General features: G+C 33.6%; 1 protein-coding gene across 2 annotated transcripts; it reads right to left on the bottom strand.

Moving 5' to 3' along the window:
* Positions 1-23,081: 23,081 nt before the first annotated feature.
* LOC143083101 (uncharacterized) lies at positions 23,082-48,126 on the bottom strand. Of its 2 annotated transcripts, none has more exons than XM_076259334.1 (3): positions 47,902-48,126; positions 27,584-27,623; positions 23,082-25,838 (listed from the first exon to the last, which is right to left on the bottom strand). In XM_076259334.1, exons 2-3 carry the CDS (start codon positions 27,615-27,617, stop codon positions 23,239-23,241), a joined length of 2,634 nt encoding a protein of 877 aa, XP_076115449.1. In that variant the 5' UTR covers positions 27,618-27,623; positions 47,902-48,126; the 3' UTR covers positions 23,082-23,238. The 2 variants fall into 2 exon arrangements, with proteins under 2 accessions (XP_076115449.1, XP_076115448.1); XM_076259333.1 differs by lacking the exon at positions 47,902-48,126 and adding an exon at positions 31,311-31,543.
* Between the last annotated feature and the right edge of the window lie 23,963 nt (positions 48,127-72,089).

Raw genomic sequence — 72,089 nt, 5'->3', positions numbered from 1 at the left:
ATTCTAGAATGATTAATCACGTTTGACATCATTGCAGCATTCTAGCTTACTATTAAAAGAAAAAAATGCTATGGTAGGTTTATTCAGCAGTGTTTAGACTTGTTTGTGTGTGTGTGACATAAAGGGTTAGATCATACTTCATTTGTAATTTAATTGAATTTGTTACTAATGTTTGTAAATAATTGATAAGATATGATACCCCAACAGAAAAGGCGTAAAATGACTAAAGGACTTTCATTGAAAACTGATAAATCATTAAAAATAGAAACAAGCCATGGTAAACAACGGACATCTACAAATTAGCAACCCGAACCATACCATAAACTAGGAGTATACGAACAGGATTCATAAAGCAATTCTACAATGAAGTGAATTTGTGCTTCTTTTATTAATTTATTTTCGGAAAATCTTAACCATATTGGATGGATTCTGTATTAAAAATTATATCAACCCGATAACACATTTATTTTTAAACAATTTATAGTTTTTAATTTTTAATTTTATTATGTTTCATATTGAAACGGTAAAATTTGACTCGATGCCGTTTGTGGTTCCTTAGCTGTGTCATTTCATTTGATTCGGTGTGTTTTGTTGCTTTAAATAGAAAAGAAATATTGCTAGCTCGACGTTGCAAAACAATTTATTTTTGAACAGCTTGTTAAATCGTCTTTATCATCTTGTTGGTGTAATAATTTGTCGTTTGGTTGCATCTAAGGTATGATTACAACATGTACAATGAACATATATCTGTCTAGACGAGGAAGATTGCAAGATTCCAATTATTGAGTACGAATAAAGCATTACAACATATGAAATTTGACTGTATACACTTTATGTGTATTTAAAATAATTTCTCGACAGTTGGACAAAAACAAGATATTTGAATTATAAAAGTTGATAAGACATTAGCTCAAAAAAAAAATAAATAAAAATGATTCAAACTGACTTACGCAAAAATTATATTCAAGATAATAACCTTCCATTTAATAGGTTTCATGGAAAAGTATTACAAAGAAGATCATATTTCGATTGTTTTCTTTTAGCTAGGTGTTATTGAAAACATCTGAATAAGATAAAACGGCTGTTCAAATCAACTCTTGATTTGTGTATCTTCGAACAATGGAGGATAAATGCAATAAAAATACACATAATTTCTTATACTGTGGGTGTGATTGTCAATCCCATTTATGAGAATTCCGGTCTTTTTTTTCTCATCCGTGAAATATAACAATTATTGTAATTGAATAAAAAGGATGGTTAAATGCCTACGCCCTACACGTAGAATGATATAACATAAATCTTTCTTTAATATTTTTAAAATGATTTTCTTCGAACTTTCGATTTAAAGTGCATTTAGGATAGATGCACTTGAACTTAACATCAAAACTGCTTGACGTGACAAAGAAACGGTTATTGTCTTAAATTCCATCATAACGATAAGTGATTACAAATACTGTCATGTCTGTCAGTGGTATGATTGTCAATTAAACTCAAATTATATTATCGAATTTTAAGTGACCCTATGAATAAAGGCAACAGTGGTATACAGCTGTTCGAAACTCATGAATCGTTTGAGAGAAAAAAAACTCCGGGTTACAAACTAAGACTGTGGAAACACATCAGATATAAGAGGAAAACTACGAAACACAACATTTAAATGTAACACACACAGACACAAACTATAATATAACTATGGCAATTTTCCTGATTTGGTACAGTACATTTTAAGAACAAAATGGTGTGTTTAACCTGGTTTTGTGGCATGCCAAACCTCCCGCTTGTATGGCAATGATAAATATAATATTATAATGACAATATTACATGACAGGATTACAATACAAATGAATAGGAGAACATATAGGACAGAGAAACACACAAATAATAACTAGCTTAACAAAAGGTACAGGGCTTTTCATTTAATACGCCAGACGCGCGTTTCGTCCACACAAGACTAACCAGTGAAGTTCGAAAGCCAAAACAAGTACAAAGTTGAAGAGTCGTCTTTTTACTCAATCCTGCGTGTCTATTATTTATATTTATACAATGTTATACTTTATAAAAAAAAATCATTTGGAAACGGCGTGCATCAGACTATCAAGATACAGCTTAACAGTCAGTGAAAAAAGATATTGAGGTTCATGAAGCAGAAGAAGCAACATTTCTTTGTGCCCGGAGGAAAACCACAGACCTTCGATAGGAAAACTAGCAATCCTAGTCAATTAAGGTGGTACGGGTGTCTTTCGAAATATTGGATTTAAAAACAACAGAGATCTTAAGGGCGAGATTTTCAATCAAGTTAGCAAAATTTGAATCAAGAATGCAGATAACTAATGTAAATTTGCATTTAAAAAAACAAATTTATAACTTATAAATATTAATATTTTTACAAGTGTAGATTGTTTTGCTTGATTTTTATTATTTTGAATTGGCATTTTAAGGGCAAGTGACCCTCGAACAGTGCATTTGCTGAAGGAATCTACGTGAAATTTTGCTATTTTGTATTTTAGCCGGAAAAAACGCAATGTGACCCTATCTCTTCTTTTGATAGTCTCAAAATATTTTTTAGAAGGTTAATTCTCCAATTATATTTTAAAATACTATCATACAGTTTAGATTTTGATCACATAATGATGTTTTTTTTCTGTATAATCCATACAAAATGTGTGATTATGTCACAACCTGTAGCTTGAGAAAATACGCGGTGGCTTATCATTTTTATTATTTTTTTGAACACATATCAATATATACAACTTCTTGGCAAAGTATGGACAAATTCTATAATTTTAAATTTGAACTCCCATACAACCTTTAATTTATATTTGAGCCAAGTGCGCCTGCATCAGCGGATTTCGAACTCACAACCTCAGTATTGACTGGTTTCTGGTTACAGTAGTAGACTACTCAACTACTGAGGCCCCCATATACTATTTATAGCACAGTGATACCAATAGAGTAAAAACTAACCACCCGAGTTATTAAAACGGTTGCTGTTTAAACTATACTATGTGTAAATATTCTGCAAACAATCTACATCTGCGGCTTACTTTTGGAAACACAAAAGTGTTTTAAATACCATAGGCAACATTACGGTTGCCATTAGTGGTGCAGGATTTGCTCATCCTTCCGGTGAATCACGATTCCGTCCGTAAATCGTTCGAGTGAATAACTCCATTTTGTCGTCAGAATAGCTTTATTGCGTGCAGAAGATATATATTTTGAATGTCATGACAAGAAACTCTTGACCGGAAATATCATTTCCAACCTATTAGTTAGGCATCAGCAGAGTTGTAATAGATTTGTCTTTCTCCATACTGAGTTGATAAACTAGATAATGCATTTTACTTTGTTTTGAAATACTGGAGCCTTAGAGAACCGTGGCATTCTTAAAGAGTTTCTTACTTTTTCCAATCATTCTGTTTCCTATAAGCGGAAATTTTCATAAGACAAGGTTTATTTGGTCCTACACATTTAGTCTAAACGCACTATGAAACCTATCCTTTTTTTAAATGGAAGTGGGAAATTTGTTTCGGGTAACCATTTGACGAAAAAAGAAGAGTGAATATAAAGTGTACAAATATTGCGTACACTATAGTTGATAGCGGAAAAATTATAAACAAATTTGTTTTTCCAAATATATACTTGCTGACAGATTTTGCTAACGCATTTACATCAAAATAAATATTTAAAACCAATGGTAATACATGTTTACACAAATTATTACATTATTAACAAATTGGTGTGTTCGTGTTTTCTAAATGAATTATATGGCGTTTGTTAAATCAGAAGTAGCAAGATCTGTATCAAGATAAAACAAACTAGAGGAATATTATGATCTCCATACGTAACGATATAGGTTAAAATATCTTGCTTAACACTTATTACCGGCCATGCTAATCTGGATCCAGTCACAGTTTCAGAATAGTATTTAAGCATACACTATTACTAAATAATTCAAAATTTGGTGACTTTGTTGAACGTATCTTTCCAATCGAACTAGAGATAAAGGATACAACAGATAAAGTTAATCCTGCCTCATATCTTGACTTACATCTAGAAATTGACTATGAGGGTCGGTTCCAAACAAAACTTAATAACAAAAGAGATGATTTCAGCTTCCCAATTGTTCATTTCTATGTAACATCATTTATAATTTCAGCAGCGCCTGCATACGAAGTATATATCTCCCAATTGATACGATATTCCCGGGCTTGTATCTCCTATCATGATTTCAGTGACAGAGAATTGCTGCTCACAATAAAGCTTTTAAACCAAGGGTTCCAAATGATGACGTAGAAATTATCCCTTCGTAAACTTTACGGACACCATCACGAGTTTGTTTACCGTTATGGAATATCCGTTTCACAGATGATATCAGATATGTTCTTAATCTATAAACTCGTTCCCTTTTCATGAATGTGACTACCAACTTCGACTAATTACGGAATCTTATCATCATGAACAACACGACGAGAATCACATGAGGAACAGGATATGCTTACCCTTCCAGAGCACCTGAGTTCACCTCTAATTGTGATGGGATTTGTGTTGCTTGGTATTTAGTTTGCCTTGTTGTGTATTGTGTACTATTATTTGTCTTTTGTCTTTTTCTTTTTTAGCCATGGCGCTGTCGGTTTATTTGTTATCTATGAGTTTGACTGTCCCTCTGGTGTCTTTCGCCCATATTTTACAGACAACAACATTCCTAGTAACTACAAAAGAAAGAATGGGAAAACTAACCTCTGAGTGGGGACAAAGATACAACGTACCAGGTCACCTAATTTTGATTGTAACAATAAACATATATGCTGTGTGATTCAATTTTCGATTTCTAATCAAACTAATATGTCAATTATGCAGTGTATTTTCCCTTAATAATGTGCAGAAGTTTATATAAAACGTTCCTCACCAGATTTAACATTGCCATAAAAGTGCTAGGTTTTGCTAGCCACAAAACCAGGTTTAGTCCGCCACTGCTTTTTTTTTTAAATGTCCTGTACCAAGTCAGGAAAATGTGTTACGATTTAGTGTTGCGTTTCTGTTGTGCCGTGGTTCTCCTCTTATAATTGAAGTGTTTCCCTCAGTTTAAGTTTGTAACCCAGATTTGTTTCTTTTTCAATCGATTGATGAATTTCGAACAGCAGTATACTACTGTTGCCTTTATTTATTTATGTGCATACTCTTCAAGAGTAGTTCAACATGTAACTATAACTTCAAAGATAGCAGACTAAAGATATTGTACAACAGACGAACGTCACACAGATATAAGAATTGTTCAACGTCTCGTGAGTGCAACAGTTGAAGATGTCAGTCAATAATATCAAAAAGATGAAACATTGGGAAATCGAAAATTACAAATCCCAAATGTTGTGTCAAATTGGCCTAAGGCAATCAAAATCTGGAGTAAAAGATACATTTTGATTTTATTTTTATTTTTGCTATGTTATGTTTTGTCAACTTTTGTTTGCCTGTTTGTCTTTGTCTTTTTTTTTATCAAATAGAGTTGTCAGTTTATTTTTGATTTATGCATTTGAATGTTCCTCTGGTGTCTCTCTCCCCTTTTAATGATTTAATCAGGTTCTGAACAGAACATTGTCGACGATAATCACATCAATGATATAGCAGAGGTTCTGATTATTGTCATGCTAGATATTTCAGAATGTAATGCATGATGTGTTTAAAATTGTTATAATAACATCATTTTAGTACCATCGTCAATCAAACAACATCAATTGATTTCATTTTTAAAGACAGGCATTTATAAAATCATGTTTAGCTGTTTAGTAATGTTAGCAATGAAACAGTCTATATGCACCTAAAAAATTGATTATGAAATTTGATACAAAAAACTAATCGTCTAACAAATATTTAGCCATCCTGTTTGATACCATACAGACTAACAGCAAAGAAATTGTTACTACTATGATGAGGTATAATTTGCGAAAATCCCACCTGAATTGCATCGAATTTCAAAGAGATAATTATATTAACGAAAGAAAGAACAAAGATTAAACGAACGGCCTACATTATACTATAAAATCTTTATATGGAACGCGACAGCTGTCTTATGTGGAACTCTGATATTACTGTATGTTGTTTTACTTGATGATATTTTGTCTTTACATAATGATGTTTTGATATAACTCAATAAGGACTTGTCATTACTTAATAATGTTTCGATATTACACGATATGGTTTCGTATTGACTTGATATAGTTTTGTCATTACTCAATATGGTTTTGTCATTACTCGATGTGGTTGTGTCATTTGTCAATGTGGTTTTAACATTACTTGATGTGAATGTGACTTAACTTTATGTAATTGTTTCATTACATGATGTTGTTTTGTCATTTCGGAATGATGATTTGACTATTCTTTTTATGGTTTCAACATTACGTAATGATGTTTCACAGTTTGACGATTTTTCACTACTTGATGGGTTTGTTTCATTATCTGATGTGGTCGTGTCATTCTTTGATGTGGTTATCCCATTACTTGATGAGGTAAAACCACGTGACCAATTCGGAAAAAAAATATGTTCTGTTTTTAAACAGATTTCATTATGTTGTTTGTTTAAACCCCTAGATTTTGGTGGGGTTCGTGTTGCTTATTTTCTAGTTTTCTATGTTGTGTCATGTTTACTATTGTTTGTCTGTTTGTCTTTTTCATTTTTAGCCATGGCGTTGTCAGTTTATTTTCGATTAATGAGTTTGACTGTCCCTCTGGTATCTTTCGTCCCTCTTTTGAGTCAAAGTTCAAATTTAAGTTCGAGTGGTTGTTCAAAGTTATTTGGTATAAAAAGGGGGAACGCCAGACAATGATAGGAAAAAAGTACTTAACAAATTACAGTATTTCGGACATAGTTGGGATATTCCCAAACAACTTGGTCCTGCCGTTTTTTTTCTCTCTTAGTTTTCAAATGGAAGCAGTATTATAATAAATGTGTAAAATATTCCGCGGAACCCAGTGTCTCGCCTGATATTCTTGATTTCAGTGCAAAAGCGTTATATTGACCGGCTGTACATTTATCAGTACAAACAAAATAAAAACAGTGTTTCTGTAGATGCTTTTTCTTGATATTGAGGACACAAATCAAAAGACTTGTACTTTTTTTTTCAAACAAATTAGACACTTTAAATCAACTCACACTAAAGTATCGGGAAATGAGGGAGGGGGAGGGATTGGGCTCGGAGTAGACGACAAAGCATCAATACTACAAAATAACAATTCTCTGGTGTTTTTTTTAGTGTGAACGATCATTTGAACATATACGAATATCAATCTTTTATTTTTAGCAGTTGCATTTTCTGATCTACCTCGCACTAATTAAAAAAAAACCTGTTTCAAATATCTGTTTCAAATGTGACGACGGATATGTTCCAGTTGTCGTAACCTTAATACTGTCATATTTTCCTCCAATGTGAACTACCAAATAAAACCAAATCACTGGGTTTGTACTTTCCAATATAACCCGACGGTTTTCACTCGTTGAGCAAAATCTCCTTACCTTTCTTGAGCACCCAATATCCCTCCCCCTCGACGAATTTGTATTACCCAATCATATCGATCTATTGACTCAGCCAATTGAAACTTTTTTTTTTTTCATGCCCCTGCAACTGAAAGTTGGGGGGCATATGGTTTTACCCCTGTCCGTCCATCCGACCTATTATAGGTATACAATTATTCCGCATACTAGTAACTTCTCCTACAGTTTGATTCATAGGAAGTTTTCTCTTTACTGTCTGTTTGTTCATATATTGAAGGTGTGCATGTGGTCGTGTTTTTTTATAAATATTTGCTCTTTTGGGAAATAGTTGAACTTTGTCATTTTTTGACAAAGGAGTAGGTTCGATAAGATGGCCCCCGTTTTTGGCTTTAATTCTAAATTAGGATTTATCGGCCAATATCACAATGAATTATTGCATTTAATACATTTGACCAGATAGAAAATATGTCTTTTTGTTGAAAAAATTACGTTTCTGCTTTTCATTCATGACGTTACAAATAGTACTTATTTTGTTTTTTCAAGAAAAATCAATCAAAATGGCTAAATTTCCATTGATTAGTGGGACAGGAAACATAGAGCTTACACGTCGACAAATAAAGATCTTTGAAAATAATGTGTGTTATGACATTTTACATGTCATACTTGAATATTTGGTTTGTCGACACCTGCGCTCTATGTTTTCGGGTCCTAAATTTGGCTGAAATGCGGTCAATTTTGTTAAATTTTGCGCCAAAATCCCCTTTTTTGTCCTAATTGGAATGTAAAGATAAACGCTAAAGAATAAAACTTTGACAGAAATAGTTCTATATAACTTTTTCATATGTCTTTAAGTCAACTTCTTTTATCTTGCAACACTAAATTTTAAAATCGGGGCCAATTAGGCCCCTTACCGAACTTACTCCTTTACTTGCATCAAAGGAACATTTCCAGATAACTTCTCCTATAGTTTGAATCCTAGGAAGTTTCTGCTGGCTGTTTGTACATATATTGAAGGTGTGCATGTGGTCAGGGTTTTATTTTTTTATTATTTTTGCTCTTTTGGGAGATAATTGAATTTGTCATTTTTGGGGTATAAGCGGTAAAATGTTATAGTTATTTTAAAATAACACTTTGCATCTGCGGGGGCATCAATTGTGTCTCCCAGGCACAATTTTATGTCAGAAAAAGTCCTAAATTAACTTTGTTATAATACAGCTACTTAAGAGAGGAGTGCAGGGGCATAACTTTGTCTAGTCTACATATTTTCTCACGTTGTTCTGTTACACTATTGTAACTTTCTATATGTACCTGCCCGAGTCAGGAGCATGACGTTCAATTGTCGTCGTTGTATCATGTGTATCATGTGTGTGATATTTGTTTTTTTTTTGAAGATTTTGTTTATTTATAAATTATACCGTAAGTGTTTTTTTTTTTTTTTTTAGCTGACTATACGCTATGTTAAAGGCTGTACAGGTGGTTGCCTATATAGGATATCTTATATCCAATGCATTTAAACTGTGGTGGATAGTTGTTTAATTGGCAATTTCACCACATCTAACTTCATTTCAATTTATATGTTGCGTTTTGTATACTGTTACATTGTTTATCTTTTGTACGAATACCCCAGAGCGCTCTTTGCGGAAGCCCGAGCAAAAGCCATTGTCCTCGATAGAAAATTTAATTACAACTTAGATAGCTCGAATTCAACTCGAAATCTTAAGTAATCTACATGAGACTTAAATTCAAATCTCACACAAATTCTACCTCAAAAAGTGACTCAAATTCAAAGTTAAAACTAGAAATCTACCTTTCAATGTGACTCTAACTCGCAGTCCAACTCGAAACTCAATGCCAAGTAGAACTTTAATTATAATAATGGCCTGAATTCGAAATCGTAGACTAACTCAAAGTTTAACTCGAACAGTAACCCGAGTTTTAATTTGAACTATAATTCGATGGATGGCCATAATCATCCAAGGCACATACAACATGGAAATAGAACAGGTTTTTCCTAATTGGTCACGTGGTTTTACCTCATCAAGTAATGGAATAACCACATCAAAGAATGACACGACCACATCAAATAATGAAACAAACACATCAAGTAGTGTAAAATCGTCAAATTTTGAAATATCATTACGTAATGTTAAAACTATATAAAGAATAGGCGAATCATCATTACGAAATAACAAAACCAAATCATGTAATGAAACAACTACATAACGTTAAGTCACATTCACATCAAGTAATGTTAAAACCACATTGACTAATGACACAACCACATCGAGTAATGACAAAATGATATTGAGTAATGACAAAACCATATTGAGTAACGACAAAACAGTATCAAGTTAATACGAAATCATAAGGTGTAATATCGAAACATCATCAAGTAATGTCAAAACCATATTACGTAAACATGGTAAAGACACAGTATCATCAAGTAATAGTAAAACAACATTAAGTAATATCAGAGTTCCACATAAGACATCTGTGGCGTTCCATTACTACCTGTGCCAAGTTAAAAATATAACAGCTGTTTTTCTTATGTTTGATGTGTTTGAGCTTTTGATTCGGCCATTTGATAATTTACTTTTCTTTTTTCAAATTTTATTTGGAGATTGGTATTTTTGTTTGTATTAAACTTTTTTCCACTGAATCAGAGTTATAGGTATATAATATACTGAGATGCATACATTACAAATATGACTGTGTAGAGCATGTATCTGATCTCTCAACCCTTTCATATCCACGAACAGTGTTAGACAGCCTCAACGGGTCCCATACTATTGGTGCCGTTTAGAAATATGATTTCTTTTTAAACGAGTACGAATGGTTATAGTCTATAATTCAATAACAAGCATACACATAGTAATGTTCACAATGTCAACATTGAAATAAAAAAAACAACACTGAACGTTTGTTCAATGCATGAGGGATAAATGTGTTAATGTTAGTGTCCCCGCCTCGTGAAAGAAAACAAATTTTGGAGATTATTTTAACATGTCTGAGAGGTAAAAACTGTATGAGGTCAGTCATTGAATATCATGTAGATTTATCTGAACGACGCATGTCATACTGTAAATAGAACTATTGCAGTATATAATGAAACCATTTAGTGTTTGCGCGAATAAGTCAAAACGTTTCTGATTTTTGTCCAAGACTTACAATTCTGCACAAATGTGTATTATATATTGTCCTTAGTATTGATTACGTTATAATTTAACTTTGTGCAGCCGTGTTTGATACATTTATAATTTTCATTTTTTATTTAATATGAAATTTTTTTTTTCTCGATGACACGAAATATTTGTTTAGTTCTTTTCTCTTTTCTGTTTTCCAATCAATATTAAAGACATGTGTGCCTGTTGGTGAAGTAAAACGGTATAAACTATCTTATTTATTTCCTTATGTATGTTTACGTGACTATCAACTTTAAAGTTTCTCGACATAGCATTTCAAGGGAATGTCTTTGACACTGACAGATGAGAAGTACGTCTGAAAATATGTTGTTTATATATCTTATCATTATTTACGAACTTGTTTTACTTTTTAAGCTGAATCGAAAGCCTGATTGACAATTCATAATTTCAGTGTCACTAGGTCCCAATACGATTGATGTTGATATATCATTGTACTTCACACTGTCTTAGCGTCATGATGAATCTATTATAAGGTTTTTCAACCACTTCCAGAATATCTATCAGATCTTATCATGTGGCTATTATACACCTGTGTTCGTTGTAGACGTTATTACGAAAATGCAGATGACTATGTTTTCACATTGTTTTAATTGTTCGGTTCTTATGCAGTGACAGAATAGGAAAAAGTTGATTATTAAAGGAGTTTAATTTCACTTCAAGGTATACGGCTAAAAATTCGCACAGTCATAGAAAAAATATTTAACTTGAATTTAAGATTGGTCGTCAAAAAGTCGTATGTTGGGTTTTTTTTTTTTTATTTAAGATTTTAGTCATTAGTGGCTAGCAGCTTGGCTTTTTATTCAAAAGCTGCCCTCGAATATCTTTCTTTTTTAATTTTATTCAAACATCAGACATAATGTTCTATGAGTTAGGCGAAAAAGATAATCTTAAAAGCCTTTTGATGACAAATTATGAAGGTAAAAGCTTCTGTTAATTGGGAAATTGTGTCTTTTACCTGATTCCAACATGATACAATAAAGCGCTGATGAATGGATTATATCGTATCTACTATAAAGTGGTAAACGGCCTTTTTTTTCATTTCATGTACACATTTTTTTTTATGAGGTAAGATTTTTTAAAAAGATTTTTTTTAAACATTTCAAAATCTCTGCAATCAATCATTAACTTTAACAAAAATATCCGGATAGTTGTGTCCCGTCCATGATTGGGTTGAATACATAGTTTTCCTTTAATATTTTGGACTTGATATTACTTGTTTTTGTTGATATTTCATTTTTTCGTTGAATTATTTGGGTGTCCGTAATTCTTTTTTGAGGTTGTGTTAATATGATTTTATTTATATAAGAGGCAAAATAAGTTTTTCAATTGTTTATTTAAGAAATAGGGATCTGACAACATCCCAAAAGGATAACAAAACTAGGAAGTCCGTTGAAACTTGGCTTTAACAGTTCAAAGAAGCAAACATTTAGTTTAATCCCTTACATAGTGTTATTTTCTTAAATGCGGAAGTGGAATAATTGATTTTTTTCTTTTACCACATACAGTAAATCGAGGTATTTTGACACAGTTGATTGGTGTTATGATGAAATTTACCCCAAATTTCGCAGATGATTGTAACTTAAGTTCATTCATAGATGTACATCTGTGGTTCATCGTTTTCCCTTGAAAATTGTTTATGATAAAAGTGGATACGAATGATGCATAAGTCTACATAACATAGTGGTATTTACAGTTTGCACTACAATTTGAAATGCAGAACCTTTTCAAAGACCTAAAGACAACCATTTTGCTTAGTTTTGCATTCAAATTAAGATATATTGAAGATTTCTTGTCTCTCTTTTACCCACACATTAAGAGGTCAGTACTTAAAGGAGTAGGTCCGGTAAGGGCTCATTTTGACCCCAAATTTCATGATCATCTGATGAAAGATTTTGTGAACTTTTTAAACACTTAAACGTCTTCTTCAGTCGATTCAATTAGTTTGTATGAAAGATTTGAACTAATTTAGTCATTTCAGACGCTCATATTCAAGCTTAAATATGAAAAATCTATCAAATATGCTATAATATGTCACTTTTCAGATAGTTTTTGTCAAAAATGAAAGTGGACGCATCCGTGTTAACCCTCAACCTTTGTATATATTATGTATTATCATCAAATACAATTTACATTAAAATATTAAGACTGAACACAAATACGACCACTTCAAATAAAAAGCTTAATATTTATCAAAGGTACCAGGATTATAATTTAGTACGCCAGACGCGCGTTTCGTCTACATAAGACTCATCAGTGACGCTCATATCAAAATATTTATAAAGCCAAATAATTACAAAGTTGAAGAGCATAGAGGATTCAAAATTCCAAAACGTTGTGCCAAATACGGCTAAGGTAATCTATGCCTGGGATAAGAAAATCCTTAGTTTTTCGAAAAATTCAAAGTTTTTAAAACTTACATTTTAACAATTTTGTAAAACTGATATTTTTTTGGACCAAAAAGGGGTCTTACTGAACCTACTCCTTTCTTAGTTAGCTTGTGATAACAGATACTACAGAAAATAGAATGTTTGCTTCATATGTTGACCTTTTCTTTGAGACTGAGACAGATTGACGACTACAAACAAAAATTTATAACAAATTTTGGAGGGCGATTTTAACTTTCCAATTGTCAATTTACCCACATCCCAATGTACTACATTCCCCTGAGCCATCGTATAATGAGCACATATATCAAATGTATTTTACGCTTGTGCATGTTGAGTGATCAGAGACTTCATGAACAGGGGTGTACTCCTGACTACTTAAAAAAGGCTGCAGATTTTAAAGGGATATTCAAACATATTAATCGACGATAATGTCAAAACGGCATGGTAAAAGTCATAGACCACCAAATATCAACACGAACCATTCTGAAAATAGGGGTTATCTCATGTGCTCCCGGAAGTTTTAGCAGATTCTGTTTCAATTGTGACACCTGAGTCTCGAACGTGGACATAAACTAAATTATGAAGAAGAAATGACGACTGAAATAGAAAGAAAACAATTTTTTATATCACCGTATCACAAAAAAATGATACCTTTAAGCTCTGTCATGACCAAACTTACTAGCAACATCTTTTTGCGGTTTATAATTTTTTTTTAAATACTAAGTATCTGATCAGATCTGAAAATTTGTAATTAATTTGAGTACCACTCCTGTTTGTAAAATGTTGATACTTTTGATTCGCATGACACGGGTTACATGTTGTTGACACAATCGAACTGATTTTTTTTTTTTTTTTAAATATTTGGACTTCCTCTAGCTTTTGTTTTAAAGCGTTAACATCTATAAACTACTGTTGCCGTCCTCTAATGTTTCTTTGAGACATACAGATAAAACAGCAGCCAGCTCAAGTCAAGAAATCGAAGTCACGGCTATCAAAGGTTGTGCTACTGATACTATTGTTTGTCTGTGGGTGTTTTCCTTTTTTTTTTTGGCAATGGCATTGTCAGTTTATTTTCGACTTATGACATGTGATGTTCCTCTGGTATCTTTCGTCTCTCTTTCATATGCTTGCATCTGTTGTAAAATAAAAGAAACAAGGAATTTCATTCTCAAAAACAGAACATTTAATTTAAGTAAAGGCTGTGTATTGCTCATATTTCATAGATCCACTGTATATCTTTACTGGGAGTCAAACTGTATTTTGAATTACAAGAACATTTACAGAAGAAAGTTATTTACCATCAGCAGTGCGATATAAATGCTAACCCTAGTTCAGATTTCAAATCAGTTATACAGACCAGACTGTAGGGCATGACGATCACAACAATCTGAAACATTCCGCAGACTACAGTCATGCATGCGTTCATGGCTAGTGTATACTGTCGATCAGAGATGGGTTTTTCTTTACTTTTGTTTAGAGATATTTTGAGTTTCAAGCAGTAGGTCAAGATGTTCTTTTGACATTTGTCCCAGTAGAGGTGCACTGATGTTTCATTATTTTGATGTTCCCCATTTATAGATTGATATGGCCAAAGTGTATTTTGCAATTACGAAATTTCAAATCGATGTCCAATGATGCTGGATAAAAGCTCGCTATATGTGGTGCAAAAACATTTGACCACAACTCTATTGCAATGCACAACACGTTAAATGTCCAAAGTTTAACATATTCGCAATATAATTATATGAGTCGTGGCTTAAGAATTGTGTCGTGTTCTTTAAACGCTATGGGCCAATACTGATATTCGAGATTTGTTTAACCTTCCACTTACGAACATATGTATTCCAGCCAGGGGTCAGAACATCGTAATAACGTTCCCACATCACAAAAGTCATTTGAGGTCTGAGTTACTGATTAAAGTTACGTATATTTAGTGCTATGTTAAACTATCCTGCATAGAAAAAAAAATACTATCTTCAGTCACTTAGTTTGGGATTGAATAACCGAAACTTTCTCTATTTTCAAACGATTAAAAGGCTGTTCTATCATAAAACATATCTTTTTAAAGTTGTAAGTTTATCTTAAAATAATTTATATTCCTAATAATATAAATTTATTTCATAGAAATCGTCATGACATTGTAAGAACTCAATCATAATTGATATAGGAAGATGTGATGTGAGTGCCAATGAGACAACTCTCCATCCAAATAACAATTTATAAAATTATGTTTTGAAATTATTTTTGTTGTCTTATTTGCATGTACCGAATTCATCGTATATGGTCAAACTTAAGTTTTTCACTTTCATTGAGGTTTACTAGATGAATATATTCAAAATTACATATTTGTTTATAATTTTCTTATAACTTGAAAAAAATACTTCATTAAAAATTAAAAACTACCCCCCCTTCCACTTTTTGTAAATTTACTGTACATAGCTTTTCATGCTTCGAGGTATCTGTTATAGCTATATCCACTGTATCGATGATACACAGTGGTGTTTGTAGTTGTTATTGTTGCAGTTGCTTCTGCGCCGTGTATTATTGGTACAGCGGATATAGGTACTAACCAAGCGAAACAGGAACGCTTACAAAAAAACATGTGCAAATATTTATCAAAGCAGTTGGCGCTAGTCTCATCTGATATGCTTCTTTATTATAATCGTTGTGTACGGTGCATCGCTGAACTCATAAATCCTTCCGGACGGTGCATGGTTAAGTGAATGTACGATATATAGCTTTTCACACTACTTTCACACATTATAAAATAACCTAAAGCCTTGAAAATGCCTTCGGTAATTAAAAAAATATACACAAAAATTATAGGGATTGGTTGGTGAGATTACCAATACCGCGATTATAATATGTTGATAAGTTTTATTCACATAACAAAAAACAAAACAAAAATATTTGGCTTTACTAGGTATCATTATTTTTGTTGTTGCTTTATTTCTAATTTGAGATGACCCTTTGTTTTTCGTCAACTGTGATCGTAAGCGTAAGTGTAATTCTACATGTTCAATGTATAGACGTAGATTTCGCACATGCATAATAGCATCATTGTGTAAACTCGCTCTCATTTAAACAGCATATTTCGATGTCATTGATAATACCAGATATACATATAATCATGTTCCACTGTTTGGTAATGAATAGCAAAGTAAAATACTTTTAGTTTACTTACCAAGATGTGATTATGAATACTTAAAACAAAAACAAGCTACATAAGGGTAAATATTTTCTGAGTAAATTGTAGTATAGAATTATAACTCAGGAATGTTTTTTTTTCTGGAATGTTTTCTTTTCCGGAATGTTTCCTTTTCGAAATTGGCAAGTATGTTTGTTTGATTACATCAAGTACCAATAGATATGGTTAAGTTCAACACAGATGCGGAGCAGAATCCGCTCATCCTGCCTCGAGCACTTGAGATCACCTTCTGTTTTTTTTGTAGGGTTCGTGTTGCTTATTCTTTAGTTTTCTATGTTGTGTCTCATGTACTTTATTTGCCTGATTGTCTTTTTCTTTTTTAGTCGTGGCATTTTCAGTTTATTGTCGATCTATGAGTTTGAATGTCCCTCTGGTATCTTTCGACCCTCTTTTTTAACAGTCAAATGTTAATTCCATTTTTACGAGCTATATTCTATCAATGATCAGTCAAGAAAACATGATTTGTATAAGAATGTGAGTCTAAAAGGATGTGTCAGGAGAAATAGCACCTTCAATATATTGTTTTCAATTTCAATTAACTTATCATCCACTCTGACGAACTTTTACCAGAAATAAAATAACTAAACACATATTTTCATTATACAATTTGTTTAATATACATATATAATATATGATCGCAGCTGAAGAATTGGTACTATGGGTATCTGTTATTCAATATATCATGTTACACTATTGTATCGGTTAAGGGCGAATCTTTGATACCGTTAAACGTTTAATTCCACTGCAATTGTTTGAACCTGTCCCAAGTCAGGATTCTGATGTTCAGTAGTTGTCGTTTGTTGATGTGATTCATGAGGGTTTCTCGTTTCTCGTTTTTTATATAGATTAAATCGTTGGTTTTCCCGTTTTAATGGTTTTACAATAGAATTTGTTTAAGACCCTTTCTAGCTTGGTGTTCGACGTGAGCCAATGCTCCGTGTATTAGACCGTACCTTGACCTACAATTTATAAATTGTGATTTCCATGGAGAGTTGTCTCATTGGCACTCATATTAGATCTTCCTATATCTTTTTAAAATTGTATATCTCACTTATAAACTTTTCCGACATTCTAATTATATCATTAAAACCACACGTATACAAAAAATCAAATATTGCTTCATTAGTCATATTAACAAAAGAAATAATGTATTCACTTATTTTAGAAAACACTTATTCTGTACTTGTACATAGTTTTGTTTATCTTGCTTATATATACAATAAAGGAATATTTTGGTTTTGATTATAAATAAACTCATCATACATACCAGTCTAGCAATGTTATATTTTCGCCAGATACAAGTTTCGTCTACAAAAGACTCATCAGTGACGCTCGAATCAAAATATTTTTTGATACCGACTTTATCAGCAAGATTATCAGTGCGAATGATGGAGTGGGTATCATAAAACAAATGAAATAACTAGCAAAAGTCGTACAAAACGTTGTGATATTGGTTCGGTGATATGAATAAGAACGAAGATGAACATGAACAAGAGACGTTGCTGCACTGATACATGCAATCATCGTCTAATGTTTAGGTATCAAGTCATGTCCGTGATTTATAGAGTATAAGCAAGTAAGAACAAATAAAAATGTACAAATTACCTATCACGAGGAAATCATCATAACAAGGGTGTTAATGCATTATATCAATTTATTCATGTACATAAACAAGAGGCTCTCAGGAGCTTGAATCGCTCAACTATATTTTGGAGGAGAAGAATTTTAAATGTAAGCAAACTTGATGAACAAATTGTGTAAAATTGTCTTTAAAGGGCAATAACTCCTTAAGGGGTCAAATAACAATTTTTTTTGTAGATCTTACTTTGCTGAACATTATTGATGCTTACTGTTTTTATTTATCTATAACGATATTCAAAATAATAACAAAAATCTGCAAAATTTTGTTTAAACTACAAATTCGGTGGCAGTAACCCAACAATGGGTTGTTCGATTCGTCTTATAATTTCAGAGCCGATAGATCTTGACCAATTGAACAATTTTCCAAATGTTAGATTTGCTCTAAAAGCTTTAGTTTTTGAGATGTAAGCCAAAAACTGCATTTGATCCCTATGTTCTATTCTTAGCCACGGTTGTCGATGGATCAAAACTTCGGATAAAATTTATAAACAAGATACCCTAAGGAACATTAAGTTAAAGTTTGTAGGTATTTGGCCCAGTAGTATCGGAGGAGAAGATTTTTTAAACAGTTTATGATGACAGACGACGACGACAATAGACGATCGACGATGACGGACGACACGTGATGGTATAAGTTCACATGGGTCCCTTCAGGCACCAGTGGGCTAAAAAAGAAAAACACGGTGGTTTTTTTTTTTTTCATCAAGAGTCACACTAATTCAGGTGGCCAAATGTGCCAAGTCTTTATTGCTTGTAGTAGCTCCATATTTCTACGCGTGTTGTCTTGTTTATTGTTAGAACACAATATTAATGGAAACGTTTTGATATCTGTAGACATTATCAAAATTATTTATTTACATATTTGGTTATCCAAAAGCAGATACATTCTGTAATTATTTATGGTGACACTATTTGACCATCAAACCACTAGTATATGTACCAACTAATTGCAATTTACATGTAGAAAAACAGAACTATAAGATAATATCTACTCATTCAACATAACATACATAATTGAACATTTCATTCATCATGGTTATTTTTCTGAATATATAGAAAACATTGAAATCAATTAGCACTACTTTAAAATATTAATGAATTAAACACATAAGTACATCTTATACAACACAACTAAAACCTCTGTAAAACGGAACAATTAAATATAATAAAAAAAAACTGCTCTAAAAAAAATGCTCTTCCTTTTTCTCCTACCTATATAATAAACATTCCTTATGTAAGTATTATCATCCGAAATACATATTGGATTTAAGGAAGTTTTTGTATTCGTAATAATTTCAGTTTATTTAGAATACATTTAAGAAGGAATTAAAACATGTAAAAGTAAATCATGACAAAATTATCCCTGTGATATTTGAATAGAAATTACTATAGATATTAATTAATCTGATGTAACTATAGTGCCTAACAAGATTGTGTGAGGTAGACGAAATTGACCTTAAAACGATCGTATTGTCTTTTGATGTCCAAAAATAGGCAGATCGTACATATATATGAACTTTATCTAATGACTACATGAATTTGGAATTTATTATTATTATAATATTCGAATTAAACTGAAAAATGTATTTTTTTGTTAGGATAAGCAACAATTTTACCTGGCGTAGGCGTGCGTAAAATGTTTTTCTGCATTTATCTTCGAAAAATGGCGTTTTTAATGGAATAGAACGTAAAAAGAGTTAAATTTCCCTTTATTCTCCGCAATAGGCTTTCATAATTATTTCATCTAATGTGAATTCGGAAAATTATGTGAAAATATAAAACAGTGGCAATTGTAACCTTTCATACCTTAAATTTCATTGATAAAACGTAATATGGACTGGTCCAGTGTCCAGTATGCAGGTCATTTAATTTACTGTACACATTCACGCACGGTCCGATTTAATCAATATACTCGTACGAAAAGCATGAACAGTTTGAAGGTAATCAAAAAGAACTTAATCCAATCAAATTGCATAAGATTAAATAACAATGTCCAGTCCACATTATAATAAGTAACAGGGGTAAACTGGGTAGGGAGAAAATGACAAATATTTCAAGTTGATATTTATGCAATAACGAATTAAAATTTGTCGACCAAAAGTTTTGCTACAATTTCAAAAATATATCGTTCTGTATTGGTATAGTTTTCGGACCTTTCATTGGCGTATTTAAAGCTATAAAAAGTTTAAGCTTCAAAAGTTCACACAATTATTGACTTTCTACAGAAAATTCGTCCTTGTAAAACATTTACTAGTTCACAAATGGTACGTGATTTTAAAGTAAAATTATTTCTTAAAACACTGCAATAAATTTCATTCATATTGATCAAGTGGTATCGTCATAAAGTGCGTTAAAATGAACAGTGGTATAGCAAACATCGAACTCCCTCACAAAATGTTATCACACACTATAGTAAAAATTAAGACACGTCAAATGTTATCTAACAAAGTTTACACTTTTGAGAATACCCTCAAATTTACAAAAGTTATGATTTCGTTAATCATACTTTTCTAAAGCAACAATATAAAAACTAGTGCAAAACTACTGAATACCGACTCAGGGGTAACGACATTTCTGTTCAGGGTAGTCAAAACTGGTTACAAGAAGTTATTAGGGGGACATTCAAAACAAAGAGCACTGAAAAATGGACCAAAATCACCAAAAACATATTGTTATCTAATCAGTATAAAGAATATGTATTTTTATAGGAAACAAAAAGAAGACTGAAAGTTATTGTTATCAATTTCAAATAATTTAAAACAACATATTATAGACATGAAAATTGACAAAAATGTGAAATACAACCAAGTATTACACCACCTTGAACAAATAAGTTTGATCTAAGTATACATTGTATACTTGTTGACAACATTAAGTAACCGTAATTCAGTGGTTGACGTTTGTTTATGTGTTACATATTTGTTTTTCGTTCATTTTGTATATATATAAAGCCGTTAGTTTTTTTTCTTTTGAATTGTTTTACATTGTCATAACGGGGCCTTTTATAGCTGACTATGATGTATGGGATTTGCTCATTGTTGAAGGCCGTACGATGACCTATAGTTGTTGATGTCTGTGTCATTTTGGTCTCTTGTGGACAGTTGTCTCATTGGCAATCATACCACATCTTCTTTTTTATATCGACAAATTGTATATCCATGAAAATGCATATGTATATAACAATAATATTTAGTTTGTTTTTAATTTACTGTTAACAAAATCAATATAAATAACAACAATTTTAAAACAATATTCAAGGATATAATTACAGTGTTGATGTGTTATCTGTTAGCATAAGTTTATTTAAAGGATTGATATGTTTACCAGGATCGTTTTTTAATTCCCGGACACGGTAAATAACATCTCCGTCAAAACCAAATATGTATATCTACAGAAGAGTTTGGTTAAGGTTTTAAGTCATTTGAGATACCAAAATTCCTGACGGTATCATTTACCAATAATACAAAGGTTACGTTCATTTACAGACAAGGGCATATAGCAAACGAGTTGTGAATTATAAACACGAGTTATGAAATATAAAACAAGTAAGACGGTACCAAAATATAGAATTATTTGAATGAATATGCTTTTTAAGTATTTAATTCCCGAGGTTTTTTCCTCTTATGGGCATGTTTTCTGGTCTATGCGGCCGTTCGTCCGTCCATTCATCCGTTCGTGTGTTCGTTCATTTGTTCGTCTTTAAACAAACCGCTTGAGGGTAGCAATAGAAACACTTCCTTTATTATATTTAACACATGATACCATAGGACTTTTCCATCTCTATATTGTAGTCACCCATGGTAATTTCTGTTCTTATTTATAATTCTTTGTAATAATTTACCAAATCCTTTATATGCTGTGTAACTGTGGTGTCCTCTTAAATATTACTTTATAAACAATTGTTACGGTTGATGCTATCATTAGCCAGGTTAACTATCCCTTAAAAATGGTCCTTAAAAATAATGCGTGTCGTAAACCACCTGATTATCAGTACTTCTTTTGCATATGAGTAATTTTATAATCGTCTCATCTTCTACCATACGAGAAATAGACAGAGATGTATCTCCATTACCATGAGACTTATTAATATCACAAGTTTTGTCAAACGGTTATTGTACTATCTTTTCATTTTCAACTTTACATGCAGCTAACAGAGGTGTCTCTACTTTACCACCAACATAGTTGATATAACTGCCGTTGTCTTTCGGTAACTGTACTATCTTCTCATTGTCTTCATTACAAGCGGCTGTCAGAGTTGTCTTCTCCATATCGTCTTCCTGGTTAACGTCACTTCCTTTCTCTCTAAGTAACTGTACTTTTTTCTCACTGTCTTCACTACAAGCGGCTGTCAGAGGTGTCTTCTCCATATCGTCTTCCTGGTTAACGACACTTCCTTTCTCTATAAGTAACTGTACTATCTTTCCATTGTCTGCACTACAAGCGACTGTAAGAGGTGTCTGCCCCATACGATCAACCTGGTTAACATCACTTCCGCTGTCTATAAGTAACTCTACTATCTTTGCATTTCCTCCCATACAAGCCGCTGTTAAAGGTGTCAGTCCAGTACGATCAATCTGATTAATATCACCTCCTTTTTCTATAAGTATTTCTACTATCTTTTGATTTCTTTTATTAAAAGCTGTCAGTGATGTCTGTTTAATGTCATAAATTTGTTTTTCACATGCTGTTTGTATGATTATCTGTGTTAACCCCAACACAACCCCCAAAGCTGCCAGGCTAATACCATTAACCAGGTTCAAGTAACGTTCTTTGTCAAGAACTGTTCTATCACTTTTTTTACTACAAGACGTTGTCAGAGGTGTTTTTCCCAAACTATCAACCTTGTTAACATTACTCCCGTTGTCTATAAGTAACTGTACTATCTTCACATTTCCACTTTTACAAGCCGCTGTCAAAGGTGTCAGCCCCATATCACCAACCTTGTTTACATCACTACCTTTGTCTATAAGTATTTGTACTATGTTCTCATTTTCTCCCTGACAAGCACATGTCAGAGGTGTCTCTCCTGTGCCGTACATCTGGTTAACATCACTTCCTTTGGTTTTTATGATTCACTTTGTCTACAAGTAACTGTACTATTTTCTCGCTTGCTCTACAACAAGCAGTACTAAGAGGTGTCAGTCCCGTACTACCCACCTGGTTAGCATCACTTCCGTTTTCTAATAATAACTGTACTATCTTCTCATTTCCTCCCTCACAAGCAATTGTCAAAGGTGTCTGCGTCTGTCCATCAGCCTGGTTTACATTACTTCCTTTTTCTATAAGTAACTGTACTATCTTTTCATTTCCTGCCTTTCATGCAGCGGTTAGGGGTGTCAGCCACATACCATCAACCTGGTTAACGTCACTTACTTTGCCTATATTACAAGCGGCTGAGAGAGGAGTCTTCAACTTACGAACTATCTGGTTAACATCACTTCCTTTGTCTAAAAGAAGCTGTACTATCTTCTCATTTCCTTCATTACAAGCAATTGTAAGAGGTGTTTGTCCAATGCGATCAACCTGATTTTCATCACTTCCTTTGTTTATAAGTAGTTGTACTATATTTTTATTTCCTTTTCTACACGCAGCTATTAAAGGTGTCTGTCCCAGACCATCAACACGGTTGATCTCACATTTTTCGTCTATAAGTAGCTCTACTAGTTCCTGGTTTCCATCCTTACAAGCAATTGTCAGAGGTGTCTGCCCAATACCATCAACCTGCTCAATATTACTTCCTTTCTTTATTAGAAATTGCACTAACCTAACGTTCCCTGTACTACAAGCGGTTGTCAGAGGTGTCTGTCCCATACCATTTGCTAGGTTTATCTCACTTCCTTTGTCTATAAGTAATTGTACTAATTGCTCATTTCTTTCATTGCAAGCAGTAAGCAGAGGGACCTGCTCTATATAATCAACCTGATTAACGTCACATCCTTTTTCTGTAAGTAGCTGTACTATCTGTTCATTCTGTTTATCACAAGCAGCTGTCAGAGGTGTAAGACGTGTACCACCAACCTGGTTTACTTTACTTCCTTTCTCTATAAGTAACTGTACTATTGTCTCATTTCTTCTTTTACAAGCAGTTATCAGAGGTGTCTGCCTCATTCCATCAACCTGATCTACATCACATCCTTTCTTTAAAAGTATCTCTACTATGTGTTCATTGCCTCCTTCACAAGCAGCTGTCAGAAGTGTAAGACGTGTACCATCAACCTCGTTTACTTTACTTCCTTTCTCTATAAGTAACTGTACTATCGTCTCATTTCCTCTTTTACAAGCAGCTGCTAGAGGTGTTTCCCCCTCACAATCAAATTGGTTAACATCACTTCCTTTGTCTATAAGTAACTGTACTATCTTCACATTATCTGCACCGCAAGCAGTTGTTAGAGGTGTCTGCCTCATTCCATCAACCTGGTGTACATCACATCCTCTCTTTACAAGTATCTGTACTATCTGTTCATTTCCTCCTTTACATGCAGCTGTCAGAGGTGTATGTATCAAATAACAATTCTCAATATCAACTTTTTTCGAAAGAAAGTATTGAAATATGTCATGATATCCCTGTAAACATGATATAATAAAAGGTCCTTCTATCAAATACTTTTCATCGTCATCATCTGAATAATCTTGATATTTACTTGTCTCAATAGAATCATATCCATATGTCAGGTTTAATGACGGTTTTTTTCTCTGATACAGTTGTGCAATAAGTATTTTCTCATCTATTGACTCTAATATTTTGAGGAATAACGTTCTATATACTTCATACTTCATTTGTGTATTATAGAAACATTGATTCATCTTTCCAAGTTTTACATCTTTTGTTATTCTCTCAAAATATTCCTTTTCATGCTCCTTTGATATCATTATAGTAAATTTTCCATATTGTTCATTTACAGATTGTAGTTGTGTTCGTTCATTGAAAACTCGTATGTCTGAAAAACGTATGAAACATCTGACCATTGTATCTTTGTTACCGAAATAACAACACATGAAATCAAACATTTGATCATGTATCACTTTATATTCGCTTCTTGATTTCATTACGTATGTTCCAATCATACTGTCTAAAACTGTTTTGATTCTTCCTCTAGAAGTACCGCGATCAATTCCGCAGGTTTCAAAAATATATTTCAAAACCGATTTGCTTTTAGTATTATTTTCATTAAACATTTCAAATAATGACTCCTTTATAATGCCATTATAAATAACTAATAAAAATAAAGAGCAATATTTGTAAGAATCAAGTCCTTTTAACTTGTTCCATTCCTCTGTGTATTTTTCGAAGGGACAGTGTAAAAATTCAGTTAGATTAAATTTTTTGTTTTTTGAATAAACATGATAAAGATAGCACATCAGAGGTGTAAACTCTACATTTGTACTTTTCAACAGCTGAATATTAGTATCAGAAAGGTAGTTTTTACATATCGTTAATTTGTCCTCCCGTGAATATAATACAGACAAATTGAAGATATTTGATTCAAAAATTGTAAATGATTCTTGAAATTTTGCATCTTTGTAAATATCTAATCGACAAGCTGCTGCTATTTTTGTACAACCCTTTTTTAGAATTCGTTTAAGCTTGTCCTCATTATTAATCCACTGTTCAATAGCAGACATACTGACTGTTAATGTTCCACAAATATCATCCAGAACGAACATTTGTCTTTTGTCTTTTTCATGGTGTTGCAGTATATCATGGATACCGGTACATGGAATTATATTATAATCAATTGTCTTCTGTAGTTTCAAGGCAACATTATGCAACAACATGCTCTTACCGATCCCAGGTTCTCCTACCATTAAGACGCTTTGTTCTGATTCGAGAAGTTTTGAAAAGACGTTTACCACTTGTGTATCAACGAACTTTTCTTCCTGTTCTTTCCAAAACTCGATGTCGTCTTTCTGTGAATCTACAAATAGCAAAGAGGATTGTTTGATATTTTCAAAATAAATGTGATGTTGTTAATTCACGCGTTTTTCATATCATTTTGTTCCATAAATTTAAACCATTTATACATGTTATAATTTCTTCTAAATGTGTATCAACGTCTCAAGTGCAGCTCTTTTTGAAAACAAAACGATTGTATCAACAAATTGGGTCGTTTCATAATACAAGATGCATCATTTATACACTGCTATTGGAGCTTGTAAAGTTGCTACAAATCATAACGAAAATTTCCTTTAAATGCCAAAAAAAATATATATTATGATAAAGCTACAAAGTTTACATTGGGATTTCTGCTAAACGTTGTTCTGTCAACTGGAAACATTCCTATGCTTTGTAACATTTATCCCGATCATCATTCATTCTATCGAATTTATTGGTGTATAACTGTGTGTAGTAAGATTTATTCGACGACTAAATCGAGGTTTCAGTGTGTACAATATAGAGCTATGTTGAACTAGTTTTAGTGTCTTGTGCGATTCGGTCAAGGATGAAACATATCATAGACACCAGGCTAAAATGTGAGTAAGCAAGACACGCTTTATGTCTACTAAAGACCCATCAGTTAAATTTTAAGTTGATAGGAGCTCTTCTAAGGGCAGGTTTTGATATATTGTCATGCACGCATAGTTGTTACAAAATATAGCAGCTCCTTCTCATACTTTGTCACCAATGTCTGAGCAGAAAGTTGATGAACTATTGGAATGACAAAGGGTGTCTCGTCCTTTTATCTAAAAGGTTCATCGGAAGACCTTGTTGATACATATTCAGTATCAACTTCACAAATAATACACGATGGTCTTGAAGTATAGATTCTATTTAATCTATTTTTTGGTAATATCCATTCGACGTGGTTCGGTACTTAAATATACCGTCATTGTGTAAATGTGCTATGGTAAATTTATATTTTTGTCTTTCGTTTTTGCTAACTTGCTTTATCTTCAATCTTTATTTTTCATTTTTCTTTGTTCACATATTTGTTTGTTTTTATATTGATTAAGATAATAACAAAATGTTGACTGCAATGCTCCTATTTTTGCCATTTTTCATCTATTATGTCTGTTTGTTTTGTTCACGCGACGTTTTTTGCGACTGTCATATTAGTGAGAGGTTTAATCCACAATTTTAAACAAGAAAGGATGCCTGTACCAAGTCAGGAATATGACAGTTTTCCATTCGTTTGACAATGTTTGATGTGTTTGAGCTTTTGGTTTTGCAATTTGCTTAGGGAATTCCGTTTAGAATATTCCTCGGATTACGGTATTTTTGATATTTAACTTTTTCCAATTCGTTATCTAATTATTAAATACATTTTGTCGTTACAAGAAAATACCGCTTCCGTCTAATTGACAATATACGCTTATTGATTTTTTTAACTTATTATGGTTACAGTAAACAGGAAGTTGTAGAGCGATGGATTTGAAAACGCACCAAACAGTATAACTGACTTATATAAAACCTGAAACCAAATTTCAGAAATCCTTGAAATGTAGTTCCTGAGAAAGATGCAACGAAAAATATCCATGGGAAGGACTTACGGGCTGACGGAGTGACTGCCGGATGGACGCACGGACGGATGGATGGACGGACAGACAGAGGTAAAACCGTATACCTCAAATTTTGTTTTAAAGAGGGGTATAATCAAAGTTGTATTGCTTACTCATATCCTATATTGCAAAGAATACATTTAATCTTAGTAATATAACTTACCGAGTAGTGTATTATGTTTTTCTTCTTTAGCCATCAACTTCTGTAAATGAACATTAATAACTATAAAATGTGTTCTAAATTATGTTACTCTCACAATGAAAGATTAATCTAGAGGCAGTAAGACCCTCTGTCGTTCACCTTAATATATGTACAGTAAAGTTGATTACTTTGCATCATTAAAAATAATAAAATATAAGGACAAGTCATGCTCAAAGGGTTATTATTTTTTTAAGAAGTCCATTGAAAATTTTGAGCCCTGTTGAAACATTCATAGACACTTTTTGATGTTTCGATTCTTTTCTTTACCAACGTATACACAAATGGTATAGTGTTGACCTAATTTACGAAAAACGTTGTTTCCGATTTGTTTCAAATGATGCCAAAAAGTTGAAGGAACAAATAAAATAAATAATTGGGTTACTTAGTTTGAGAATGCACTAAGTACTATTGGTTGCAATACCTTATTATACCCCATATTTTAAATACCAATCCTTTACTTTTTACATTGTACATTGTAATTATGTACATTTCGTAAGGAAAAACAAAACTATAGAACACTTACTATGGGGCTGTTAAATTGACGCAGACATTGAGCACCATTTGCTTAATACAAGTATTACAAATGTATTATTGAAAATGTTACACTTCATTCATATATACTGACGGACAGAAAAAGCGCAACACAAGAATATTCTTTTTGTTTCCATTTTCAATTTTTTTGTAAAATAAATGTATATAAAACATAAATTTTATTCATTTCCTAATTCCAGTTCAAAAATTTAACTATTGATGTCGTTTTTTACAGTTTTTATCATAATTATGGTAAGCACTCAAACCCTGGTTTTTTCCTTATCAATAGATGTGTCACCGACGACGATAATAACTAATTGCAACAAACGCCTAAATGATAGTCGAGGGTGGTACAGGGTTATTTTTTCGTGAAACGTGTTTTGGAATTTTTATTTCACGTGCAGCCGTGAAAAAGGATTCGTTATTCACTGTGTTTCTTGAAATCGGTAATACGATCAACGTGCAAGAAATATTTAATTGTTCGTTCATCATGAAATGCCAATTTTATTTCGCATTCTACCGTGCATATACCCTTCCCACCTTTACGCCCTAATAGTCGGACAGGTTTGTCAATTCTTTTGGGCACGTTTTGAGTTCTGTTTTGAACTCTCTGATTTTGTGTTTTAGACATTAGCTAATAGTTATCAAAGGTAATAGGATTATCATTTAATAAGCCAGACGCGTGTTTCGTCTACATAACACTCATCAGTGACGCTCAGATCAAAATAGTTAGAAAGCCAGACAAGTACAAACGTTAGTGCTTCAAATGTCTTTCTGTCGTCGATTTCATGGCATTTCAGTATATGGGAATTATTTATGGTATGAATCTGTCTGCCATGGCAACGCAAAATAAATTGTATTTTGTTGTTTTCGCTAAGTTACTAGAGTGTAAAATAATTTTAATGGTAGTTTTCTGAAGGTATTTGATAGAATGTTTGCCCATTCATGAGGGCGTGACAAAAGTCACGAATGTGTAATAATTTGTTTGAACAGTGTAACTGACATTGTCTTTTAACACCTAAGACTATTAACAATATTGTTGTGACGGTGTTATCCTGATACAAAACATGATTGATTTAGAAAAATTACTTTGCAACCGCTGAGGAGACGTTGAGTGTAAAAACTGGAATTAATAACATTTTTTACTTATCGCAATTGTATGAATATTTTGTAATAAAATCACCCTTTTAATCATGTATATTCTGAATGGACATGTACCATCTTTAATATGTAAAATTAATGTTCAATTAATGCTTCACAGATGATCTACTAAAAGAGCACTCTGTTTTTCTGAATACCTTAAAAGAAATTATTATGTTGCACATTGAAATGTGCATGCCAATTAAATAAGAAATGAAAGTTGTTCAAATGCATTTATACCTCACTTTCTATTTAGGAAATTAATGTGTTACATGTAGCTGAAGTAAACATTGCTATTAACTGCTTTGTTTGGTAAGAGGTTGCCTACTTTAAAAGGGACACTAGCTGTCAAATTCATGTTCACCGTTTTTAACATCTTGTTTGACCTGTATAATGATCAAATTTTCAATTTTTTTTTCAATGAAAAAATATCTTTTTATCTTAAAGTGTATAACCTCTTGGTTTTAAAGGATGTTTGGAACAATATACATACATAGTCATATGGATCAGATCACTTCGACGATGCACAGTCTCATGTTGAAGGACTAACGCACTTATAAAGCACAATTATATATTAACATAATGTTGACTGTTGTACCCCTATTTTGACATTTTTACCTATTATTTATGATTGTTTTTTTGTTCTCACATCGTTGTCAATCTAATGGAATTTTTTGCGACTGCCATACAAATGACAGGTTTGGCTAGCTATCGAACCACGTTTAATTCACAATTCTCTACATCATAAAATCCCTGTTCCAAGTTAGGAATATGACACTTATTATTCATTCGTTTGATGTGCTTTCCGTTTTGAATTTCCTCGGAGTTCGGTATTTTTGTGATTTTTCTTTTAAATGTTAATTAAACTTTGATTTCTTCGAGATTCTACTACCAAATAGATTATTTTCTTGGTTTTACTACACTTATGGCAAAATTAAAGGTGTTTATATGTTATCATAAAAAGATACCCTTTAAGTTTCCAACGATAGATTGATCAAAATTCTGGATAATAAATAAAATCATAAACTTTAATGCAAAATCATTGGAGGCCGTGTAGGGAGTGAGTTAAAGTTTAAGACATATGTATTTGATCTTTGATATTTATGTCGTCCCGTTGGCAATCACACCATATGTCCTTACTTTCATATTGGAAAAAAGATACCATACCTAAATAATAATTTGGGTTCATCAAAACAGAAACGTGTATTCTTCAAATTTAATACAACATTGCTATAATAAAAACTGCATATTCGTTATTGTGCATGTGTTGCTTGTTGCAAATTCATGTTAAATACACGTGTAATAGATGCTTCATTTTATAAAATCGTCATATATACTGTCAATGTATATCCTTAAAGTAACATGGCATTGATTTTAACTTCTTATATTTGACAGTCAAGGCATATTAACTAACATCAACATGAATGATAGGGGGATTAGTGCAGATTATTTCAAAAAGGAATTTTATCAACATTCTCTAGTGTATGTTCAATTCTCATAGAATTATGATCTGTTCCAATTGCCACCAGTTTTGTATTTTTAGCTAAAGCATGTGTTTGTTGAAAAATATCATTGACTAATTCTAGACCAACAGTTGTACCACTCAAAAAATCTCGACCTAAAAATACAAGCTTGGAGGTGAAATAAAACAATAATGAGAAGAATTCATAAACCTTTTTACACGTTTTATCTGTTCCTAAAGGTTATCAAAAGTACCAGGATTATAATTTAGTACGCCAGGTGCGCTTCGTCTACATAAGACTCATCAGTGACGCTCATATCAAAATATTTATAAAGCCAAACAAGTACAAAGTTGAACAGCATTATGATCCAAAATTCCAAAAAAGGTGTGCCAAATAATGCTATGGTAATCTATGCCTGGGATAAGAAAATCCTTAGTTTTTCGAAAAAATTCAAAGTTTTGTAAGCATAAATTTATACAAATGACCACATTATTGATATTCTTGCAAACTAAAATTCATGTTCAATCAAAAACTTGCAATTATCAATTTATTACCATTTATTTCCATTTTTTTTTATTTCCCGAATTGTTTGATGTTCTTCGATGGGAATCAGGCAGAGGTCCTTAACTAGCCTCTCCATTAGCTGGAATGAATCGGAATACTTTACAGCATCCCACTCAGTGAAATTACAATGAGTCCATGGATTCCTTATTTTTTTGCGTACCTGGCGTGAAAGAAAATATAAATTACATGTTTTTTTTTTGTATTCAAAGAGAAAGACAGTGAAGTTGTTGAGAATTAAGGGCGTGTAATTGTGTTACATTGATCATAATTGGTCACTGCATTTTTCTTGTTATCTATAACCAAAATGAACGAATGTACTTTTTTGTGTTTGGTTATCATGTGACAATGACTTTCTTAAACAAATTGTAAATGTGAAATAAAATAGGTTCTTTTTTCTTTGTTCATTGGAAATGTATTGACTATTGTTCAGACATCTTCATCAGATAATAATGAAACAAAAACAAAATGTTAAACTTGTCGTACACACTAAATGTTTTATGTTATGTTATTTTTGTCACCGATATTACAGCATTTCAATCATTTGCTTTTTTGTTTACTTTTAAGATTATTTCTCATCATTACGAATTATATAGTTTCAATATTTCTTATAGTTTTTTAAGCATCTGGTCCATTGTTCAAAAGCACTTTGTAAATGTAGTTTCTCTCGGCTATAAGTTACACGAAGTAACTTAAATCTAAGATCATTGTTTTTACAAAAAGGGGGCCAAAACAAGGTAAGATATCAGTTTACACAGTTTATGTACGTATCTTCAGCATCTGACTTAACAACTGGAGCGAACTTGTCAATGTTGATGATCAATCCCAACAAAGCAGAGGAATCGCATGTGTCATCAAAACCTGTACAGTGTACCATGTGTGTCTGTAGAAATAACTTTGATAAATCTACAACATTCTTGATTTTGTAGTCGTACTTTGCTATTTGATTACCATACGTTGTTTTGTTGTTTTTGACAGCTTCGTAATTCAGGGGGGTGTTTGTCGGTCCATATCGTTTTAAATGTGTTGGATATGTTTGCGTATCTATCATCTGATAGCAAGTTAAATCATTATATAGTACTGACAAAATTGGAACAATATATTTCCTCAGTGCACGAGAAACAACGATATGAAGACATATTCCAACAATCAGCCAATGATTCTGGTTATCATCTAAATCTATTGTATTTGCTATAAAAAAAAATATGATTGAAATAGTATAATTGCTTTTTATTATTACTCAAATCATATCAATTTTGGACTTTGATGAAATGTAATGATCGTTTTGTCTTTTAAATAAAATAATAAATTATCTCGTCCTGAACACGTATGAAATATTTTCCACTGAAGGTTTAACGACATTCTAACATTACGTTGTTCAAAGGTTTTGAGTTCACATTGATTTTGTCTTTTGTGTTCTATGTTGTGTCTTCTGTACTATTATTGTTTGTTTTTCTTATTATTTTTAGCAATGGCGTTGTCAGTTTATTTTCTATCTATAAGTTTGACTCTCCCTCTGGTATCTTTCGTCCCTCTTTTTGATCCGTGGTAAATTTGAATATAATGTGTTGGCTGCTCCGATTGAACGTCCACGTCATATTGTTTTTTTATGATTGAGCTACCGACGTCAAAGAACGATGACGTAAGAATATAAGCATTTTCGGGAAATTACACTCTTGAGAAACCGAAAACAATCGCAAAAAGGAAACGCAAACGAACGATGTTAAAATGTGTTATAAGCCATTTTTATTCGTATAAGACATATAGGTGCAATTATCATTCACATTCATCTAAACCTATCCAAACACGTTAAGGTAAGTAGTCACTATTTTAGTTTGCTCTGTTCTTTTCCGTCGATATAAAAGCGCGTTTGTTTATGGGAACGGCAAATATTTGCCTTCACCTATAAAGCTAGAGCTCTTCGACCAAAATCACTGTCTCTCGTGGTAAAATATTTAGCATAAAGGGCCAATCCGTGGTAAAATCAGTAGAAATTCAAACCCAATGAATTATTTCTTACGCAACCAATCATATAATAAAGACGCTTCTGAGACTTTCTACGGTAAAACATAGTCCCCAACCTGAAATATATTTATTATAATTGAACAATAAACTCATCATAGATATCGGAATTAAATGTTGAATCTACGCCAGACAACGGTTCGTCTACAAAAGACTCATCAGTGACGCTCGAATTCTAAAAAGAAAAAAGGCCAAATAAAGTACGAAATTGAAGACCACTGAGCACCAAAATTCGTAAAAGTTTTACCAAATACAGGTAAGGTAATCTATTCCTCAGGTAGAAAACTCTTAGTATTTCAAAAATTTAAAAGTTATGTAAACAGTTGATTTAACTAGAGGCTCTTAAGAGCCTGTGTCGCTCACCTTGGTCTATGTGCATACATGTATTAAACAAAGGACACAGATGGATTCATGACAAAATAATGTGTTTTGATGATGGTGATGTGTTTGTAGATCTTACTTTACTGAACATTCTTGTTACTTACAATTTTCTCTATCTTTAATAAACTTGGCCCTTTAGTTACACAGAGGAAAATAGTTTGTAAAAATTTACAAAAATTTATAAAATTAATTAAAATTGTTAAAAATGTATTATAAAGGGCCACTTCTCTTTGAGGGGGTCAACTGACCATTTAGGTCATGTTGACTTATTTGTAGATCTTACTTTGCTGAACATTATTGCTGTTGACAGTTTATCTTTATCTATACTAATATTCAAGATAATAACCAATAACAGCAAAATTTCTTAAAAAATTACAAATTGTGGGGCAGCAACCCAACAACCCATTGTCCAATTCATCTGAAAATTTCAGAGCAGATAAATATTGACTAGATAAATAATTTAACTTTTAACAGATTTGCTCTAAATGCGTTGGTTTCAGAGTTATAAGCCAAAATCTACAATTTACCCCTATGTTCTATTTTTAGCCATGGCGGCCATCTTGGGTGGTTGGCCGGGTCACCGGAAACATTTTTTAAACTAGATACTCCAATGATGATTGTGGCTAAGTTTGGTAAAATCTGGCCCAGTAGTTTCAGAGGAGAAAATTTTTGGTAAAAAATGACTATAAAGGGCAATAACTGCCTTAAGGGGTCAACTGACCATTTTTATCATGTTAACTTATTTGTAGATCTTACTTTTCTGAACATTATTGCTGTTTACAGTTTCTCTATCTATAATAGTATTCAAGATAATAACCAAAAACGGCAAAATTTCCTTAAAATACCAATTCATGGGCAGAAACCCAACAACGGGTTGTCCGATTCATCTGAAAATTTCAGGGCACATAGATCTTGACCTGATGAACAATTTTACTTCGTGTCAGATTTGCTCTAAATGCTTTGGTTTCAGAGTTATAAGCCAAATCTACATTTTACCCCTATGTTCGATTTTTGTAAAAGTTAACAGACGACGCCGGACGACGACGACGACGGACGACGGATGAAAATGATGAGAAAAGCTCACTTGGCTCTTCGGGCCAGGTGACCTAAAAATATGACCAATGAAAAGCCGAGGCAGAACAAGAAACTTAGGCCACACGTCATATTGATAATGCCACTCACCCGAAAGCTGGAATTAAAAAGGAGGAGCTCATAAGCAAGCTCAAAAAGAACAGGGGGCTGTTTTAAGAAATCAAAAATTAAAAGGAAATGTGCGGTGTAATATAAATCCGAATTTAAGGTTGCTATTAACAATTTCGCAGCAAAAAGAGAGGTAGCAGTCCAGAAGCCGAGGTCCGTGCCCTAGAATATGGCGACAGCCGAACGTTATACGATATTCCTCAACAAAAGGAACACCTTATTGAACACGTGCAAGATTTCACCAATAAAAGCCATGTACCAACTACCGTACCGTAACGGGCCTTAAAAAGAACAAAAAATCAAAAATCAAACTCGTGTCAAGTTTGAGCTATCACAAACACCTGCTGTGTTGCCTACTGGTTCTTAGACACTAGAAGTTACTTTATTTCCAGATCTTGGAGCAGTACTGCCATACAAAAACAAGGCGTTTTAGAGGAGAACCTTGCTGAACATCTACAACAGGGTCTTTCAGAAGAAATCCCCGTTGCACCCCAGTAACAAAGCAACCCTTTATCGGGGATAACTAGATTTCTCCTACGAAAGAACCTGCTGTTCTTCCAATAAATAAGCTTTAACGGCTGGGCAGAATCCTTCCATACACGGAAAGCCAGCTTTATAAACGCCACAGACAAATTGCAGAATTTAGACTCGGAACAGATAGATCAAATTAACTTTAACAAGTAGCTTGGGCCAGAGTTTGCTTGACATGTCATTAGCATACGAGTGTTTTTAAATGCCAACAACCATACAAGTGGTATACGGAGACTATGGGAAAGACTGGACGACCAATATCTTGCTCCAGAAATGTTGGGGTCGTCTCGTAAACTTCCCTACATTGACGAACAAAGACAAGACACTTTTTTGCGATTTGTCAGATATTATCTTAAAAATAGAATATCACAAAGAAAATCCAAAGTGGGATGATTGCTTGTTTATTTCGACTCTTCGTCTGGGATAAATCCAATTTTGAAAAATTACAAAACCAACTCCGAGAAAAAATTAATAATAGGGCTACACAATACAAGTCTAAATACGAAGTTGCCTTTGTACCTTTTTAAGAATCATCTGCCTTCATCAGGGAAATTGGCAAAATTAAGAACGACCATCTGTTTATCAAAAGTCGCACCAAATATAAAATGTGCAGCGCCAAAGTTCTGACCTCAGACGTATTCAAAGGGCAACATCCATAGGTCGGCAGTTGAACATCAACCTGGAGACGGTAGTCAATAAAACAGTTTTTGCAATTTGCATAATATAAAGCATCGCGACTGTAACGCGAGTATCAGTTGTAATAAGTGTGGAAGTTAACGACATACCATCGCAGTACACATAACTAGCTAGGGTGCAACCGCACTAACACTCTTAATTTAGTTCTTCTGGCACAATCTACGACAGGAAGCAGACAGAGTCTACTGAAATCAAGGTAACCTCTGTGAGTGCAACTGCACAGAGATCCACAAAGATCATTAGTATGAGAACTGTTATGCCAACATATACCTGTGGATGTGTACCACAAGGACAGGCCCGACAAAATTGTTCGGATGTACGCCATTATTGACGATCTAAGCAATCAGTGTCTTACTTAGCCTGAATTCTTCAGTCTGTTCGACATACGGGATAAACCGGTAAACTACTCTAACAGCATGGTCCGGCAGAGTAGCTACTTTCGGGAATATGAATAGATTTATTAAAAAAACTAAGTACATGGTAACGTACAATTTGATCTGACTACATTAATTAATGTAATAACATTCCCTATAATCAGGGCGAAATCCCTACTCCTGAAGTCACAATTCATAATCCCCATTTTAAAGAACTCCGAGAAAGCATTCCAATGATAGATGAAAAGTGCAAAATGCATTTTTTAAATGTAAGAGACATTATAGAGGTACACCACGTCCTTGAATAACGCATAAGAACATCAAGAACTCCATTTGCCCCACAGTTGAAACTTGCAATTGGTTGGGTCAAAATTGGAAATACATATATTGACAAGCAAACTGTTCCAATTGAAGTCGGCACGAAGATTTCTAACGTTTCAATCATAGAACCAGATTAGCTTCTTCCCTCAAGACCAGAAATAATTAACCGTCAAGGAAGAGCTCCTTATCGTAGGCTAAGTGAGAATAACTACCAAAACTTTATTTGAATGTCAAGGTTGCAAAAACGCGTTCCATACTATTGCTTGCGTGTACTGGACCTAGTACCTGGTCTTTTCATGTATTTGTCTAAAGGGACAGCACTCGTGTCACCGAAAACAAAATATGTGACTTCTATAGAAAGTTCGATTTTCTATGAATAAAGAAAATTTCATTCTTCAATAAACAAAACCTGACGTTCACGGAGTAGAAATAGTTGCATTCACGAACAAAAACGTATTCCGAAAAAAGGACCGATTGCCAATCTCAATCTGCCTTTAAAAATGCAAAGACTATTCCGAGTAGGAAGCATTATCTTAAAATCTGACTTGAATTTTTGTGAGAAGGGACCAGTGATCCTATCTAGACATTATCATTTGGTAACACTTTTTGTTGGACATTACTACGACAAAGTCAAACATCGAGGGCGTCACTTCACAAATAGAGCGACAAGATCGGCAGGATGGCACGTTAGGACAAAACGCTTGGTTTCTTCTTATACTTTCAAATATGAGAGATTTCTCCAAATCAGATGAGGACCAAGTACTAACTCTTGTCGTATGTTCAAGAGGATAATCTTCGACCGTCATCGTCGTCAAGCAACGTTTGTGAAAATATTTCCTTTAATCGCAAAAGCAACATTAGAACATACGATAGATCATAGCGATCTCATCGGAGACGTCCTTCTTCTAATGGGCAAGAAACTGTGCCAAAACCAGTTTCCTGTGGAATAGAATTACCTTAGAAACTCATAAGTGATAAATCGTAAGTTGTTTACCGACATTTCTCACACGACCAAAAGTGGAATTGTTATTTGAATGGAGAGTTGTTTCATTGGCACTCACACCGCATCTTCCTATATTTTTTTATTGATTTATTTATCATATGCGATTTATTTATGGAATATTGATATCAGATAGACATCAGCCGGAGGGTATTCTGTTACCTTGTTCCATAATTCAAATAGTGTGTTGGATTGCTAATATATTCTAAATTTGTGATGTTTTCTAGGCCTATGAGGATTATTCATCTTAAATCCGTATAAGAACATCACAATATCGTCATCATCGCTTCTGTTTCCCCTCTTACACGAACTTGAACTGAATTGCAAGGCCATCATAGAACTGTAGAACATTTAAGGATATATGTCAGCTAGGACACAGTTTGTGGCTTACAACAGAGTGAGTTACATAGATAACTTTGTATTTGATACCTTCAAACCATTGATCACATTTCTGGAAGCTCTCTTTATCCGTGATATACTATAAATTTCACATTTATAATTGCAGCTTTATATCGCGTTCAATGAACTGTTCACTTACTTATTTTTGACGTTTCATATATTATAACCATAAATACACATTGTCGGTTATACTCAATGGTCAAGCCATAAAAGAACTATCTTTAAAAAAGATATACGACGTATCTAAATTTGAGTATATGTTTAAAACTATCATTTCGATAACCTTCAGAAGCACAATGACTTTATGATGCAGGACCTCAGGATGCTGTACATAATGGGGCAATTCCCAATGTCCCAAAAATCTTGGTGTTGGGTTGTTTGATTGTGATATTAGCTGCTGATACATTTGGTGACTATTTTGTACAAAGTAATCAATAGTATCTGGTGTAAAGAAAAACGCAGGATTTACTGAACATACGGTAATGAGTGCATAAAAGGCGATTGCAGTGCACTGAAAACCTGCATAGTTTGACACAATTTGTCCTTGGTGGCAACGCCCGTTCACTACCTTCATCTTGTGAACAACAATGCTCTAACTATCTAAAAATCAATGAATTACCAACAAAAGAACGTTGCAAATTGTTTTGTGAATATTCCGATTATGTTTAAATAAGTGATTTACCATTTAAATAACGTTTTCTCTGTTTGCGTTCAGTATTCTCGGTCCTCGTATTTTTCTGTTTACATTTACAAAAAAACCCGCGGAAATCTCACATGCTTAGGTGCGTTCTAAAAGTCATGTACGTTCGTATAACAAAGTTTACATTCACAATTATATAATTGTTCCAAATAAACAGCTGTCATGGATGCAAAGAGCTATTGGAGAAACAATTATTTTAAAAATATAAATCTTTGTAAGATCTAGTTCAAATATTTATAGTTTTTCACTTGCTTTCCATCACGATATAATAAACGAGACGTTTTTTTCAAACACAACCAAATCACCCACCATGACAGCATTTTGTCCAATCACAGAAAGGATTTTCGAGCATGCGTATTCTGTTGCCATAGTTAAGCGTCCTTAAGTTCAAAGGGCACAAACCGAAACTAATACCGACTACGTCGGAAAAACTGATTATTTAAGTAAATTTTCTAAGGACTATAACTCTACATAAAATTATAAGACTTGAACACAATTCAAACTTGATCTTGTAACTTTTCATGATAAAAAATTATACCAAATAACAAATCAATATAAAGTCAGTAGGGCATAGTGATCACAACGCTTTAGTATTTGAGTATACATGTTATATTAAACATGAACTATCTAAGTCGGAAAAGTTTTAAATGTTTATTGGGAAGAATTATTAGCAGACAAAAACACTGAAGATAGGTTAGTGCTTTTATGAATAGATTACAAATAGCAATGAACAACCATATTCCTAAAAAGAAAATATTGAAAAAGAAGTATAATAAAAAAAAACCTTTAAGTGTAGAAGCTAGAAGAGTAATAAGGAAAAAAAACATAGAGCATGGGAAAAGTATTCAAATAAGAAAGACAATGATAGTTATAGGGAGTATACTAAAGCTAGGAACAAGGCAAAATCAACCGTGAAAAAAAGACATTGTTGAATCAGCAAAGACAAATTGTAAATCATATTTGGTCATATATTAACTCAAAGAGAAAGTCGAAAAGTGGTATTTCTGAACTTCATGATAAAAGAGATGGCAACACGTTTATTGCAAGCAATGATACTGATAAGGCTGAAATACTTGCCGAATTTGTCACAAGTGTATTCACTAAAGAAGACGATGAGGATGAAACTTTTTTAAAAGATATGAAGTACGATGAACCGTCTAGTGATGAAGTCTTTAACCCAAACGAAATTAACAAATACTAAAAAACTTAAATACGTCAAAGTCACCAGGGTCTAACCAGGTACATTCTTAAGTTTTATATGAACTTGCAGACATAATTGACATTCCACTTTGTATCATTTTCAATAGTTCATGTTCATCCGGTATTGTACCAGAAGGTTGGAAAATTGGTCAGATAATAGCGTTGTTTAACTAGAGGCTCTAAAGAGCCTGTGTCGCTCACCTTGGTCTATGTGAATATTAAACAAAGGAAGCAGATTGATTCATGACAAAATTGTGATTTAGTGATGGTGATGTGTTTGTTCATCTTACTTTACCGAACATTCTTGCTGCTTACAATTGTCTCTATCTATAATGAACTTGGCCCAGTAGTTTCAGTGGAAAATGTTATTAAAAATTTACAAATTTTAAGAAAATAGTTAACCAGATGCTCCGCAGTGCGCAGCTTTATACGACCGCAGAGGTTGAACCCTGAACGGTTGGGGCAAGTATGGACACAACATTCAGCTCTAAATTTGGATTGTGATTAAATAGTTGACACAGCATAGGTTTCTGACACAGAATGAATGTGGTCTAATGAACTTAAAATTTTTGTTTTGCCTTTGAGCAATTCACTATGCTGTTGAATATTAATCCTCTCAAAAAAATTGAAGAAATTTTCTTTTTATTTATGAAATCTGAAATGAGAAAAATTTACCCCCCCCCCCCCAATTTTTTTTTTCACATCCTTTCCCTTATTCTAAAACTGATCTCAATTCAAATTTCTAATGGCCCCTAGCAATAACTACTTATTTAAATACATCATAAAATATTAAAATGTAAAAAAAGTGCTTGTTATCACTGAATGGTAAAGATTGTTTTAATTTATCAGTTGGTAGTAAAAGTAATATACATTGTATATTGTATAAACCAATGATTTAAGTTGATTCAACTACTATTCTGGACAAAGAAAGATAACTCTAATTGAAAATTTCTTGCTATTGCGCAATACTGTGCAATTGAAAATACTTGCCATTGCACAATACTGTGCAATTGAAGATTTCTTACTATTGCGCAATACTGTGCAATTGAAAGTTTTTTGATATTGCACAATACTGTGCAATTGAAGATGTCTTGCTATTGCTGAATACTGTGCAATTGAAAATTTCATGCTATTGCACAATACTTAATATAATAATTTTGGATCCTGATTTGGACCAACTTGAGAACTGGGCCCATAATCAAAAATCTAAGTTCATGTTTAGATTCAGCATACCAAAGAACCCAAGAATTCAATGTTTGTTAAAATCAAACTAAGTTTAATTTTGGACCCTTTGGACTTTAATGTAGACCAATTTGAAAACGGGACGCAAAATTAAGAATCTACATACACAGGTAGATTTGGCATATCAAAGAACCCCAATTATTCAATTTTTAATGAAATCAAACAAAGTTTAATTTTTGACCCCGATTTGGACCAACTTGAAAACTGGGCCCATTATCAAAAATCTAAGTACATTTTTAGATTCAGCATATCAAAGAACCCCAAGGATTCAATTTTTGTTAAAATCAAACTAAGTTTAATTTTGGACCCTTTAGAGTTATTGTGCTAAAACCAAGAATAATGCTTATTTGGGCCCTTTTTTGGCCCCTAATTCCTAAACTGTTGGAACCAAAACTCCCAAAATCAATCCCAACCTTCCTTTTGTGGTCATAAACCTTGTGTCAAAATTTCATAAATTTCTATTCACTTAAACTAAAGTTATAGTGCGCAAACCAAGAAAATGCTTATTTGGGCCCTTTTTGGCCCCTAATTCTTAAAATGTTGGGACCAAAACTCCCAAAACCAATCCCAACCTATCTTTTGTGGTTATAACCCTTATGTTAAAATTTCATAGATTTCTATTCACTTTTACTAAAGTTAGAGAGCAAAAACTAAAAGTATTCGGACGCCGCCGCCGCCGACGACGACGACGACGACGCAGACGACGACGCCAACTTGATACCAATATACGACCATATATATATATATATATATATATATATATATATATATATATATATATATATATATATATATATATAATAAATTATATAGAGATAAACAAACTCCAAATGATATAGACATAGTTCAACAAGGCAGAGACAAGTTGTTCAGATGGAATGAGAAATGGCTGTTACGGTTCCAACCCGATAAATGCAAAGTGCTGTCAATATCCATGAAACAAACGAAGAACCAAGATGGGAGATGCAAGATGCCAACATATGATGGTGCAGAAACAACTTTAGAAACTGTGGAATGTGAGAAAGATGTAGGTGTAAACATAGATTCTAAGCTTAAATTTGACAGGCATATACAAACACAGGTTAACAAAGACAATCAACTAGTAGGACTAATTCGAAGGTGATTTAAGTACTCAGACTACAAGTCTTAGAGTTTCTGTTTACTATTCATAGCACTAGCTAGACCCCATCTTGAGTATGCCAGCAGTGTTTAACGTCCTTATAAGAAAAATTATTGACTCAGTTGAAAACGTACAAAGACTGGCTACAAAAATGCTTCCAAACTTGAAAGATCTATCATACGAAGACAGATTAAAACTCCTGAAATTACCAACACTTAGATATCGTAGACTACGAGGCGACATGATCGAGACGTACAAGATTCTCAATAACATCTATGATGAAAGGGCATCAAGTGGTATTTTCACATTAAGTAGTGGTTCAACAACAAGAGGGCATCCTTTGAAGTTAGTCAAGAACAGGAGTAGGCTGGATGTTAGAAAGTATTATTTTACCAAACGAGTAGTGGAAGTCTGGAACAGTTTTCCTGAGACAATTGTAACTGCCAAAAACGTTAAAAAATTGGAACGAAGACTAGATAAATATTGGAAAGAACATCCTATGATTTATGACTACTAAGTAGATTACAACTTCACAATCGGAGGTAGCACAGTAATCAACAGTGATGGTGACAGTGAATTCGAGCCAAATGTAAGGGGAGCAAGCTGATATCCTGCGTTTGGATACACTTAGGTAGACTTAAGTACAATATATCTAAGCACGAAGAAAACAAAAAAAAGACTAAACGATCGACAGACAGACAGACAGATTGCCAACATAAAGTTCCCTTCGAATTTGTTGGTGGGGGACTAATTATCGGTTAATAAATTGTGTATAATTGCTACATGTTTTACCACTACATCAATTCATGATGTGTTATACGTATTATGTAAATATTGAAACTGCAATGGAACTATATGTCTAGCAATCCCAGATATGACTCGTTATATATTTAATCGGTTGAATCACAAGATATAAAAAAAGAAGATAGTGTATGATTGCTAATGAGAAACTCTCCACAAGAGACCAAATGACACAGAAAATAACAGCTATAGATCAACGTACAGGTTTCAAAAATGAGCAAAGCCCATACCGCATAGCAATAAAACTCAAATTAGTTGACTTTTTTCATACAAGATGGAACCAAGCATACACTTATATCTTGGCGTGAGTTGATACAGCTAGGAATTATGTAGAATCCTCAATCTTGTAGGGATTTTGCATTATTACTTAAAGCATTATTCAAATTTAGTAATATTACATAATCGCTGAAAATGACCAGTGATTTTAAATAATCATTGAAAATTTTAGGAATTATATTAAATGTCACTGGAATGATTTCAAGAAGAATCAACAATAAAAAGAGTCTTTGTTCGGTGAAAATAAATTTGTGAATAGATCAGTAACTGCAGACAAATAAATCATATTATTGTATAACCCTTTTATGGTTTAAGCGAACAGTTTTCTATTCCTGTCCATTTATTAAATCTTTTTGAAGTGAACATGTTCAGTTTTTCTGGTGAAATTAGTTGTAACTGCATTAAAACATATTTACCCACCAACAAATAAGTGTTTTAAGTTGCAATTAATAATATCAATTTCAATGCAAAGATCATCTAATTTGCGATTAAACATATGGGGTAAAAGTTGACGAACAAGAAATTGGAACTAAGTAAAGAAATGCAATTTAAAGAAACATGATCGACAGATTGAACACAACACTGGAGGAGACCGTGATACTGATTCCGCATGCTGATCACGAGAAGGGACCCCAACAACATAATGGCCAACGTTCATAAGCGGAAACGGATAATACCCGACGACAAAACATGAATATAGTTATCAAAGGTACCAGGATTATAATTTAGTACGCCAGACGCGCGTTTCGTCTACATAAGACTCATCAGTGACGCTCATATCAAAATATTCATAAAGCCAAACAAGTACAAAGTTGAAGAGCATTGAGGATCCAAAATTCCAAAAAGTTGTGCCAAATACGGCTAAGGTAATCTATGCCTGGGATAAATTATTCTAAGATTTTACACAAGATATCTATTTGATAATTATATAATAAGCCTATCAGATGTTGTATAGTACTGGCTGAATATAGTTAACCTAATGTCATGAATGTGCTAAACAAAGGGCTAAATTGAGCAAAAAAATTTTAAAAAAAGACCCACAAAAACCTAGAATAGAATAATGAGCAAAATGAAAATGAATTAAAGATTAAAGAAATGAAGGATCCACCACCCAGACCATTATAGTAGATGTCATCTACATTTACATTTTAGTTTTTAAGTATAAATAATTTGTATCAGAATATTATGCTAAAGAGTCTAATATTTATGTTACTAAGGGGACGACCATTTGATTTTATGGGGGGGTGGGGGTGGGGGGAGTATTTTGAAAATAAATAACTCAGCCTTGATAATCACAAAAATAAATGGTTTGTTCTGTGGTAGTTTGAAAATAAATTACCTGACTTGCAATGTTTTGGAAATAAATAACTCAGCAGGTCTAATCCAAAGTATGAGATGGCACCAGATTCTTCATAAATCCATCTTTTTTCTCCAAAAAAATTGGGAAACACTTCCCAATTTTTTTAATGATAAAAGTATAAATATTATTTAAATATACTTGAAATTGGTTTCATTAAACTTGAGGTATATTATTGTCTCAGGAAACCTTACCTCACTTTTATTTTAACAGGGCCGTAACTCAGTACATTGAGGCAAATGCCTCATTAGGAAATTTCAAAACCAAACGGTTGTCTCCATATCAAATTGGGTTCACGGCAAGTGCCTTGCAGGAAGCAATTTCTGTTTACCCTCAGACGTAGCCCTGATTTTTCGGGATCAATGTTTCTTATTTAATTGTCGTTTGTTCATTGATTGCCCTTCTGTATTCTGTTAGTGTTGCATTCCTTTTGTAATCTAGTAATTTTGTTATGAACTTGATCATGAGTTTAAATTAAAAACAAAACACCAGCCACAGACTTAACTATATGTGTATTCCAATTTTGCTTTATCATGCAAATTGGTTTTTTGATGTTGTCCCTAGAAACTTTAGTCTTACACTGAATTTATACATTTTGCTTTGAGACCAAAGTATTGTCAAAAAAATATTTAAAAAAACCTTAAATTTTCAGATTATGAAAGGGTCTTTGGAACACCCAGAAAGCATAATTTTGCATCATTTGTTCTATAGCTTCTTAGTCCTTTAGTGGCTCCAAAACCCTTTAAAAAATTTTTGCCTCGCTCCGATCGGCAAGATATGTTGGCCAATACTTTTAAAAGAGGTTAGTTACAATCAAACTTTAATACTATGTGTGTATTCAATACATACATGTGCACGGTTGGGAATATAAAAGATTCATTTCTGCAGAGGATGATGATTAATTCTGATTAAATGGTACAAAATGACTTGACTATACATGTATTATTTATAATAAACAAATCATTTAAAAATTGTATGTTTTCGAATATCATAAATATAGTTGTGAAAATGAATAATCAGTCCCTTGCTTTAATGAAAATGAAAAATCTTGCCAACCCCTCGTCCCTCTCTTTATCTTGGGAGGAAATTGGAAGAATCTTGTTGTAATTCCTCTATTTAATCCCTTAATGGTTTATAACCTTGGTGTCTTTTCTTCTTACAACATGATTGTTATTGAAATAATTACCTTTGGAGTGGCTGTAGACTTGTTGACTACAATAGTAATTTCATGTGTTTTCTGTTATCAAACGACAGTCAAATTTGTAACATTTACAATAGAAAATATTACAATATTACAGGTTTATATAAGATGATTATAATTATTAGAAATTAAGACATGTTATTTACTGAATTATATGATTGGTTATTTTTTTTAATTTGAGTGAAAAAAAAGAAGAATATGTCAATTCATTTTTTAAATTCCTGTATTAGCTGCTTTTATCATTAAATATGTGTTAAAACTTACTACATAAAAACTTTAAAAATATAAGCTAGCCTTTCTTGATTTTGAAAGAAAGTTTTAATAATTTCCCATCTTACAAGAGAAATGAAAACAAATATCAATGAATGTTTTGTATAAATGTTTAATATTTCATTTTATTAACTTTTCATATATATTTCAGAAATTAAACTTGAAAGGAAATTATTTCAAATAGGATAAAGTGATTAGAATAGTTGACCTGTAACTAATTTGTCAATTTAATGTAAGACCCTGCAGTCATGCTTTGTTGATTTTTATTACTTTAACCAGAAATATCCAAGTTATAAATGCCTCCCATGTAATCTGTGTTTCATAGTATTACACCAGAATCAGTGTAAAGAGTATGAGAATAAGTCCTCCAATTGGTCCTAGACCACAATTATTTCGTAGTGCATTTCTTTTAGAACATAAATGGAAATTAAAACAATCGCACCTGCGCTTTCTCAATGAAATTTTTACAGTGTGTTGTACTACTTTTGGGACAAATTATATCAAAATTATAGAAAAACTTCATCGGCTTTATATTTATATGTACATTATTTTTTAGATCTATTAAATGTTATCTCAAAATCATGTAAGAGTGTTGCAAAAGATTCAGAGGAGCACACAATGAGGGATTCAACACAGACCGATCTGAGAAGATGCACTGGATGCATGTTATGAATTATGTTATGAATAACATAAATATATACCTTCTAGAATTATCCATAATTCACTCTTCACTTCTACACTTAAGAATATATATAAAGCTTTAATAGGACAAATTGTAAAGAAATTTGTCAACGGCCTGATGTAAGACAACACAATTAACAAATAAATTATAAATATGACTGCATTCAAATTATCTCTTCTATAATGTCTGCTTAACGACTGATGCAAAGCTATGTTTTTAACCGACTCTAAATGTCAATTTCTTTTTTTGATATTTAAGGTATCCTTTATTTCAATTCCTTATGATTAGATGCTATCAACAAAGTTAACACACTTTGAATTATTAAGTGCAAATTAATGTCATCTACATGTATACATGTATACATGTATGTAGCTGTACGAGAAGTAAAACTGGCTTGTTTTTATTTTCTGTTGGCGTTTATATGTGCTGTCTGTCTTATAAGAATCAATAAACAAGTCGGGAAGCAGAAGAGAACAAATGGTTACCACAGGAAGGCAGTTTGTTTACTTTAAAAATATTTCAAAACGTTAGATAAAATAAGACTGAGAATGGAAATGGGGAATGGATCAAAGAGACAACAGCCCGACCATAGAACAGACAACAGCAGAAGGTCACCAACAGGTCTTCAATGCAGCGAAAAATTCCCGCACCTGGAGGCGTCCTTCAGCTAGCCCCTAAACAAATATATATACTGTTTCAGTGATAATGAACGCCATACTAAACTCTAAAGTACGTTGTCTTTTAAAGAACAACATTAACGCGTTGTTATATATAGTGAACTTCATGACATAAATGATGATCTCATAAATACCTGTTATTCGCGGTAGTTTCCCAGCTATCACATCGATTTCCTCTTGTAATTCTTGTGGTATTAATCGTTTTAGGCTACCTGATGTTGAAGGTTGTTCCTCCATGTTAAATGAGTAATATCAATATATCCTCTCACATCATGGACATTTTACCAATTAATTTCCATTTCTCCATCTCAATTTTTTTTACAACATTAACCATGTTAACAGTTAAACTTTTTCGTACATTTTCTGGAATAATAGATCACAATACAGGTTGTCATTTACCAGTAAAAAAGTTCTTATATTTATAGATGTTTTACCTCATCCCTTTATATGTAATAAATACAGTTTTGATTATAAAAAAAACAGTTGCCTGATATACATGATATAGATAAACTGTAAAGAATTGAAAAGAATGTATATGAATTTATTAAAGAGTCTAAGAGGTTTCTATTGAATTGTGCAATGTACATGTAGCACATTATGCAGTGCAAATACATGCATATTGTGTATTACCACTCACATCATCACACACCATCTTTTCAGAGTTCAAATATTATATATATAATGTATTGTTTGTATGCATGCTTTGTAAATGTTCTATTGTTATAAATTGTTATGGGAGAAGACTATATAAGTTTGATTAACTTGTGTCTCATCCCTTTTGCACATTTACGCAAATAAAATATGTTTAAATTAACTGTGGTCTATAATTGAATGATTATGTTTAACTTATTTCAAACAATGTAAATTCTCAAAATAAGATGTTTGGTACGATAATTCTTATTCATATGAAAATATAACTCTATAATTAGCATCTGAAAGGCAAATAATAGAAGAGGCCCCTCATGGGGGGGTCCTAGTAATCACATAATCACCATTTTTTTGCCAATATAATCACATAATCATTAAATATTTGCTTATCTTTAGTAATCAAATAATCATAAACTAAAAATACAGTCCTAGGTAATCAAATAATCATGAAATATTTGGCTTAATAATCAAATAATCATTAAAAAAACGGCCAAGTAATCACATAATCAAAAACCCCATGAGGGCCCTCATAGAACAGTTTAAGTTTGAACAGTTGTTTAGGAAGAATTTAGTTTCAAACTATCCATGATATTTCTATTGTCATGTAAAAAATTATCCAAGTACAATCGACCGCATCCTTATTGACATACACAGGTCATGCACGTTAGTTATTTATAATTCAGTCACTAAACTTCAATTTCTTGTCTTCTTGCGTTGATTGGAATCCGGGTCCGTTCGCGCCCATTCACGTTCGCACCCACTCATGTTCGCCCCCTTTCACTTTCGCATCCAATTTTAATTGGTTTTGTGTTTAATAACTTTTTAATAAAACTTTTGGCAAGTGTATTCTTATAAGTTGTTATTGTCTCAAAATAAAGTGAGACAGCTTCTTTTTTTTTTTGTGTTGAATAAATCTTAATCCTGTTTCGGAAAGTGTATTGTTAAAAAAAATAATAATCCTTTCTAAATAAAGTCATGAGAGGGATTCTGTCAAAGTTTTTGTGTTGAATAACTCTTAATCATCATGATCATGTTTTGGTTAGTGTTTTGCTATAACTTTGTTTCACTGACTTGTTTCAAAATAAAGTGAGATTCTGACTAGGTTTTTTTGTGTGTGTGTTGAATAAATTTTATCATGTTTTGTTTATAATTCGTGCATTGCTATATTTTATTGTTTCATTGTTTCAGATCAAAGGGACCAAGCTGTTAAAAGCAATTATCTTTAGTGTTTTTCATTTAAAATCTTCAATGTTTTACTCATACCAAGCTATAAATACATTCAGTATTTACATCAAAGCAATATAAAACAACAATCATGATTTTCCAATTATTCAACTGGAATTTGAATTAAAATTGGGCGCGAACGTGTAGAGTGCGAACGGACCTTGTGTGCGAACGTGCGAGGTGCGAACGTGTAGGGTGCGAAAGTGTATTGGGCGCGAACGGACCTGATACCCGTTGATTGCACTGCAAGTTGCATTAAGTAAAACTCAATCGTTTAGCGATTCGCCCCTTGCACACTGTGAATTAATTAAGATCACGAACACAGATCAATAAAATTTACGTTGTTCTAGAAAATTGTTTTCCTAGTATAATTCGAATAAGAAACTAATCTTGTATTTATGCACTTTGATTGTTTAAAAGCTTTTTTGAAATGATATAATTTCTTAAATATTTACTTTCGGTTTGTATATATATATCTATAATACTAAAATTACGAGGTCCAATTTGTCAGCCGTCATCACGTAAAAACGACGAATCAAAGAATTCAACTTTATATATAACTAATATAGTACAAAGGTGTAGATTAAAAATGACACCACTCCAGGCCCTTTTGTTTTCCACGTAATTAATATTGCCAATAATTAAGAAGTTCCGGGTTGAGTCCGATACCGATACCAATAGTATATTCACCTGTTACCGATTACCTTATCTACATACGTTCCGCATCTGACAGGCGCACCACCAAACGGTGTATTCAGGATTAATATGCTATATAGTATTACACGGGTCATAATCACAGGGTTGACACTACTTAATTGTCAAATTGTTACCTATTGTAGTATTTTAATCAGTTAGACTTTCTAAGATAACAATACGAATACTAAAAATCTGGACTAAAATAAGGCGTATAGGTACAGTTTCAATTTGTTAGCGGGCATGACGTAAAACAGCGAATCAAAGAATTCAATATTTATAACTAATATAAGACAATGCTGTTGATTAAAAAATATTCCATTCCAGGACCTTTTGTTTTCCAAATAATTAATATTATCAATAATTGATAAGTTCCAGTTCGACGGGTTCAAACAGAAAGATTTGAAAACAGAGAAAACTGTGTATCTTATAATCAGCATGACTTTATCAGATGACAATACTAATACTAAAATAAGGCTTGCGCATAGTTAAATACTTTAATTCAGTCACGGACCCGCGATATACGGGTGTGTTCTAGTATATATATATATATATGCTTATTGCAAAATCTTCATACGATCACATAATTTTAAAGTCAAAATAGTTTGTTCTAAATATACTTTTGTAAATCCTAATAAACTATATTCCTTTAGTTTTGTTATTCAAAAAGTCTTACCTCTGTCAACTTAATATCACGGTGGGTATGGTTGTCCTGCGAGAGAACGTTCTGTGCTGGTGATTTGGTCCTGTCAGGTGCTGGTGGGTCCTGATTCTGTGCTGGTGGGTTTGTTTACATTGTATCAGAACGGCAATAAAACGACTGTTTTGTTGCTTAATTTTTCTCTGATGCGTCATTAGTACCATGCAAAGTATATTACAACAATATTACATTGCAAAAGTCGTGCAAGTTCGTAAAACGGAATTGTCCTGACGCGGTGCTGGTGATAAGAAAAACGGTCCTGGTTCTGTGCTCCTATGTCCTGGTTCTGTGCCTTTATATTTTAGTTAAAAGTGGCATATATTCAAGATCATTGATGCTGTACTGTTATTGACTAATTAATTGTTGTCTGCTTATTGAAATTGACATTGTTGTGAATCTGTTTACTGTTATTATGAGAGAAAAAATACCCCTATTTTTTTAATTTTTTTTAAATTAACTGTAATCTTATTTATTGGCCTGTTAATGGAACCCTTCTTGCCCCCTTTTAACTTAAAGATAAGAAAATATGTTTACGATTTTCGGGATTACGATCATTTTGCAAGATCACCAAAATACGTTGTAATTTTTACAATACTTATATAAAGTAGATGATGTGTATGTTTGTTGTCAATGGACAAATTTCCATAAGAAACCAAAGGAAGTATGTGTTAACAACCATACGTCATCGTACGACCTTCAACAATAACCCATAAAATAAAAATGTAAAAGGTTTTGCATAAAAATGGAGAGCAAAAATATATAGAATTTTTTTTTTTTTTTTTTTTACATAAATAAGGCCGTTAGTTTTCTCGTTTGAATTGTTTTACAGGGTCTTATCGGGACCTTTTATAGCTGAATATGCGGTATGGGCTTTGCTCATTGTTGAAGGCCGTACGGTGACCTATAGTTGTTAATGTCTGTGTCATTATGGTCTTTTGTGGATAGTTGTCTCATTTGCAATCATACCGCATCTTCTTTTTTATAAAACAATACAAATCTACACACACAAAAACCTGGCTTAATTTCAACTGGTTATCAACCCGAATCGCTATAAGATCATATATAAGCTCACATGTGTCGAGGGGATGTGTGAGGTTCATGTATTGTCTTGGCGTCCGCAATTACAAAAAGATCTTTTCTAAAATTACTTGACCAAATGTTACCAAATGATTTTTCAAGAGTGAATCTAGGAAAAACATTATTCATCAACAAACATGACCACTGTCTGTTAAAATGTATTCGAGTTTTTAGTTACAGCCGATTCCATTGAGTATGTAGGCAAAGGTAATATCTTTGGTTAGCTTGCTTGTTAACTAAACCGTGACTTTTCTGTTCAGCAAGCAAGATAACCAAAGATATTCCCTTTGTCTACACACTCATTGAAATCGGCTTTAATATTGCAATAGTTCAAGCAATTAGGGCAAAACTTACCGAGTAAAAAAAATCAAAAGGCTAATGTCTATCTACCTTGCACATTTCAGAAAATTCAGATCAGATAACGAAACTGGGTCCAGCAACATTTATAAGCAATTTAAGATTTTGACCCCACAGTTTCCATTCACCACAAATATTCTCGTTACAACGAATCATTTTAAATCCAACAATACCAGTTGCAGCCTTTTGTTTATCTATTAATATATGTATATGGATAAAGTTATGAAAGACAGCAGGGTCACCAGGGTGAGGAGTCCATGTCATCTGAAATAAATGCTAAGCATAGATCTAGAAAGCGACAGATAATCATGACATTAAAAAAACTCTCTTCTTTTCGACTTTTTTCGAACAAATTGACACATAAAATGAATTATATAGTATTGTGGAATTTCTAACTTGTATTCAATTCATTGGTTACATTTTTTACTATGATAACAATCCTGTCAAGTATGAGCTGGGTAAAATATTTCAGAAAAGAAGATGAAAATGTGAAAGTTTCCGTGCGTCAGGTGCAACAGCATACGAACAGCTAACATGCCTCATCAGGGTGGAAGCTAAAACGTCCACGAAAATTTGATTTAAAACCTTTATTCGTTCCAACAAAGTTATTGAGATTTTGTTGAGGATTTAACCATCTACGACAACAAGAATTTTTTTTTTTAGAATTTACAGCTCTTCTATAAATATATGCAAACAAACTATTGATCAAATTGCTTGCTATGATTGTTTGGATGTTTTTAAACGACAGGTAAGTAGTCTGTTTACTATATACTAGAATTTGTTTGGACAATAAACATTAACTTCAATTCCTGTCAGTTTATATTTGTCAAATCAAATTGAATTGAATTGAAATGTATTGAAACTCCGCCTACCTATTGTTTGAAAACATCCAAGCAAACATAGCAAGCAAGTCAATCAAAGTTTTTTTTTTGCATGCTTTTATAGAAGAGCTGTACTATATAATGCAAAGAAGCGTTTAAGTCTTTCGCCAAAAAATACTATCAATTTCTTTTTGTCCTATGTAAACTTCCGTACCATTCATGATCATTAAATTGAACTGTAAAATATTTCATGGTACCTTCTTAATTCCTTTATAAGTCTTATGTAAATATAATTATGAAAATAACTGTTGTGACTTGTGAGCACAAGATTCACTGCACACTTTTAAAGTTCTGCTTCATCAAACATTAAAATGTGAACTTAAGTTTTGAGACTTTTTTAATCGACACGATTGGGATTTTTGTATATGAGAACATGGTTTATCTGTTAGTTGAAAATGCGGCTTTGAACAAGCTTTCAGTACATGCGAGCATTCGTTGTTCAATAATTTGTGTCTTTGTGTTATTATTTTATGTGATAAATTGTTGTGTTGGTACACCACTGTAACAATGAAGGAGTAAATGAGGAGGGTTGGTTGGGTGGAAATGGGGAGGGGTATGCGGAGCGCTTACAAACATGTCTATGCGGCATGGGCTTTGATCATTGTTGAAGCATCAATGTAAGGGGTATTAATATCTTAATAACACTATTCTTATTTTAGATACAATATATTGTTATCTTATATTGACGAAAGATGTTGCCCTTTTATGTAATTATGTAATACAAGTTACGATCATTTGAAAACACATATTAAACAGCCAAATGGATGCACAAGAGCTAAAATAGGAGTCATAGATCCTATTGACAACAATTATCTGCCCAATTTTATTGATTTTGTAACATTTGTTTCAAATATGACCAACTTCTTATCCAAAATCACCAGCACCGTATCAGGACCCACCAGCACAATGACAGGACCCACCAGCACAGTATCAGGACATGAATAAATTGAGAAAATGCTAAATTTTAATAAATTGCAATGTTTTTTTCACAAAATAGTTTTGTCGTGTGGATTGCGGTATAGAAAGCGGACTCTATGAGCATTTTTGTTTTATTTTTTTCAGTTCTAGATTTTCTGAAAATGAGCATTTTTGTGTTACGCTTACTGAAACAGTGTAGATGGTCAATTTTTTAATGGTTTATATATGAACCCATAAGAAACAAAATTGAAAAATCTCAACTGTTTTCTCCCATTTTTTATGAGTGAAAATGTAAAAAATCTCTTTGTTTACATTTTTTCATTGATCACCAGCACCCGTCAGGACCGAATCACCAGCACAGAACGTTCTCTCGCAGGACAACCATACCCACCGTGAATATATATATATTTTGACCAAAGGAAGTAGTCATGACGAACGGTGATACGGTAAAAACGATCCGGAAGTCAAATGTGACGAGCATGCGCATTAAATTGTAATAAAAATAGAACAAAATTTTTATTCTATTTATAGTACAATATCAATAAGGAAGAGAGCGGGGACACCAATATTCCCAAAGAAGTGGAGACCCTACCATTGCTTGATTTATTTGCTATTAACTTATCTAATTACTATGGATATGTGAAAACAAATTACGAGGAGACCGATTTAATTGACGAATGTTGCACTTCAACATCAACCTATTTCATAGAAACTAGATCCACTAAGAAATTTGGCACTTATGCTATTCATAATGGTACATAAAAATCCTTACACAATTATTTTATATTTTGAATTAAATTATGGTTCTTATATATATATATTATTAATTCGTATATTTTATCAAATTTGATTCGTTTAGGGATAGTAACCAGGGGCGGAGGATCCAGAATTTTTGAAAAGGGTGGGGTGGGGGGGGGGGGGGGGGGCGGAAGTGTCAAAAATTTTTGGGACCTTTTTGGGCTGAAAAAAGGTTTCCTGGCGTGGGGCATGTTTATTTTATAGTTGCTGTAAAGTGTAAGGGTTGGACATTTTTGATGCTGTATTCTCCCTATTAATTGTCTTTCATATAATGATAGCATGGATCCAAAGCTATGTACTGATATATTTGATGTGGGATTTGTCAGTAAAAAATAGACATGGAAATTCTCGCCGGTTTGTTGCAAGTTAAGTTGTCATAACCTCACAGATTTCTTTTTGTAAACAAGATATACGCCGGCCCATGTATTCGATGAAATTTACAATACGACCGACACGAGTTAAAAAGACAAACATGCAGTTTTTATCCAAATGTTTGGTTGATATGTTTCACCCAACAAAACTAAGGAAAGTGAGGGGTTCCAAATCAACCAAAGGCTACGAAAGAGTCTGAAATGACAACGAATTTATGAATAACGGTCGACAAATGGAGACATAAAGGACACACCCAGCAGGCAGGTTACAGTCTTGAAAAAAATATTCAATATATAAGTCCGGCGAAACAGACATTCCGGTCAGACATGCAAACCTCGGCCACAAAAAAAAGCCCGTTTTTATTCATCATGTTCATTTAAGGATGTTCGCTGCTCAGTTTCAAAATAAATAACTTTTCATAAAACTAGTATGTATTGATAGGAAATAAATTGAGGAATCAAAAAAGCAAAAAAAATATTGAGGTCAATGTTCTCTCTTGATTTTTCATAGCTTTATCATTGACTAGTTAAGGTTCTCAAATACTATTAAAAAATAAATAAAATTTTATAAGACTTTTACAAATGGCTTATAATTATACATATAAAAGATTTATAAAAGGAAAAATGGGGGTTCATGGGGAAAATTTGTTAAGGCATTCAAATGGATAACACCAGAGGATTCCGAAAATCTTACAAAAATTCCAAAACATGACAAGTAGACATCCTTAATGCTAAATAATTTTGTTGGAAATTTTAGTTACTAATAGCAAAAAAGTGGACAAGACTATTGTTTCAATCCAGATACGGCCAGAACTGAGTTTTGCTTAAGGCAAGAATCAGTCAATTTTTTTTTTCTCTCAAATATCTCAGACTACCACCTCAAATTAAATGGTTCGTACCTGAGACTTGAAATCTTTCTAGAACTTATAAATACTGACTGGGGATCAGTATTCAATTTGTTATTTAAAAAATAGGTTGGGGCATTTGGGGTTAAACATGTTTTCGTAGGTAAATAATATGGTTGAACATTGTTTCATAGGAGTGTAATAGTCTATAGAGTATTTACTGTTACTTTCTGTTTGGTGAAATATTGAAATAGAAGTAAATACGTTCTCGCTCAATCCTTTGTCGCTTTGAAGGTTTCATTATTTGTCATGACATCCTCAGCCTAAGCAATGTGTTACTGTCATTTGAATTTCAAAATGACCGAGTGACGTTTTTTCAACGCACTGGTCACCTCCACCATAGCAAATCACATGACTTTGACCATCAGTATATATCATCTAAAATATCTTTATAAGTAAAGAATTGTCGTATAAAAATCAAATACACGGGAAATGGCAAAGTTCACGAAGTCTACCGGTAGTCTGATTCATCATTTAAAAAAAAAAAAAAAAAAGAAAGTCCGAGCAAAAGGGGGGGGGGGGCGTACGCCCTCTACGCCCCCCTCTGAATCCGCCACTGGTCACATGTTAAACTATATTTTCGAAGGTAGAGAGAAAACGGCGGATAGCAAAAAGCATATTGACTGGCAAAAAGCATATCGCACGGGTTTTTTTTAGAATATCTAAAAACCGATATACTTTGTGACGTCATGTAATGAATTTCAGGATATTGTTTAACGTTTTGAAACACATGATATCTGTGATCGATTATTTGACCAAAAATATCTTCAAATACATAATTAAGATGTCAAAAAAAAAAAGTAAATGAAATAACAACTAATATGTTGTTATTGTCAAGGAGACAATGTAATATCTATAAAATTCCAACGAACCTAAATGACGATATTTTGATACAAATATGGTCGAAAATAAATAATATAACAAATATAGCCTTTGTATGAGGTCAATACAGGATATATCGACCCAAAGAAGTATATCGACCTTGGACTTCGTCCTCAGTCAATATACTTCTTTCAGGTCAATATTATAGTATTAATGTATGGACTTTTTCATATTGGCCCTGTAACATGCCCGAGGTGTTAATAATGGTCAAGGATGGTTGTAATGGCCCTGAGGCAACGCCGAGGGCCATTACAACTGTCCGAGGCCATTATTAATATCAAGGGCATGTTACAGGGCCAATATGAAAAAGTCCATATATTGATACTTTTATTAACCAACTATAAAGGCATCTTCATTCAAGAACAGTCTTCGAGTCTCGGATCCAAAATATTATACAGCTATCCACAAACTACAACAGGACCAATACAGAAAAGCCCGTTTCATAACATTTTTGTTAAATTGTTTTAATTCTTCGATTAAACAAAGAGTAGGAAACTTACCGTGAAGAAGATCCAGGAAATTTTTTTCATAGCTGAACTTCTACTTGTCTTTTCGCATTCAATTTCGCATGGAATTTTGGTCAACATTGTGACTGTCAGATGTAATTTCTGATTTCTCATCCAAGTACTTAATTTTATGCTATTAAAATATTCATTTCATCTAGCAAATAAAAAGTAGCTGGGAAGAATAAATCAGACAGTTTAACTATTCTTTAGTCTGCAATCTGAGGATTGAACAACGGAAATGAAACAGTGATAATAATCGAAAGTCGTACTCGAAAAAGGCTGTGAAATATTTCCGTTTCAAGTCGTTACAAAACAATGTGAATGAACATCATTTAAACTTGTTTTTATGATATTAAGTTTTAAAAAAAATAAAAAAAATGTCACACTTATTTAAAGAAATAAACGACATTTTGATTTAATCGATGTCCCGTTTCATCTGTTCATAATGCATGACTGTGATTTCGTAATGCACGGGTGTGATTTCGTAATGCATGACTGATATTTCGTAATGCATTGACTGAGATTTCGTAATGACTGGCTGTAGCAATTTTTCCGTTCATAATGACCAGATGTTGAAATTTTCCCTTTATAAAGCATGGGCATTTCTATACATATTGTAGTAAGTTGGTTAATAAATCCTTGTATCGACCTCAAACAAAGGCTATATTTGTATATTATCCTGAAGTTAGTCCAGAAATAATGTTTTACTATTTGAAATATAATTAAAACTGTTCTGCATGTATTTACAACAATATGCTTATATTGCTTATATTTAATTTTACAGATCTAACATTGTTCGGTACCACGATTTCCCGAGAAATACGAAAAAAACGTAATATCCCGAAAACAAGATGATATTGTAGTAGCACTTTCTAGGGCTTATTAAAACACAATACGTTTGTTGAAGGTGGTTCCTTTCTTATATTGTTGAGCGTAACTGACAAAGTCTAGTACATATGCACTTAACGACTCGTATTAAATAAACAAGTCTAATATACGAAAAATAACTAAAGCGGTTAACACAAACTTTAACATAAGCAAATTAACAAAACTAAAAGCAATAGCTGCATGCTGTATGAATGCCGTAAGCACAAAATAGCAACAAACAAAAATACGAACATTACAAAAATAACACTTAGCTTACCTCGCATGAGGTGCAAAGGCCTCCTGATGTATCTATATGGAAATTAATTCACATCATCCCAGGATTACTTAAAATATACCTGTATAACAAATAAACAAATTGTAATCCATGTTTTACTGTAATAAAAACCACCTATTTACGATTTGTACTCTTAGCTAAAATAATCAATCAATACACGTAACTGTTATTATGTTTATATCTTTACCTTTAAAAATATTTAACACATTCATTCCGGAACACTCGAATTCTCATACAATGCAGGGCCGTAACTACATGGAGGCAAATGAGGCAAATGCCTCATGTTGGAAATTTGAAAAAAAAAAAAATTGAAACAAAAGCTTGTCTTCATATCAAATTGTTTTCACGACGAGTGTCTTGCAAGAAGCAAGTTCTCTTCACTCTCTGATGTCGCCCCTGCATGTTTTTCGTGATCTATGTTTCTAAATTTACTTTTAGTTTTCAGTGTTGATGGTCTATTGTTTGTAGTTATGTGTCTTATCTGTACCCGGGTTTGTCTTTTGTTCATTTATTGTCCTACTTTATGACTATAGTCTAAGTGTTGATTTTCTTTTGTAAATCTAGTAATTTTGTTTAAAACTTGAGTTTTCTTATACTGAAGGACCTTTTGTCTAATTGCAAAAATTCGTAAGGGTTCCACGGAACCCAGTGTCTCGCCTACTTTTGCTGTTAATTGCAGACTCAACAAAAATGAGGAAAAACATCAATAAAAATTTCCCTCTCGATACTGTCTTTTGATTGAAAGAAGCTTCCAAGTTTGGTAAAAAAATCAAGGATAGTTTATGAATCTAATAAATGTTTTATAAACTTTAACTGCAGACTGTATGTAATGTTAACTGAAAGAAAAACTAAGTCCATTTATAAGTAAAATACGGAAAAAGTGAATTTTTTTTTCACAAAAAATACTTCTGAATAATATCTTATGATCAGAAACAAGCTTTTGTCTAAGTTTGGTAAAAAATCCAGGATAGTTTAAGAACATTATAAAAATTTTAAAAACTTAAACCACAGAGTGAATGTTTTGTTTCTGGCAAAAAAACTAAGTCCATTTATAAGTAAAATACGGAAAAGTGGAAATTTATTTTTACAAAATTTTCTTCTTGATACTATCTTATGATCATAAACAAGCTTCTGTCCAAGTTTGGTACAAATAAAGGATAGTTTATGAAAGTTATTAAAATTTTAAAAACTTTAACCACAGAGTGAATGTAATGTTTCCTCGCAGAAAAACTAAGTCCATTTATAAGTAAAATACGGAAAAGTGGAAATTTATTTTTACAAAATTTTCTTCTTGATACTATCTTAAGATCATAAACAAGCTTCTGTCCAAGTTTGGTACAAATCAAGGATAGTTTATGAAAGTTATTAAAATTTTAAAAACTTTAACCACAGAGTGAATGTAATGTTTCCTCGCAGAAAAACTAAGTCCATTTATAAGTAAACTACCGAAAAAATGGAATTTTATTTTTACAAAATTTACTTCTGGATACTTTCTTATGATCATAAACAAGCTTCTTTTCAAGTTTGGTAGAAATTCAGTATAGTTTAAGAAAGTTATTAAAATTTCAAAAACTTTAACCACAGAGTGAATATTTGTGGACGCCGCCGACGACGACGCCGACGACGACGGAATGTAGGATCGCTTAGTCTCGCTTTTTCGACTAAAGTCGAAGGCTCGACAAAAACTACATTCAATTGTAAGAATATTTGAAATTAGATCTACGATGACGGGTGAACGGTTGTGTGGTTTTTGGCAATGTTGCATGTCCACCGATGTCCAGACATTGTGCGAGAAAATATTTTAAGAAGATACGATGCTACTGGACACAGACAAATTGGTCGTTTCTTCATGGAGAATTGAATTTAATATTAAAGAATACAAAACTGGCTCTCTTTTTTGTAGATAAAACTAGATAGCTGACATGGGTTAAATTAAAGTGAGACCACCAATCTCGCGGTATCAAATCATTTGAAAAAAACAACAATGTATTGCCATATATGACCTTTTACTTTGAAGCGCTTGCAATTAAGTCGTGTTCAGACCCTTTAATACAAAATAAAGGAATATGGAGTAAACGTGCACGGGACTTAATCGCACACAAAGTCAATACATAGAAAAAATACAAATTATCTATGATCAGGGTTTTTATCCCTGTTCTTCATCTTGATAGTCGCTGGCCTGAGGGTCTTCAGCAATGAAAGAATCATTAATACCATAAAACAAAGTCAGGATGGTCTCTAATGTCGACTTAAGCGGTACGTAAAGTATAATACTGCACTGTCACTATATCTAAATTCAGTCATAAAAAAAATTCTCCAAAGTCTAAACACAATACAAGACAAGAACAGACAGATCTGGTATTAAAATGATTATGAGAATTACGATTTTTGCTTTATCCTACATATCGGTCTTTTGATGTTGTCCCTTAAACCTAAACGTTTTTATTTACAATGAATCTATATATTTTGCTTTGAGACCAGAATATTGTCGAAAAAATAGCTAAAAATTAATTGCGTTTCAGAGTAAGAAAGAGTCCGGGAAACGGTTAGAATGCACGATTTTGCGTCATTTTTTTTTCAGAGCTTCTGGGGGCCTTGAGAGGGCTCCAGACCCTTCGCCTCGCTTCGCTCGGCGAATATATTTTGCCTCACTTTTAAAAGAAGCTAGTTACGGCCCTGCAATGTGTATTAGATTCATAATTTACCAAATTAGTTAAAAGTACTTTATTTATGAAAATATGTAAATAACGTCTCTTAAGCAATTTAATCAAACAGATAATACTTTACTGTACTTTATCTATTTTATATCGTTTTAAAGCATTCATCTCGCATTCAACATTTACACATCGGCCTTTTCATTCTAAACAGTCATTCTAGGTAAAATAATAAATATCTGGACTATTTAACGTATAATTAGTAATAGAGAAATATAACTGACCTGAATACAGAATAAAGAAAACTAAGAAAGAATATAAGTCCAAACTTAGAATTATATCAAGCACATATCAATATGTCCACCAGTATATAGACAAGTGATGACCAGTATAAAAGAACAAAAGAAATATAGCGCCAAAATATAATGACCAATAGAAATAAAGAAAGTGTGCGGTCCACTGAAGCATAAAAAGAAAACCTTTGAAGTAAACTACAGTGAAACCAAAGTTACCCAAACCAGTAGAAAATGTCGTATGTCAATAAGTCCAACAATACGTAAATAAAATGAACAAAGCATAGCTTCAATTAATCAGTATAAATCATATAATATACAGAATACAACAAAATAAACTAAATATAAAAATATACACAATTACTGTAAAACCTATAAAATACAGTCTACCACATACTCCCCCCAGCTGTCAAATGACGTCTCGTCATTTCTCGGCTGATGGTGTCTTGACAATGTCGAATATGGTCTTCGCTGCTTCTGACTGTAAATCCCGGAATAGATGTGTTCCAGCCAACGATGTAATAAACTGGACCTTCTTGTACCACTCGCTGTCAATAACTGGTGTACCAACTGACTTGGATAAATCGAATGTTCCAGATCTCATCCAGGCTGGTTGCTGTCTCTCTCTAGTAGACCGCTTAACTGGTTCAGGTGAAGACGCTGTTGAAGCTTCATCAGGACTATCCTCCTGCTGACTATCTTCACTGCTGACTGTCGAAGCGCTTCTAATAACAGACTCTGTTTCTGTCCCTTCTGCTTCCATATCTGTAGCTTCCTGGGAATGGGCGTCCCCGTCAGAATCAGAATCCTCTGTTGTATCGGTTACAGTAGAGTCATCGTGCTGTTCCTCAGTGATGGTAGTGTCACTGCTAGCATCATGCTCCACTATCACAAGCTCAAGTGGCTCCTCATCAGACGATTCATCCGAATGTACCCCTTGGCTTTCCGGTCTAATAGATGTGACAGGTGTGGTTTGTTTCTTCCTCAATCTTGGTTTCGGTACGGGTTTTTCTCTCTGTACTGGTGGTTCAGTGTCTGTCAGATATCCGATGGGTAGTAAGAGATTCCTATGTGTAGGTTTCTTTTCCTTCCCTCACCATTTTCCTTCTGTACAGTAAACACTGGTATATCCGCATTAGGCTGAGCAAGTAGGGTGTAAGGGTCATGCTCCCACTTGTCTGCTAGCTTATGCTTACCTTCTCCAAATGCAACTATCTTGACTAGAACACGGTCGCCTTTCTGTATTGTAGCTCCACGGACTTTGGTGTCATAACCTTCTTTCTGTCTAAGTTGAGACTTCTTGTAGGCTTCCGAAGCAACTGTGTAGGCGTGGTCTTGTCTCTGTTTAAGGTCTTTTATATAGTTGGATCCTGTGGCATCTTTCCTCAAGCCAAATGCAATGTCCACTGGTAGTCTTGGGTTCCGGCCGAACATTAAATAGTACGGTGAGTAGTCGGTGGAATCATGCCTGATGCAGTTGTACGCATGAACGAGTGGTCCAACGTAGGCTTTCCAGTTCCTCTTTTGCTGTGGCTCTAATGTTCCTAGCATTCCAAGTAGTGTGCGGTTAAACCTCTCGCACATACCATTACCCTGCGGATGGTAGCTAGTAGTGCGAGTCTTCTTAATTCCTGTCAAGTTACAGAGTTCCTTGATGACTTTTGACTCGAAATTCGCTCCCTAGTCTGAGTGTATCCTCTCAGGTATCCCGTAATGAACAATGTAGTGGTTCAGGAATGCCTCGGCTGCTGTTCTTGCCGTCTGGTTTCTGGTAGGAATAGCTTGGGCGAATCTGGTGAAATGGCCAGTGATCACAAGGATGTGTTGCAATCCTCCTTTAGATGGCTCTAGTGTCAGGTAATCCATACATACCAGTTGCAGAGGTGAAGTAGTCTCGATGCTAACTAGTGGTGCTCTATGGTTGGGTAATACCTTCCTTCTGGTGCATCGTCCACAGTGCGCAATAAACTCTTCCACATCCTTGGCCATACCAGGCCAGTAAAACCGGGCTCTCAGTAGTGACAAAGTCCTGTCCTTTCCTGGGTGACCCATGTCTGTATGTAAAGCCTGTAATACGGTGCTGATATGTGCACGTGGTGCTAGCAAAACAAGTTGTTGTTTCATACCCTCATCGGTCTCCACTTGACGATACAGTATTCCCTCGATGATCTTGAGGTGGTGGTACTGTCGCTTCAGTATGCTATCCCCTTTTGCTGGTTTTTGTTCTTTCTTCACCATATCTATCCAGTTTTTCACCATAACATTTTGAGTCTGTACTTGCTTCCAATCAATGATATCCGATGTTGTTGTTCAAGTTGATATGTCCTCCCCTGCAATAACATCTGATGTCATTGCCAGACATTCAACATACGGTGCTAAGCTTGCTGACTGGCATATAGTCTTCACAGACTCCATGGTGATGGGTAATCGACTCAACGCATCAGCGTCCCCGTTGTTCTTTCCTGGACGGTACTGTATGGTGAAATCATGCAAATGCTGCTAAGCCAGCTAACCATCGATGTCCTGTGGCATCTAACTTGGCTGTAGTTAGAACATACGTCATCGGGTTGTTGTCAGTAAGGACGGAAAATCTGGTTCCATACAAGTAGTCCATGAACTTGTCCACTACGGCCCACTTCAAGGCAAGAAACTCCAGTTTGTGTGGCGGGTAGCTCTTCTCCGACTTGGTGAGTCCCCTGCTGGCATAGCTGATAACCCTTTTCTGTCCATGCTGTTCCTGGTAAAGGACTGCTCCTAAACCGGTTCCGGAAGCATCAGTATGTAGCTCATACGGAAGGGTGCTGATTGCATATCCTAGAATAGGAGCTGAAGTAAGGTGTTGTTTCAAGATGGTAAATGCTCTTTCTTCATCATCTCCCCAATGCCAATCTTTTTGTAGTTTCGGTTTACCTTTGCCTTTCTTTTTCCCAGTAGGTGTGGGCATGAGATCTGTTAGTGGTCTGCTGATCTGGCTGAAGTTCCGTATAAAGCGGCGATAATACCCAACCAATCCCAGAAATCGTCTGACATCCTCTGGTGTAGTAGGAGTTGGCCATGTGGTGACTTTGTCGGTCTTTGCTGGATCGATCTCTACTCCATATTCAGATACAATGTGGCCGACAAACTTTACCTTCCTCTTGAAGAATGAACACTTCTTCGGTGCCAACTTCAGATGTGCTTGACGTATCCGCTCCAATACTAGCTCTAGGTTGTGTAGATGTTCCTCATATGTCTTGCCAAATACAATGATGTCATCTATGAATACGCAGCAGATCCTAAGGTGATACTCTGCTAAGCAGTTCTCCATCAACCGTTGATAGGTGGCTGGACTGTTGGTAAGTCCGAACGGCATCCTGTTGTATTCATAGAAGCCTAATGGTCCAACGGTGAATGCTGTGCGTTCCTTGTGTGGCTCGTATATACCTACCTGATAATAACCAGACTTCATGTCCATGGTACTGAAAAACGTACTCCCACCAAGACAGTCAAGAAGCTCCTCTATTCTTGGCAAACTGTAACTATCTTTTTTGCTGATGTTGTTCAATTGACGGTAATCCACACACAGTCTCAGGCTGTTGTCCTTCTTCCTCACCAAGACTACGTTGGATGCAAACGGACTGCGTGAAGGTCTGATGATCCCAGCATCAAGTAACTGTCGAAGGTGAGCTCTAACTTCGTCATAGGCTGAAGGTGGTATACTCCTATGTCTCTGTTTAAAGGGTTTGTCGTCTATCAGATCTATGCGGTGCTGAACAATATCTGTATGGCCAACATCATCATCTCTCTTGGGAAATAAGTCCAAATATGAAGTTACAAGTTAATTTCCTTGGTCATACTGATCATCTGTTAGGTTGCTCTTGGTGAACTCTATCTGATCCATGATGTTAACTACCTCTTTCTCTGATGGCTCATCATGTTGATACTCAAGTGATACGGGATGGAGTTCACAGATGATGGCTCTTGGTGGAATGTTGATGGTTCTTGTTGTTACATTGGATATATTGATGGTGAGTGGTCCGTTCTGTTTATGTTGGTAGTTGACAAGTCCTGGCTCAATATCGAAATCCTTAAAGTCCTTTGCCAATACAGTAGAGTGCGTCATAGCTGTTGTACGATAGTATGGTATCTCCTTATCCAAATATCCAGTCAATGAGACGTATGAGTTAGGTGGTATAGTAATATTCTTGACTTCTGCACTCTTTATGATTCCTAATCTGTTGTTGTTCTTCAGAAGTTCTTGTTCACGTAGTAAAATACAACGGAATGTAAGGTACCATGGTGTAGTGAGACAACTGTTCTGCAAAAATCTATGTCCAAGTTCTTTTTCAAAAGTATCCATGATTGCTGCAAGTGTGTTGGTTCCAAGCAAGAGTGGTACTCCTTGGTTGTATCTGCTGTCTGGTACTACCAATAGTATGCAAGAGTGTTTTTGCTTATGTCCAGGTACTTCCAATTCAACTTCCGTATATCCAAGATATGGTAGCTACTGACCATCAGCGCATTCAATGTCCAGTAATGTATCTAAGTTCTTTAAAGCTGTTGCTATGTGTTCCCGAAAGAAGCTGTTGCTTATGGTTGAAACGGTTGAGCCAGTGTCCAAAAGTGTTGAAGTTTCCTGTCCATTAATAAAAATCTGTGTTTCAGTTGGTGTTCCAAAAAGTCCTGCTGGTGTCTCAACTCTGTTGCTTCTGGGAACTTGTTGTCTTGCTATACCTATGAACGTCCCCCCTTCATAGGTTGCTGTCAGTTTAAATCCTTTTTACTGTGGTCCAATCTCACATTGCAGTTTGCCTTCCTGTGTCCAAATTGTCCGCATCTCCAGTACTCAAAATTATCTCTGGTGTTCCTTTGTGATTGTTGTCTTGTGTTGTAGTTGTTGTTGTTGTTCTGTTGTCCTTTACCTTTCTGTTGTTGTTGACCATTCCATGGTTGTTGTTGTTGTTGCCAATGTTGTTGTTGTTGTTGCCAATGTGGTTGTTGTTGTTGCCATTGTTGTTGTTGTTGCCTTTGTTGTTGTTGCCATGGAGGTGTCTGTTTGTTTGTCTCATAAGTGTCCATCCTATTTACCAGTTGATGTATCATTCCTTTGAGTTCTTCAATTTCCGATGGTGCTTCTTTAACATCAGTTGCTGCCTTGTTGGTGTGTGGCTTAGATGAATGTGATGACTCCCTCAGTAAATGATCACCCTCTATCTGACGTATGGCTACCCTAAGTGCATCAAAAGTCTTGATGGTATCATACTTGTGGCCGGATATGTCTTTTAAAGATGTCCCAAGTCCAGTCCAAAGCATAGATCGTAGCATTTCATCAATGTCCTTGGTTTGTATTAATCCTCTTTCCTTTGATTTCCCGAGTATACTCTCTAGTCGACAACTCCAGGTAGTAACGCTCTCATCTGTTTCTTGACGTGCGCTGTAAAATTCCGCCAATAATTCTTCCTTCTTTTCCACACTGCCATCAACACTGTCTAGTTTCTGTAGTATCTCTTGAACTGAAGCATCTAAATCCAGTCTCATGGCAACCATTCCAGCTTCTCCACGTAAAGATCTTCTTACAGTGTTGAGTACAGCGTCTTTGTCGTAGTTCTGCCTCATAAGGACTCTCACCTCATGCCTCCATACCTCAAACGTTACATCTCCAGCTTTGGTTTCAGTTCCGGAAAACCATGCTATCTTCGGTGGATGGTTAATAATTGTCTTGGTGACTTTATCTTCTGGTTTTGATGGTATAGGTGGTGGTTGTAACTCAATTTTGCCCTCTGGTTCCTCCTTTATCTTTCCTTTCAACTTCAAAAATCCCATCATCCAATCAGTAAGTTCCTCTGGAGTATCTGCCTTTGGTTTAACTCCTATCTTTGCAAATGCATCCATCATCTTCTTAATGTCAGGATCTATCTCCAATGAAGGACTCTTCGGTTGATGAGTAATGACCTTATCTCCTCCTTCAGCCATGATGTAAGTATGTGTGTATACAACTTACCTGATTACAGTAATGTGTGTAGTGATAATAAATGTAAAATCAAAATATGCAGTACACAAAAAAAAAATTAATCAAAGTACAAATCAAATGCAATACAATGTACACTCACCAAATAACAATGTAAATACTAAGCAATGTACACTTCCTGTAAAAGGGTTGGCCAGAAATGTGAAACTTTTATGCTCACACTTCTAAATCAGGGACACAATAATATCTCAACTCAGTATCAATCGTGTAAAGTCACTAAGTCAATGTCTACTAGTGTCAACTCAAGTACCTACTAACTACCAAACTATCAAAGAACTAACTCAAAGTATAGCAACACTGAAAGATCAAAGTAATCTGAAAGTTCAAAGTAAGTATGTCACTGGTAGGTTTACATGCAATAAGGAAATGACGGAATGTGTGTATTAGCAGGTAATTGTTATATATAGGATTTCATGCACATGCACCTTACATACAGTATAACACTACTACTATTCTGTAAATGTTTACGTAAGTTTTATGTTCCTAATTAAATAAGTTTAAATTAATTTTTTTTAAAGAGTACAAATCACATATAACACCAATAAACACAAATGATAAACACAATATATGATACTACATGTACATAACTAAGTACTATAAGTCACATAACATTTCACACATGTATGCAATAACCCATAAAGTAAACGCATGTACCTATCATGAGTGTGTGAATATGAGAGAAAAATAAATTAAAAAAAAAATCACAAAGTCCTATGTGTATGTACCTAAGAGAGAAAAAAAAATTCAGGATCAATTATCCAAAATCAAAGTGTATGCGTGTAAGTGTCAATTAATAAAGTCAAGTTTTAAATGACAATGTTTCACAAAACACAAAAAAAAAATGTCAAAATATTTTCAATCAATGTTAAACAATCAATATACAATGTCACTATGTGTTACAGTGGCGGATCCAGAAATTTTTTGGGGGCCCACTGACTGACCTAAGAGGGGGCCCGCTCCAGTCACGCTTCAGTGAGTCCCTATATAAGCAACCAAATTTTTTCGCAAAAAGGGGGGGGCCCGGGCCCCCTGCCCCCCCCCCCCCTAAATCCGCCTCTGTGTTACTATGATTTGTGTACATGTGTTGTGTATGTATAATCTATTTCAATCCATGTACTTCCGGTTGACCTTGACCTTGTTTACATTTTTTAGGGGGGTGGAGGTAGGTCAAGTATCAAAGAAAAAAAATCTGTAACGTCTATCTAAGAAAAAAAATATCATATGTTCAATCAATCTAAGTTCACAAAATATGTCTCATTGTAAGCAACAACCACTAAACATTCAATGCATAAGTTTTCTGTCTATGTACTATACAACTTTCAATGCATAAATATGTACCACAATATTTTTTCTTTTTTCACAACACCAATTTGTTCTCAAATTCTCGTTTCAGTACAAAATTATCGCAAATTACTCTTGCGGTTATATAATGTAATGTTATATACAGATATACACAAATTAAATTCATATAAACATAATTCAACTTACAAAAGTTGTTTCAGAATTCCAATCACATGTCGATTCCTGTTTACCTTTTCTTCGTTCATATGAACCGGACGTGGCCAATAACTAGGTCGGGTGCGTTCGAACAATTTTCACCGTACGGTTTCTTCAATCCAACAATTTCAATCGTAGATATTCCAACGTTGTCACAGAAATAACTCTTTGTGGGCGCCAAATTATGTAGTAGCACTTTCTAGGGCTTATTAAAACACAATACGTTACCCTACAAAATAAATACAATAGTAAGGCAGCAACCATTTGATTTTCTGGGGGGGGGGGGGGCCTATGGTTTTTTTTTCTGGACAAATTTTTTTTTTCGCCTGCGGCGAAAAACAATCTATTTTTTTCGCGACAAGTAAAAAACAATTTTTTTCTTTCAATTTTAACATTACATATAGTGGCAGCTGAGGGTGAAACAAACAATTTTTTTTTCTCAGAATCAAAAACAAATTATTTTTTTCTCCAAAAACTGGAAACAAACTTTTTTTTCCAAAAAAAAACCATAGCCCCCCCCAGAAAATCAAATGGTTGCTGCCTAAGACTCTGACCGTTTATCAAATAAATGATCCGGTACATAGGTTTCTATCCATGTATTATGATAAACAAATGTTTTACTATTTGAAATATAATTAAAACTGTTCTGCATGTATTTACAACAATATGCTTATATTGTTGAGCGTAACTGACAAAGTCTAGTACATATGAACTTAACGACTCGTATTAAATAAACAAATCTAATATACGAAAAATAACTAAAGCGGTTAACACAAACTTTAACATAAGCAAATTAACAAAACTAAAAGCAATAGCTGCATGCTGTATGAATGCCGTAAGCACAAAATAGCAACAAACAAAAATACGAACATTACAAAAATAACACTTAGCTTACCTCTCATGAGGTGCAAAGGCCTCCTGATTTATCTATATGGAAATTAATTCACATCATCCCAGGATTACTTAAAATATACCTGTATAACAAATAAACAAATTGTAATCCATGTTTTACTGTAATAAAAACCACCTATTTACGATTTGTACTCTTAGCTAAAATAATCAATCAATACACGAAACTGTTATTATGTTTATATCTTTACCTTTAAAAATATTTAACACATTCATTCCGGAACACTCGAATTCTCATACAATGTGTATTAGATTCATAATTTACCAAATTAGTTAAAAGTACTTTATTTATGAAAATATGTAAATAACGTCTCTTAAACAATTTAATCAAACAGATAATACTTTACTGTACTTTATCTATTTTATATCGTTTTAAAGCATTCATCTCGCATTCAACATTTACACATCGGCCTTTTCCTTCTAAACAGTCATTCTAGGTAAAATAATAAATATCTGGACTATTTAACGTATAATTAGTAATAGAGAAATATAACTGACCTGAATACAGAATAAAGAAAACTAAGAAAGAATATAAGTCCAAATTTAGAATTATATCAAGCACATATCAATATGTCCACCAGTATATAGAAAAGTGATGACCAGCATAAAAGAACAAAAGAAATATAGCGCCAAAATATAATGACCAAAAGAAATAAAGAAAGTGTGCGGTCCACTGAAGCATAAAAAGAAAACCTTTGAAGTAAACTACAGTGAAACCAAAGTTACCCAAACCAGTAGAAAATGTCGTATGTCAATAAGTCCAACTGTCAAATACGTAAATAAAATGAACAAAGCATATATATAGACTAATCAACTAATTACAATCTGTAATTAGTATACTATAGCTTCAATTAATCAGTATAAATCATATAATATATAGAATACAACACAATAAACTAAATATAAAAATATACACAATTACTGTAAAACCTACAAAATACAGTCTACCGCAGTATATCCCGAGAAAAAGATTTTTTATGGTGTTATGTTACTTTTTATAGTGGTTTACAGTGGCGGATCAAGAAATTTTCATAAAGGGGGGGGGGGGGGTGCTGACTGACCTAAGAGGGGGCCCGCTCCAGTCATGCTTCAATGATTCCCTATATAATCAACCAAATTTTTCCCACGAAAGGGGGGGCCCGGGCCCCCCAGCCCCCCCCCCCCCCCTGGATCCGCCTATGGTTTACTACTTTTGACAATATGAAAGAATATATACTACTTAAAGAAGTGGGTCCATACCAAATGTGTACTCATGAGTGATTTATTGTTGTATACATTGGATTTGTACTTGAAATAAATAATCTGATCTCTATATTTCTTATTTTATGTATTCAAAGAGAAACATACGTTATTGTGGTATTCAGTCCGAGATTAAATGAAAGGCAAAATGCAGAAATCGATGGGTCACTGTGAAAACTGTCTAATTATGAGAAAATAAAGGTTGGCAGGTAGGTGAAACTTACATAAATGAAGAGATAAATGAAAAATGAACAGATTGATGCCCGATTTATATAATTCCAAGGCCGTCAGTCGGCACCAAAAGCGACGAAGCAGCGCATCTATTTTGGGTGGGCAAATATCCACTTTTTGATATGGGACGAGCTCTGACGTCCCACGGCCCCAGCTTGTCTGGCAAAACATCCGTTGGACGTCAGAGTAATCTCGGACTATGTGGTATTATATCAATGAGTCAATCATAAAATCATTCATTAGCATTAATGAAATAGCTTATGTTTAGACGAGTTGTATATACATAATGTACACAGCCATGTATCATCATCACTGCTGGTTATCCGATAGATAAATCTGTTGTAGAGTTGTCACTGGCTCAAACGTACTT

The sequence above is a fragment of the Mytilus galloprovincialis genome, chromosome 7 (assembly GCF_965363235.1).
Source record: "Mytilus galloprovincialis chromosome 7, xbMytGall1.hap1.1, whole genome shotgun sequence".
Taxonomy (NCBI): domain Eukaryota; kingdom Metazoa; phylum Mollusca; class Bivalvia; order Mytilida; family Mytilidae; genus Mytilus; species Mytilus galloprovincialis.
Note: the sequence above shows the minus strand (reverse complement) of the source record. Positions and strands in the feature narration are given on the sequence as shown.

What these genes read in the sequence shown, in the direction of transcription:
- LOC143083101 (XM_076259333.1), bottom strand. An exon ending in AAAACATAATACACTACTCG is followed by an intron (nt 25,839 to 27,583) that starts GTAAGTTATATT and finishes TGCTATTTGTAG; the next exon opens with ATTCACAGAAAGACGACATC.